Below are 52,035 nucleotides of genomic sequence, written 5' to 3'. Positions count from 1 at the left end.
TTAGGTCTTAAATGGGTACTTTGGATTTTCTGGTGAGTTTCTGTGAAGTCATGCTGCATTCAATTTGTAGTCAAAAGCCAGAAATTCAAACTTCGTAAAATCAAAAATATCAACTTTAACTCCGCTCCTGAAATCAGACTTCCATCTTGGACTGTAGAAACACCAACTTCGAGATCCAATATGGCCGCTCTTCACATACGCCATAACCTGAGGTGGAAACGTTTATTTCACAAGACACGCGTGTACAAATGCGTCTAAATCAATGTTGCCTGTTCTGAACTGAACAGATTAAAAGTGGTGTTTGGATGTGGAAAGAAAAGCTTAAATTTCATAAGAGTTACTGCAAATAATTACTATTTACTACTCAATGCAATCAGCCACCTGAATTGCATTGAAAAACAAAATAAATCTCTTCTACTGGTGCTAGAAAGCTTTGTAATTTCTTTTCAGAGTGTGAATCTTAACAACCCATTACATCACTCACTTTGTACTTGTGTTCTTCCTCATTTCTTTTTTTTTCTTTTGCTTTGTTCCCAGAGTATGTTTTGATATGTAAAGGCACAAGGAATATTTTCTTTGTTGCAATTTTCTTATACTTTGCTACTTCATTCAAAAGCAAAGATCTAAGTTGAATACATTTGAAAAGATAATTTCTCATGTTTGGACACACTGATATTTTGCTGCATGTATTGTGCAAATGCTAGGTTATTTTTTGTTGACATTTCCTTTTTGTCCCTCCTTTTTTCTCCCAACAATTCAATGTTTTTAGACTTTATTGGCAATAGAAATATAAAATATATACATTTATTTTCATATTTCCAATCACCTGAAAAAAAAATATGCTGGGAAAAAACCCCATAAAAACATCATGTTCTGTTCATTGGTTTTATTAAAAACAAAAAATTACCAATTATGTGAACATGACAAGCAAGATATTTTAATAAGCATATGTACAAACAGGAAAACAAAGGCAAAAAAAAAAAAATCATAAATACTCTTAAAACTTCAAAATGCTTGGTATATTAGGAGCCGCTCGCTACAGAAATACAGAAAGGGATGAAATAAACTGCATAATCCAACCCCACTTTTCACAGAAGTCCACATCCATGCTGGTGGTTTGCTTTTACACCCACATAAAAATTAGATAAACAGCACCATAGTCTCTGACTTGAACTCAGATTACATCTCCTGTTAGGAAGATCAAAATGCCTCAGCTGTGAAAGAGGGGATCCTCTTCACAGGTAATCATATGAAAGCACCATGTTAACAAGTTTATGAAGTATACGAAGCCATTAAAGGAAATGTTAGGAATGTGTTAAACCTACATATGTCCGCAAAGTTTATTATGTTGGAATTGCTTTCTGGTAACGCACAAAAAGAGTTGCATTTTGGCTGCAATATATCATTGTAGCTTTTTGTTTTATTTCAGTTTCTTTTGATAAACTTGTTAAGTAATTACCTAAATTTTGTGTGAGGGAAATCACACAAACTGGCCACCAAAGAGTTGACAGTGTTGTTTGTGGCACCAACAAAAGGTGCAATGCTAATGTTTTTCATGAGAATTTACTGTGTTGATACATTTTAAAATTGATCTTCAAATCCATGATGAAATACAGTTACAAGAAAAGTTTACAAAAACTCATCATTAGAATGAACGTGGTATTATTTTGTGCCTTTAAAGATGTGTTTGAATCGTTCTCACAACAAAGAATGTCAAGGAATTTCAAGAACAAGAGTTAGGTTATAAAACTTGTTTTGATCCTAGAAAGGCTCATAAGGGTTAACATGTTTTATATACATACCGCCTCAAATAATTTTTTTAGAGAATTGAACCTTGGCCACTCGTACGATTGCTTTTTAAACCATAATTAGGCTTCTGGCTTAATTCTGACTGGATATTTCACAACTACTTATTCTAAATGAGTTGGTTTCCTGATACATGCCAAGCGTTTGAGCTTAGTCCACAAATTTTTTAATACAGTTGAGGTTTTGGCTTTGGAAAAGCCAGTCCAGAGGCCTCAGTTTCTCCATTTCAAAAGCAGTTCTGATGCGTTCTTGAAAAACATTCTTGTTCTAACGACATTAAAAAAAACTTGTCATAAAAAGTAATCTCCTTAAAACCAAAATTTATTCTCTTTTAAATACAAAAGGTCATATTAGTAAAACAGCAATCTGTCTTGGGATTTTTGGATGTTGTCTAAAAGAAACGGAGTGAAGAGTCGTGGTGAGGTTTAACAAGCCGCAGTCTGCCAGGGGACCGTATTCTTCATGTTAGCACAACATGTAAAACTCATGAGAAATTTTGCCATAATAATGAGATATAAAATTTCTCTCATTATAATGTCAAAGTTTCTTGTTTTGATGAGCTTTGCATGTTGTAATAACAGGAATATTTTCTAGTTTTATCACAAAATGTCCCAGTTAAAATGAGAAACTGGTACTGAATTTATGTTCAAGCTTAAGTGGCACATTAAAACTGGTTTGGAAATAATTAAATCACTGAGTGTCTGGACTAGCTCCAGCCTCACCACAACTTTGATGAAAACCAGAAAACCATCCAAATTAAATTAACTCTACCAATTCTGCAAATATACAGCCACAATTTCTATGGAAGCTCATTTTTGGCTATAATAAGCATGTGGCTGTCATGCAGCTATCAAATGTTGTTGGAAGTATACGTATTTGTATTTTTGTGCATAATTTTGATGACCATGACTAGAATGGAAAAAATTAAACACAAAATTCAAACACGTGCATTCAATTCTTACGTTCGAAATTCACTGATGTTACTTCATGTAAAATCAGTTCCTTGTGAAACTGGCTCATTTAAACTCATTAAAAGACCCCAAATTTGATGTGACTTTCATACCGGTGATGAGTGTCTGTAAGCTTTTTACTGGAAGTGTAAATTCTAGCCTCTACATCTGTGTGTGCCTGCAGCCCACCTAGAGACGCCATCTGTGGGGGAGCGTTTGCGGTCAGCCTTCTGATAAAGACGGCCCTGATCCAACATGCTCCTCCCCCTCCGTCGCACTGATGCCCTCAGTTCCTGGGCTGAGAGTTGAACTCCTGGCAGATGTTGTGGATGATCTTGGGGACATATTTGTAGAGGTTGTCGAATTCGTCCACGAAGAAGGAGTGCTCTTTGTCGGGGTCAGTGGCGATGTACTCCAGCTCATCCTGGGCGGCCCAGGCGATACCGATGGAGTAGGCGATCACACCTGGATCAGGGGAGGAAAACACAGGTTATCAATAAAGAACTGCATGTGCATCTCTGAAGGCTAATGTGACATTAAAGCCATTTTGCTTTATGAAATGAAGGTTATTGTCACATGCTTTTTAGTTTTTTAAATGAAGGTGCAGCTTGCTTTACAGAAGTATTTGTACTCTCCAAATTTCTTTACATTTCAAAGGTTGCAACTTCAACCTATTTTATGTGATAGACCAACACAAAGTTTTTCATAGCTGAAAATCTGTTAGGGTGCGTCAAACGGTTTTGCTCATCTAGAAACTAGGGTTGTCAAAATTGTCAATATTAATCAATACAAAATCGAAATAAACAGGCCTGGTGTCACATTTTCCCACTCTGCCTCTCCCCTCTCAGTTGCTTATCTGACCAAAATAATGAGCTGCTGCTAGAAAGTTTAAACTCCAATAAGAATGGTACATACAGAAAAAAGAAACTCTCTTTTTAACCAACAAGGTACACCTAACAAGGGTTATAAAAATGCAGGTTATGGTGGGAAAAGACAATTAGAGGAGAGACCCTGCTGATGTCGTTGTTCATTAAAGAAAAGATTCAGAAAAAAATGCCCGGCAGACAGAAATTGTACATAGTTGCTGCTGAATACATATACTGTTTTACCAAACAGGGAAGCAAAACTTTAAAATACATCTTTCTCTTATTTTGTGATTAACAGGAAAAAAAACCTGTGCCTTCAAAAAACATTTACCGCAGTATAGAGTGTTTGTTTTTAGTATTAAGTTTGACATTTTTTGTATCGTAACAACCCTGGCAGAAAATAAAATAGTTAAATTTTGAGTAGAAAATGTATAAAGTTTTGTTTTTTCTTAAATGCAAAATGTATACATGTTTTGTACAGATCTAGCTCAATGAAAGCTCTCTGTATGTTCTTTTTTCATCAAATTGCCTTTTTTGAGTCTGTATACTCTAGCTAATGATTAATCGATAACTAACTTAGTCGATTATTTCAATACACGATTCATCACGATTAATCGTTTCTGTCCCATATTACAGATTTAAAGGCAAAGGTGTACATTGAAAATATTGGTTCTTCTACTGTAACACAACATTAGAAGGTTAAACAATGCGAAACACTGTGAAGGCAAATGTCATATTTATCTCTTATTTTCCGAGGCCTCACCTTGGCGATGGACAGCCAGCGCAGGGGCCCTGACGTCATCGTACGAGCGTCCATCTGTAATGACGATCATGATCTTGCGTTTGTTGGGTTTGGATTTGCTGAAGAGCTGCTCTGCCGCGAAGGTGATGGCGGCCCCGGTGCTGGTCCCGCCGCTCCAGTAGTTGATGCGCTTTATGGCGTTCAGCAGCTCGGCCTTGTTGTTGTACTGTCCGAAGGCGAACTCCAGCCTCTGCTCGTAGGTGTACTGCACAGCTCCCACCCGCGTGTCCGTGTCCGAAATCTCAAACTCCCGCGTGACGTTGGCCACGAACTGGAGCACCGTGCGGAAGTTGCCAGTCCCCACGCTGCTGGAGCCGTCGATCACGAAGGCGATGTCGTTGGCGTTGATGCAGGTCTTGCTGCACACCAGGCGGTCCGTGTCGCACACCCGCTTCACCAGCGGCTGCACAGCCTTTCTCAAGGCGAACCAGCTGTTCACGGGAAGGGAGAAGAAGCCATTTGTCCGGCACACAGCCTGGGGAGCGAAACAGGAAACAGTGTTACAGACTGTTTTTATGGGACACACCGGTAAACCTGTGCAACTGAACACCACCTTGTCAACAAAGTTGGCCTCAACCAGATTTTGTTTCTCATTCTCATCAGGGCCCTCGATGGTGACGAAGAAAATGTTAATGCCGGATTCTCGGGCGAGTCGAGACGCCTCCTCCACCTTGTCTGTGGGCCAGCCATCCACAAGCACCACCGCTACGTTGGGAGCCCCTCCGCGATTCCCGTTTGCATCACTGAAGTACTGTTTGTTGATGTAGGAGAGGGCCTTTCCTGTTTGAACACCAGAGGGCGACAGGGAGACAAATAACTGATGCTGCTGTGCCTTAGAAAAGCATAATGCCCGCTGAACATTTTCACATTTTGTCATGTCACAACCTCTAACCTCACTGTGTTTTGTGGGGATTTTATGTGATAGACAGGGTTGCCAGACGTGACTGACAGCAAACACAACATAAAACTCACCCAACTCCAAAAACATCTTGTGCCACAAACATCATCTGCTGCATTTATAGACCTGTGACATTTAAATTGGGACTGAAATTTATTTTAAATTAAATCTTTTACAGTCCCATGTCTTATTGGGACTGCAAATGACTTGACACATTGATCACAATGAGACTTGAGTTTTTTGCAGCGGTATGTCTCTTTAAGTCATGTTGTCCTGGGATTTCTGTTGTACAACTTTACTACATAGAAACCCTTGATTAACCAATGACTAATCATTGATGATGACACATTCAGCAGATTCCAGAGAGCTCAGAATAAATTAACTACGGTAATAAGAAAATTGTAATAACACTGAATTTTATTAAAGATTTTGTGCTTTCCTGCCGCACAATGATCGCTATTTCGAATATTCTTGTTTGAATATTACATTCTTCTGAAAACCTTCTAATAATCCACCAAATGTTCTGAAACTGTGCAGCTGAAACTTTAACAACCCCCACAAAGCCACCCAAGTGACAGTTTTAACCCCAAAGGCTGCGATAATCGGGTTGAATATGCCCGATCTAAAATCGGGCATATTCAACACACCACCACGTAACACACCACACACTGCAGGATGTTGTAAGATTGGTAAAGGGAAAATCGGGGCAAAAAAAAAAAAGGCTTTAGCGGGAATAAAAAGGTTGGGGACCATTGGGCTAAAGGAAAGAGTATTCTGCACTGAGATATCTCTGTACTGGGATAAAATATATTTAGTTTATCAGTTGATCGTTGGTGGTCTTTACAATAACAGGAGAGGCTCTGATCAAGATTATAGAACCTTTTACATTCACACACACTGTTGTACGATTGTGGTTACACCCAACAAACTGTCAGCAAGCTAAATTTAGCAAACCCTAAAAAACAAAATCCAGCTATCAGTTCCAAAATCTGCAGCTGATGAATGCCAAAAAAAAGCAACAAACAGCCCTTGCTTTTTGAGAGCTGACCCCTGCAGGCTTGTAAAAAGCAAATGCGTTCTGGTCGCAGAAGGAAAAACACGCCTTACTAGAAAGAGAACTGTAATTTAGCTCGCTGGTCTCCCGGCAAATTTAGATTTAATTCTATCCCTGCATGTGAAAATGTGCCAGCGTAGTAAAAACCATGCGATAATTGTAACCCTTTCGCTTTCACACTTGAGTTTGTGAGTTTTTGTCGCAGTTGGCAGCAACCAGCGGGGTCACTCACCCACGTTGGACATGCCGCCCTTCTGCACAATCTTATCTATGGCCGACTTCACGTCCTTGGAGCTGGAGTGGGCCCTCAGACTGATCTCCGTCACAGGCTCGTCACTTCAAACAAAACAATAAACAGTTTATATCTTCTTTTTCCAAAGTGGGACAAAATTACAGAAAGCATAGACAGAGTTTACCCATATTGGATGATGCCCATCATTGGTCCAGCCATGCCTACGTTGATGACCTGAGCCACCTCAGTCAGAAAGTCTTTCTGGATCTTAAAACGCCGCTTCCCAATGCTCCAGCTGCCATCCATCAGGAAGGCAAGATCAACCTTACAATCTGAGGGGGAAAAAAAGGAACACACCATGCGGCTACACCACACTGCACTGAGGTGGATTGTTGTTTTTTTTAATGTTCATATATGAATAAGACTTTCAAACTTATGATAAAGGAAACCAAATATTGATTTTTTAAAAACTCTTACACATATTTGATTACATGTTTTTGTTTGTAAATTCAGCTGAGCTTTTAAATTCGCTAATAATTTAGTCACTCAATAAAGAAAGCTGTTCTGGCCCAAATCCAGTAATCTAGTTTGCTCTAGTCTATCCACAAGACATTATTCAGACAAGCTTCTGTTTTATTTTGTCTTTAAAGCTAGACAAAATGGGCAAACAGAAGCCAGACAGTAATATTCTTTATGAGTAGCATTGGTTTTGTTCTTGCAGCAGCAACAGCTGCAAACACACCATTTTGTCAGATGGTAGACTCATAGTGGGAGAATCTAATTTCTAAGGATATTATAGCCTTACTTCTTGGACTGTTACCCTACTCTTGAAGTTTTACTGAATTTCTTTAACTTTCAACAAAATACATCTTACTGTGACTATGCAGAGTCCAAATGTTTTACAGACTGCTTCAGCCTTGCGTTTCAGTGGCAAGTAACTTCAAGTGTATAATGAACCTACATCAGCTTTCTATGCATTTGATAGTCTTTACAAGCTATATTATGAGAAAGATATAGAAAAGAAATACAGCGGGCTAAAACTGTGAAATTTCTGAGAGGTTTTTGGCTCTTGGCAGCAACTTTGCATTTCTCATATGGCACATGGCTCTCTAGCTAGCTAGCAAACAAGTATTAGCAGCTTGTTACCTATAGCCTTTACCACCTTGAGACATAGAATGCAGTGAATGGAAATGGCTACACATAACTCAAACTTTTACCGGATAAAAAAGTTCCACAAGAAAAACCTACATAGGACATGAGACTATATAGTCCTGCTAACGTATTTAAGGCCTGCTTACATCTTTAATGACTTAAGACATTTTAAGGCCTTAATTTTAGATAATTCAATTTAAGGTTTTTTTAAGGATGTGCAAACATCCTGACAGTGAATAGGATAATGCACTGTCATCCTCAGAAGGTCAGGGACCATCAAGTAAAATGGGACTGTGATGGCACAAATAAAGTAACTTACATTTGCTTATGGAAATAAAATGTGTCAGGAATTTGAGATTAATCTTTTTTTAAACATCTCACTATTATTTTGAACACAACTCTACATCTACAAAGCTTATAAGAGCAGAAGGTCAGAATAAGCCAGAAATGATAAGATTTACAATTAAAACAGACACTTATTTAGTTCTATACACGTTACAATTTCTCAACTAGCAGAATAATCTGCACCTGATCCCAGCAGGGACCACCAGGATAAAAAGGACCTGGTTTGAAAGTGCAGGCGCAAGAAAATCCTCTGAATAGGCAATCAGTCTCAGGTATGCATACTTAAAAGTATTATCTGCTTTAATAGGACTGAAGCTAGATGTATACCTGGGTGCTTGCCACAGATGAATAACATTCACATATTCATAGGTTCAAGAACATCCACATACTTGGGTCTCCTTGTGATGCAGGGGGTTCAGGTGCTCTGGGTAGCGCCTCTGGTTCTCTCAAGCTAAAACCTAGAAAACAACAAAACAGAGAAATGCTTAAAAGTCAAGATGTTTCTGGATTAATTAGCTGTTTTAATTAGCTGACAGAATCCTTGATCTTTTTCCTTTTTATCTTGGTCGTCTTCATGTGGGACAACTGAAGGGAAAATAATCAGCTTAACCTTTCATCATCCAGGAAAATGCAGTTGGGTGTTTACCAAGAAAATAAAACACTCAACTAACTAACAACAAAGACAGCTCAAACGCCTACTTTTAGGAAATTACATTGAAAGTTTGAAGGCGTCCTCTTTTTAGTGACCCCAAATGTTTCCAGTCACAAACATCATGCCCCGAGCCACCATGCCATTTGGCTTCTGTCCCAATTCCCTTCAATTACAGGCCGAGCCAAAACCCAGAGTCTTAACCTCGGATAGCTTTGGTTTGAATCGCACTTATTGCAAAGCTGCAAACTAGCGGCAGTGCAAGCAAACTTACCTGATTCATAAGGGTTTGCATCTTGTTTCCAGGCATCTACTGGTTCCACTGCATGAATGACATTATACAAGCTGAGCATTAGGAAAGCAGCAAGTTATAAGTTCAGAAGCATTTACTTACAGTGCTGTGAAAAAGTTTCACCATTTGTATCCAGACCCCTGAGTCAGGTTATCTTTGTCTTATATTAAAACTAGTTTATTGATCTGAAACATTTATGTGTAACTAAATAGCAAAAATTGAAGAAATCAGTGAAGTGACAAATACTTTTTCACAATTGTGTTTCAACAGCATTCTGTGCAAAAGCTGCGTAATAATCTTCAAGGCTTCCCTGGATGTTCATTATGGCTGCTCACCGTTGCCATGGGGTAAGTGCAGGGGCATTTTGTGGCTGCCATCTATGTCAGTGGAGGGAGGGGCTAAAAATAAAGACATTATCAAATATGAATAAAACAGCAACCAAAGAAAACACTAACGCTGTGGCATAACAGCCAGCACACCGCTCTGTTTAAATGTTTAGCTTGGCTAGATTTCTGGTTGTATTTTTATGGTGAATGCTCCAAATGGTTTCCAGACCTCAGATTTGAATGCCAACCTGTGCCTCTAAAAAAGAAGAAAGCACAATGTTTGAAATATGAGATTTAGTGCTTTCTGCTGGGCTTTTGTGTCTCGTCAGCAGGTCGTACTGCAAGCGAGTTATATTGTTTAATGTGAAGGCATGCAAGTATAAGACAAATAAAATGTGGTTTCCTTTCAAGGAGCAGTAAAGGTATTTTAGGTTCTTTCATGTGCAGTCAGACGGAAATTGACCCAACTATAATATCTGTGTATTGTGAAAAACCTAGAGAAGAAACAGGGCAGCAGCCAGCCTGCTTGTGTTTATACTGTGAATTAAATACAAAAGTACCAGAAGCTGAACCTGGATAAAAGAAAACAAACAGTTTTTTCATCTGCTTACAAAGGTATTCATACTTCTTGAATCTTTCCATGTTTTGTCACATCACAACCACAAACTTTATATGATAGACCAACACAAAGCAGCGGATAATTGCAAAGTAGAGAAAAGGGTTACATGTTATATTTTTAGAAATAAAAGTCTGTAAAATGTTGTGTGCATTCTTTTATCCCCATTTACCCATTTAATGGCCTGAAATAAAAATCAAGGGTTGCAGCATTTATACTGATGTTAAATCACACATAAGTGGGCGCTATTATTCTGAAAACTAGCCTAACATGAGTTTGCCTAGATACAAATGTGCGGTATAGGTTTTGCATAAAAAAAAACCACTTTAAAAATATGCATTAGTTGAATTTAAATGCGTCATGCATTTGTATCCAGACCCCTGACTCAGTAGGTTTTAGAATCACATTTGCTATATTACCACTGCAGGCTTTACCAATGAATGTCTTGTTCATTTTAGTGTCAATCAGAGTAAAATCATCCATATTCCAATCATCTCTGTTCAGTTTTTCTGTCTACATATGAAAATCATCCTCACAGCATCACATTGCCTCCACCATATGCTATATGGTGTGTTCAGGGTGAAATGCAGTGCTAGTTTTCTTTCACACAATATCTGTGACCTGTTCAGTATGTTTTTTTTGACACTTTATTTTTAAAGTAGACTCCAGACTATTAAGCTTTTTCTATGGAATGTCACTCCAAACTATTTGCAGAAAATCTGCCTTTTTGTAGAGTATATTAAAAAAATGTATTAAAAAATGCAGCCTTGGTGCAATGGGTCTGGTGTTTGCAAAAAAATCATTTCAAGAGTGCAATTGGTTTTCCTTGGTACTGATCGGCTGTTCAACCTAGAGTGGAGATAATGAAAACTGTAGACGTTAGTTTCTGTAGCACACTGCGTATTAATACATACTCAGGTATATTTGGTATTTGAATTACTAAAATGGGAAGCTATAAGTATTTTTAGAGAGGGTCTAAGTATTCTGGTGTGGTTGTGGTTCCAAACACTAATGTTCTCTGACATGTCTTCACAGAACAACTGTGCTTTTATTGATAAATTACACCCAGACTGAATCTATTTGCAAATGATCACTTCTGACTACTATTGGTTGCAATAATTTCATTTCTGGTGTAACAAAGTAATGGTGGCTGACGTAAAATCCTAATAAAATACATTGAAGTTTGGAGGTGTAATGTGACAAAACGCGAAAAAGTCCAAGGGGTTGAATACTTTAGCAAGGTAATCCCAACCCATTTATTGACACTCTATAACCTGGAGATTTGTTAGTAACCCCAACAAATAGAAATGCATGAACACTTACGGTATGGTCCAAAGCTATAAAGCCAGCGTTCATACTCTGAGATATCAGGCCTGAGATCCCGAGCTAGAGGAGGATGTTACGAAACCCGTTAGTGTGGAGGAAACGTCAGAGGGAGAAGCACATGTTTCCATGGTTACGATTGGTCAGAAATCCTTCACGACCAGTCCCAGACCAGTGAAAACAATGACCTTTTTTTCACAATTATCACCTCAGAGTACATCACTTTCACATGCATCAATATCCTGCCCCATTCTGCTTTTCTGCACTTCAAAGAAGCCCTCATATGGCAGGCAGATGGCATGTAAACAGAGATTCCCTTGCATATACGTACTTACACATGGAGTCAATTCAGCGCATACATGATTAGCAGATACCGAACTGTACCAGATGCACAAGCGTGCAGCACAGCTGGATACGAGGTTTGCAGCAAAGGTTGCGATACGCACCCAAAGCTGCAGCACTCTGTCAGAGAGGAGGTGCATTTACTTACCTGGAATCTCAGGTGTTTCTGTCTCACTCCATGCATATCCTGAGTCTGGAACTGCATAGCTAACATCTGAGCAGAGAACATTGATGTGTCAGCAACATCCGGAAAGATTAATTCACTCTGGATATTTTTTTGAGCCCATTTGTCCTTCATCTGATTAAAAACCAACATTTATCTCAGTCTTTGCTGAGGGATTACTGTTTGCTACCTGTTGGTCGTCGAGCTCCTGGGAACCAGTCAGGGCGAGAATAAGAAGAGGGTGGCCAGTCTCTCCTGGGGAAAGCTGTGCACGGGAGAATTGGAAAGCCATTTTCAGGACAGGCATGAAGGAGGAGCATACTTGTGATCACCACTAAAGTGGGATTTATTAGTTGAGAACGCACAAAATGTTCAGAACGACACTAAAACTGTAGACACTCAGACGCTGGAGGACTGAGTTGCCGCTTGAGAAAACTTGCTCTTTTCTTTCAACGTTTTGGTTAGAAAGGTAAAAAAAAAAAAGCTTAATATGAATTTGGGTTTTGTTTTATAGTGGACATACAGGGGAAAAAATAGATTTGAAAGAACTGGCAAACATCCCTCAAAATGCTCTTACTTCGCGCTTAGGTTTAGCCAAAACAACCTCTTACTCCACCTCCACAGTTCAAAATATTTACGCCTTTATGACTAAACTGGTATTCTCAGGGAGTCATGTCTGAATGTTTGTGAATATATGTCAAACGATCTGACCATCGCGGATGATTTAGAAATTAAGGAAAGCCTTTTAAAAACAAACCAGTTAGTTAACTTTACATAGTGATTAATGTGTCTTTATTCAACTTTATACATAAGTTTGGATGTAAAACAGCTTCCAGGAATGAAATGGTATTTTGTCTACATTAATAATATATTTAGGGCTGCATGTTGGAGCAGTTGTTGTTAGTGATAGTTTATTAATTTGGTGCTACTTACTGCTTTATTAACTCATTAGGATTTAATATGAATAATGAGGTTAAAAATAAATGTTTTTTGATTATATGTAAATAATTTGGTAGATGACATAAATTGAAACCTGAAAAATGTAAAAACTCTGTTTCTTTAATCTAGAAAGAATGATTTATTCCTTACGTTTAAGATAGCTTTTTAGGCTGATTATGATATTATTTACATAGATTAAAATACTTCAGTTTACCCTATGGGCCTTCTTAGAAGTTGGTCACATGAATGCAAACTTTAACGAGCAAAAAGCAAACTGTCTGGATAGTTAATTTTATTAATAAGTTGAGGTAAAAACCAGACTGGCAAAGCTCCTTCTGCAACAACAGACTGAACCATGACTGCACACTTCAGTGAAATCCACTCTGAGGACAGGCAGCTTGCACAAACACACAGCGTTCGACTTTGAGGTTCCCATACAGGGGCAGCTGGTGAGAAGGGTCTCTGTTTGCAAAGGCGGCCTGAGAGAGCGCAGCCAGCAGCCCACTGAAGCGCGGACGTATTATTATAGACCCAATGTCAAACCAGGAACAGTTCAGATAGCAGGCAGAGATAAAGCCAATCTGCTGCTGTTGACTTTTTTTTACTATTATTAAAAACTGCCTTAAAGGATCGAGTTCAACTTCCTTAATCATAACCAATTCAGTGATTGCAGAGGTCAATAGTGGAGGATCCTCCTCTTGGATCGGAGCTTATTTCATATCAGAATGAGCATTGTGTTGTGACACTTGCTCGCACAAAAGACAACTCTGCTAAAAGACATAATCCAAAACATTTACAGCAGCTCCAAAACTTACTTACTTTTCCACAGTTTGTTAAGTTACAACTACAGACTTAAATGTTTTTCTTTGGGTCTTAATGTGAGAGAATCACATTGTGGTGCATAACTGAGAGGTGGAACGAAACGGCAAAAAGGCGTCAGTTTTAAACCATGGAATATTTTTGCAAATAATTATCTGAAAAGTGTGGTGTACATTTGTGTTCCTGTGTTTATGTCTGCAAACTTTGGGTATGTCTCCAGCCTTGCACATCTTAACACTGAAACTTCAAACTCTCCTTTCAAAATGTCTCTCAAGTTCAGTCAGATTGAACGAAGATCATCTAGGAGCTTCACTTTTCAAGTCATGCCATGAATTCTCAATTGAATATAAATCTGTGCTTTGATTGCAAGACTTTGATATACTCTGCTGTAAACAATTCCTTTACAGCTTTTGCTGTAAGTTTACAGTAGCTTTTCAGCTTGTTGTTTCACCATGAGGGCGGGGTAGTCAGATCGATATGCAGTGATTTCTTTTCACCAATTTTCATGTTGGACAAAGAAATTTGTAATTTTGGTCCTATCTGAGAGCACCTTCATCCTCGTGTTTGTTGTTTATGCCCCAATCCATGCTAGTTTGTGCTCGTCTATAAGATCAAATTGAAAATAATTGAGGTTTGTTGTTGTAGCCTGACCAAAATTGGAAAGCTTCAGTGGATATAAATGCCTTTCTAAGTGGTACAGCGTGATTTAAATATTTTCATGCATCTTTTTGGCTGTTAGACTGACATGTTTCATTATAGACGCCAGACTAGCATCACAACTTAAAGCAATAACACCCAACATCTGTTTTAAGCCGCTAGGTGCCAAAGCTACATAGGAAAAGAATTTTTTGAACTCATAAATCAAAAACTAAAGAGCCAAAGTCAAAAGAAGCATCCATCTTGGAAACTCCGGAGGCACTGCTTGACTTCACCTTTAAACTCTGACTTCCATCTGAAGGAGCAGCCTAAAGGAATCAGTATTTTCTTTTGTAAATCACATGGTTATCCCTTGATCTGAATAGCCGCTTCCTGCACGGATCAAGAGCTAAGCAGCAAACGTTTTGTGGAAGAGTTTACACTGCCTTTTATAAATCAGATCCTACAATCAGCTGTCATTTAAACAGATATAGCCCTGTCTAATTTTAGGGGATTCATGGCTTTGCATTCCGCAGAAGGAAAAACAGAAGCACATTCCTCAGAGGGCCACACCTTGGCTGGTTTGGGGAGCTTTTCAGAGATTGGACCCATATGCTGCAATGGTTACAGACTTGGACGCATAACTGGGTCACTTGGCGCTGCTCGTTTCAACTCTCTGAACTTTCACTGCCAAAACTCACAACTGTCGCGACTACCAGCTACTTTAAATGACAAACATATTTACTCCTGCTGGTCTCATTTTAAAAAAAAAATTCTAAATCGGTTTCACCTTTGCAGGGATTTACAGTTGCGATTCAAATACCTATTTAATTTACCTCATTGCCAATGACGTAAAGAAAATAAAACAAATAATCCTTATTAACCAATAACCAAATCAAACACTGGACAAAAAGACTAAGTGTAAAAAATTTACTTATTGCCAATTAATGCCAGAAACCCTTGTTTTTATGCCAGAAAAAGTAGTTTCTGGCATAAATTTCCACTCTGAAATGTGGTTGATTTTTTTCCACCCTGGTAAGTGAAATTAAAAGGCAGTGAGAATTAATGACCCAACAAACCCCGGAAAATGGTCCCTGTCATGAAAATGTGCTTTAGATTGAACTAGTTATCCACAATTTTTTCTCTCAGGCGACAGTGAGTTTCACTGATGTAGGTCTTTATTGAAGATATTTTCCTTTTTAACAAAAAAACCAAACTGTTTGAAAAAGAACTTTTCTGCACATTCAAGGTATTTTAAATGCATATCCTGGAAAAATACACTGGATAAATGCAGTTTTACATTCAGATTATTGAAAATAAAAATTCAGTTTCAAACCTTCCAGATTTTATTTCTTTTCAAAAATGAAGCGAGATGGTTAACTTTCCCGATTTAGTTTGAATTAGCTCTTATTTTAGTCCAGTGCAGCTGCAGATTTAAGAAGTTTTGGCTGAACTAAGAGTTCATTTTTGAATTCTGCTTGCTGGCTGAACTGGGCAGGAGAGCAAAGAGTATTTGGGAATGAAAGAAACCAAAAGTTGTGTTCAGACAACAGAGGCGTTAAGATGTTATTTTAGAGCATGGAGCAGTTATCACCAACGTAATCAAGATGAATCTGAGAGACTGATTGTTTCATCTCTTAGGTGAATAGACGCATTCAGATTTTTCTGTCGAAATCTGAGCATCTGCTTGGATTTGGGCGCATCGTCGGCGTACCACAGTCTGTAAACATTTCACTCAGCGCTTTTACAATCGTCTTTACTCTACTGTTTGATCTGACCCGTCTGCGTCAGCGTGGTTGAGGACTCCTGCTCAGAGAAACTCACCAGAATTCGACTGGCTCGTTGTCGGGGTCCGCTCGGGTGGAGCCCTGTTAAAAGCTGCTTGCAAGCGACGAGAAAAGCGCAGATAGGAGAAGAGAAGACGGAAAAAAAGAGAAGAGGAAGGAGGGTAAAGCAGAGTTTCAGTTCTGGGCTTCCATCCTCAAATGTAGTCCAGCTGTTTTGCTTTGATGGAAGCTAAAGGCTTTTTTTTCTTTCTTCACAGCGTGCTATCAAAAACAAAAGCATGTAAGATGGGCGTATTTACAAGCACTACCTCTGCTTCATTTGACTCTTTTCATCTCGTAAAATGAAAATATGACTGGTAGGATGCTCCTGATGACAGAAAACAGCGGTTATGCAGCGAGGAATGTTAGCTGGGAAGCTCAGAGGATGGTATTAGTGGTGACCCTGAGGGTGAAGATATCAGAGGCCCATGACTGTAAACAGTGGGGTTAGACTTACAGTAGTCTGCTGACGGTGACCTGCATGCTACCTGTACCCGTTTTTGTTTTAATCATGGGTGTAAGTGCGCTAATGAGGAGGCTGACCTGGGCCGACTGGAGAGGATGGTTGCCTCCTGATGGCTGAGCCCGCCTCTGGCCGGCGCAAACCTTGGACCAAGATTAGAAGGAAGAAGTTTTTTCAAAATAGCGAAACATTACAGAGTTAATCTGTGCTGATACTTCAATAAAGTATAAATTTTATTGCTTAAATGTTAAATGTTTGTGTTAATTTGCATCCCTTCCGGTAGAGAGTTCAGTTTTTTCACTGAAATTAGCAGATTGCACCAATGTCTAAATATCAGCACAGATTGAAAATACAGAATCTCCCTCACGTATCACCACCTCTGGTAAGGATGTGTAAACGTTCTTAGAATAAATTCACATTTTATCGAGTGACACTCTTTTCTTCAGCTTCAGCTCAACGGTTGAACAACCATTTCTGTTTATTTAGTCATGTTTTGTATCATTATACTATTGAGAGACCCACTAACAACCCATTTTTATTTTTTTCTACTGGATTTTTATTCAAAATGCTCAGTTTTTCATGAGTCCATGCTGCCATGAACTTCTACAAAGTCCTGAGGGCTCACAGCATCACAGATCCTCCATCATATTCTGTATGAACAGCAGAGTGTTTACACATAGACATTTTGTGTTTCATACTAGGCCCACTAGGAATCTTTGCAGAAACACTTAATCTTAGTCCTAGCTACTTGTCAAATTCTACATGTTTATGTTTTGATAGCAGAGCAGAAAATACTTTTTCCAGGCATGCTTCTCAAATAAGACTTCTAATAGTTGTCATCTAGGCAGATCGTTGCTACTCGCTACATCCAGCTCCTTTTGGTGCCTGCTGGCAAATGAATAAGGAAACTTCTAATTTAACTCAATTACAGTTGTTGCTTTCTGATTATTGCCCTGACTGGATATGATTAAGTTTAAATAAGTACCTATTTCCTTTTAGACAATTAATTACATAAGTCAACAAACATTTGCATTTCCTGATTGGCATGTTCTCTTGCCTTTCATATTTTAAAAGTAACTAACATAATGTCACCTTCTAAATAATGGACAAAATCACTTTCGGCAAAAGTCATTTTTCTTTTACCTAAATAAAAAAAGAGGTGGTGATTTTTAAAAAATTATGTAGACCATTATTTTAGGAAGGTAACAATAAATGTTGGTGTCAAACTGTTGCTCTGTAGAGTGGAGATTGTTATAGTGATTACAGCTTATGAAACAGCTATATTTTAAATATGTTGCAAATTAGCAACATTAGGCATATTAGGGATGAATACACACCTGAAACCAGAAATGGTACTACTATGTTTAGCTACTCATGCTAAACATGGCTTTGAAGTTTGGTTACAACGTAAGTTTCTGTGTACTCCACTCTAGTTGGATTCTTAAGGGCATCATTATGCTATTGCAATAAAAGGTGAATTTATTTTAAGTCCTTAGATTCATGTTTACCAGGGGTTCCAATATTTGTGAAAGTTGGAACATGACCCACAGAGATGGAATGAAACCATAAGCACCATTTCTGATTTGCAACTAAGACAAGTCAAGTAGCTTGATAGATACTGAACAGTGACGGCATGCAGAGCTTATGTGCACAAGTTAAAAAAAGAAAAGTGTCTTAGTGTCAGTGTAAAAGGAACAATTATGTTTTTAAAAAGCAGAGGTTAGCAGGTTGGATTTCTGAGTTGATTTACCTGCACTGGCACGCTGTGGATACCTGTTTGGGTAGGAGCTACCTCTGAACACTGAAGAGATGGTTTGATGGTTTAGTCAGACTGGAAATGCTTTGTGTGTGAAAATATTTTCAATAGCTGGAACTTCTTGAAGTGTATTTACCCACCTTGGCTTGGACTCTTTCCTTGGGCACTCTGTGACTGTCCTACACCAATCACACAGTTCATTCACAAAACATTTAGATAAAAATGTATATTACAAACCGTAATGATTTTACTGCTTGGTATATATACACTGCTCAAAAAAATAAAGGGAACACTTAAACAGGTGTTTAACACTTAAAGTGTTCCCTTTATTTTTTTGAGCAGTATATATGTTTTACATAAAGCTACTTGTTGATAAATATGGAAGATACCACGACCTTTCAAACAAAACAGGTGATATTTCCAAAAGCAGACCACTGTCATGCCATGTAATGCTTTGTGCGCCACATTTGTCATCGCACTAGTATAACTTGTGCGAACAGAAAAACAGACTTTTTTTTCTGTTCCCCAGTTAATGGACTGAGTTGTGTGATGTCAGTAGCTCCACACTAGCCGTACCATTATCTTATGGACCAACAACTGAAGGGGGCCCAAGAATGATGAGGTACAGGTCAGCTGTATATGCCGGTCCAATTGAAACAGACAAAAAATGTATACCAACCCGTAGCATATTGCTCGGTGGAAACAAGCCACTAGGCACATTTAGCAGATTACTCCACATCAAAATTATGCCCTGCTTTATGTTGGTTTACCACTTAAAACCCCAATAAAATACATTAATGTTTGTGGTTGTTGGGTGAAGAAGTTATTTTTGTGAGGCTCTGTGTAACCCAGAATACACTATCACCACTGTAGCACCTCCTGCTATCCCTCCTACATACAATTATTCGCTGCTTTGCTTCACTTACTTGAACTTGCGGCAGCCACATGGGCAAGGTACGGGTGACTGCTGCCTGGATGAAAGAAAGACAAATGGTGTGCCGGTGTGGAGAGAAGGAAGATAATGTTACAGAAAATGAAAGAGAGAGGGAACGCTCGGCAGCCTATTTGGCCCTCTGCCCGTCTCATTTGAATGCATACCTTAAGATACGGTGGCACTGTCTACTCACCGTACCTGCACCGCCATCCAGTATGACGCAGAGTCTCAGTGATTGTGTTTTTATTTAATCAGTGATGAAAGCTACAGTTAAAACAGTCTACACTGCATTAACTTCACCACAGAAGAGCGGTAATTGCTCCATAATTACAGTTGTAATTGGCACTCATCATCGCTCACTGCAGAAAAGAAGGCTTGTTGCGGCAAGCTGCAAGCTCTGATTATAAGCTGCTAATGCTGTAAGTTAGACTAGACGAGGCAGGCTGCTCGTTTACCTTTTAAAACGTTTTTATCTGCTTGTTTTATTCACCTGCGTCCCTGATTTTATGAACTGCGGCCCGGGCTTTGGTGGTCGTGGGTGGTGGCGGAGGCATAGTGGTTGTGGTGGTGGTGGTAGTGGGAGCAGCTGTGGTTGTTGGTTCAGGGGTTGTTGTGGTGGCTTCAGGTGCTGTTGTTGGCGGCAGCGTCGTGAACGCAGCTAATCTGGTGTCTTTTGGACCTGGAAAAAGAGAAGAAATGAAGGCGGTCACAAACGAGGAGGATGGATGAGAGCGTCTACAGTGTAACCTCTGTTTTGTAATGCATTCTTGTCATTCTTAGCAGACTGCAGCAATCCAAATCCAGGTTCAGCATGCCAGAGTCAAGTGTGCGGATGTTTTTTCTGTCACCTTTTGACCTCGAAATATACCAGACAAAACAGGTGGTCCTAACAGGTTCAAAACGAATAGATGGAAAGAGCATACTGCCTTTAACATTTAATGTATTAATGATTAATTGATTGCTAAATTACCCATCCATCCATTTTCTGTACACCCTTGTCCCTAGTGCGGTCGGGAGGGGTGCTGATGCCTATCTCCAGCGAGACATTTCAGGCGAAAACTAAATATAATGCATTAAAACTGTGTGGTAATAGTGTGAAGATGCTTTTCCTACCTGTCTTCACATAGGTTGGCCTTGAAGGAGCATAGTCCAGAGTGGATGGGTAGATGACACCTTTCTTTGGTTTCCCAACTGTGACACAACAAATTCAGCTTTTATTCAACAAATTTCTTCTAAACAACTGATTTTCAAAAATATTTAATTCTGCATAAGTACCTGAGACCACAAATGACTCCCTCCACTTGGGTAGAGACAGTGACCGCACCCCGTTAGCGTTGCTGCCTTTGTAGACGTTCTGCCCGGCCATCTTCCTCACAATTACTTTACCCCCTGAGTTTGTGATGACTCCACTGTGCAGACAACATGTTTGTCAAATAAAACCATCATGAGACTCTTTCGGCGATATTCATTTTCCAGTCCAAACACCTATGGATGGCTGCATTGCAGATGCTGGAGATTGAGGCAAAGACGCCTGTCCCGTAGACCTGCTGCTTGGTTTCTTTACAGTGTGCTGGACACTTGGCAATGAACTCTGGGAGGTTAATCTTCCCCGCTCGGACGTCACACTCTATATCCGGAACAACTGGACAGTGGACAACAAAATACCACAAAGATACAAAAAGAAAATCACATTACTTTACAATAAAGTACACATTTTTAGGGAAATGTGGTATATTTTGCTACATTTTAGTATCACTACCAACACAAAATCTACTCTGGTTTATAGAGATTTAAAGAGGAGCAGCAAAAGCAAATGATGTGGTTTAGCAGTAATTGACAACAATTGATGGTGTCATCCAGGATGTGTTACTGTGAATATAGTCTCTGTTGCCTCGATATTGACTTGTTAGCATGTCATGACAGTCATGAGATGGTTATACAATAGTCTTCAGTCAGAGGCCTCTTGAGATTTGTTACAAGACTTACTGCTACTGGAGATTCTTCCTGCCCACAGCATCACCATCCACAACTCTTTCAATACACCAGGATAATGATTTGAGTTATGACATTTCATTTCCTTTTGGAATAAATGAAGTATTTTTGAATTGAAAAGAGTGTTTATTTGCATTTCATTATTTTACCTTAAAAGTATTTGCAGCAATTCTATTGCCAGTAAGTACCAGATTTTCTTTTAACGCTTCCAGTGGACTTTAATCACACTCAGATGGAGCTATTACTGCAACCTTCACCTTCCTGTGAACCTCAGTTAGCACAGAAAATTGGAGCACATAATAAAACTGAAAGGATTGAAGATCATAGGCTACTGATGAAGATGATCACCTTGCTTTGGTTTCTTGTTCTTTGATCCATTAGGCTTGGCCCAGCATGTCCAAGACAAGAGGAACACTATGGGTGAAGAAGAGGGTGTTTGACATATTAGCAGGCACAGAAACATAATCATCAGCATTTTTGTCTGCCCACAGAATCTCTTAAAGAGAAAAGATGCTGCTGCTCAATGGTGTAAATTTACTGCTGTCTGATTTTTATGGCAATATGAGACACTGTAAACAAGACTGAAACAATTTGAAATGGGGATATTAGTGTAATGACATAGACAGACTGCTTTCTCACCGTAGAAGACGACAGTAATGGATCTGATCATGATGAATGATGTTCTGGTTCAGCAGCTCAGCCAGGTGTTCTTGAATTACCACTCCACCTTACAGAGAAGGGGAATGGGGAAAATGTTTACTTTTGTCTTCTGAGCTCATATTTTCTTTGATAGTGTAGTGTAAAAAAAAACTCAACAAACTTTCTAGAAAAAGAAAAGCGTCATATCTGGAGATGCAATGATAAATCTGCTGCAGCTTAAAGTTTCTGCTTGACAGTAAAAATACATTAGTTTTATTCTGATCAGTGCACCACCATATATATGCAAGTGGTACCAGGTAATGCTGACCTCAACACTCTTTGGTGTGGAAGTCATTACTGTGGGAACAATGGCCAAAGTTGGTTGCTTTTAGTATAAAGTGTAGTCAGTGGAAGAACAAGCATACAAGAACCCATTTAAAAAGAAAATATATTTCACAGGTTTGGCGTTAATTCAGGCTCTAGAAGTTACTTGTCACATTTAAATCCTTCTCCATTTATACTTTTTCAGTTTTGATCATTTCATACTCTCTTGTGCTCTCTTCTGTTCCTTTTGAAGGCTGATCTCAGGTATATTAGGCTTCAGCGTCTTCGTGTAAGAGGATAAACATCCCCCTGGGGAGTATTGAGTGATGTATGGTCTGTACAGAACATCCCAAGGTAGACAGGATGGTTTTGTGTTGGGCATGAAAAGGCAGAAACTGCAACTGTATTACATGGAGAAGGAGACAAAATCATTGGCGCCTGCAGCAGAGGCAGCGTTAAATAAACAAAGACGACAGAGTTAGTTTGTTTATGTGGGAAGGGTTTGGTTTTAAAGACTCGGGCTTGGACCAACAAAACATGACATGCAAGATGGTGCTAGGTTACAGACAGTTTTTTAAAAAAAATCTTAAAGGCAAAATGTATATATTTTATGCAGTTTTGGCTGAATCACAGCTATGGCAGCATATAGCCTTTATTTGAGTATGGTTGTTATTCTTAAAAGTTACCTTTAATGGGCATCATCTAAACACATATTCTAATTTATTGAATATGACTAAATAATATTCAAAATGGCATTTTTAAAATAAAATGTAAATAAAAATGTATTTTATTATTTTTTTAAATTCTTTTTTCATAGTTTTACCATCTTTTGAGAGATCTCTATCTCATTTCCTATCAGAAATAAACTTTTAAGTTGTGCAACAAATACTTTAAATCTAAATCTGAGCATATGAATGATTTTGAGCTCAATTGTAACTGTACAATCTTCCAGAAGCTCAGTCTACCTAAATGTGAGCAATTTTATTTTAAGTTTAGACTTCTTTATTATTGTTCATGAGACTAATGGTGCTTTTATTTACTTGTTTATTTATTTAATGTACTTATTTTATTTCAATATTTTATAAGTTTGTTTTTTCATGGTGAAATTGTTGTGATTATAGTGTTATTTACTAATTTTTAATTTATTGCATAATTAAACATTCAAAATCAATAATACAAGACTCTAAATAAAAACATGTCACCTCGGAACTGTTTTATCTGAGCTTTAGAACTTGTTTTACAGGAACTGCTTTCTCACACGCAAGCGATGTTGCTTCTGATCATGATAAAAATAAAGAACGATTCCTCAAGGCATGAAGACTTAAAATAACTTTTTTTTTTTATCAGAGCAGAATATAGTTCTACAAAAATTGTAGATTAGGTATACATCTTCGATCAATGCATCTTCAGTTATTCTGCAGGAAACAAGACCAAACAAAGACCTTCCGCAGCCTGAAACCACCCTGAGAGCCGAGTTGTACTCAGAATGACCTGTTTAGCATTTGTCTTATTATAAGTCATGTTGTTACACTTCAAAGGTCAGTCATTTGAGGTAAAGACAGTATTTTAGCCAATCGCAATCTCACCTTCAAACATATGAGATAAACAGCCTAAAGAAATCCACCCACTAACATCCATGTAATCAACTTTATTAGAGAGCACACAGACATAATCTAATGAGGAAGGAATGGAGAACTGCCCTCAGATGGTTTATGCGCTTGAGGATGACAGCCACATAAAGCTGGATCCTGCTTAGAAATACAATCTGTTTGTGGCCAGGAGAAAACCTCCCTCAGCATCTGTCATTCAGAAGTCACACACATGTAAGAACATTAAGCACGCTTGTAGAACCATGTTTCATGTTAGGAAGAGAGTGGCTGAGGCTTTGCTCCATGCATCGTAATGTGTCATTATAGTTCTATTACTGCACAGCAAATCATGAACACTGACATACAGCAAGAAAATGGTTCACCACACAGAGTCTGACAGTGAGAGCACCTCGTAAAAGCCTGGCTTCATGTGTGTCCCCCATCAGCATGTTCAGGTGATGTTTGCTTCACACAGAAGTGTGATATGGACACTGATGCTTGATTTGTTACAGCTGTTTATAGAATCATGAGACAACTATAAAAACATTCTCTTAAGGGCTTTACTGTTCAGTTGCTCCTGCTGGCAACTAGGGCTCAAATGATTAATCGGATTAATGACCAATTAATCATTAACTGGAGCATACAGACTAAAAAAAGATATCTGCTGAAAGAACAATATGTTCAAAGTAGAAAAACTGTATAAATAATACACACATTTTGCATTTAAGATAAAAAAACCAGCCTTCGTCTGTAAATATGTTCTATCCAGAACTCCTCTATCCAGAACTCATAAAGTGGCGTAATTGCATCGAGTCATTGGCTTGCAGCATTCACTCCTGAATGAAGATGAAGCAACAGAAGAAAGTCAATTGCATTGCGTCATTGATTCGACACTGACTCTGGAGAAACCTCCAACTGAATCTGACTCAGTATGAGCAACCTGGGGGGTGAACCAAATCCAGGCCTTATTTCTGGGGTTGAGTCCAGAAACCTCCAATGTTTTGGTCATGATTCACATCTCATGACCTTAGTCCACCTTCTCAAGTTGATAACCATGGCCTTAAACTTGGAGAAGCTGACCTTCATCCTGGCTGCTTGCTTCACACTTAAGTAAAAACCTTAACTGTTCTCTAAAGATGATGGTTTAAAGACACCAGCACAACTACATAACTCAGAAAACGGTCAGGACAAAAAATCAGTTAATGAGGTTTCTGAACCAGACACCCTCATGTTCATGATTATGCCTAAAGGTCCTTGAATGCCACAAACAGGATCGCTGACATGTCCAACCACACTTGGAACAATTTTGTGCTGTAAATGTGCAGCTTTAACCTTCATTTCACTGCAAGACCTTGATAGCATCACTGCTATAACCAATATTCCACCACCTCTCCAGAATGCATTGAGGAAAATAGTTATAAGTTTCCTGCTGCTCTACAAAGCACATCAAGAGTGAATAACTAAACTCCCATGAGTCTCTTAGCAACTTTCCAAGGCTACTGGCCTGGCCAGGTGTTAAGCAAGCTGGAGGTAAAACACACTGCTCCTCCTGACTCTGACGTTTGACTGGAGTAAGCTTTTCCAGGAAGGCTGAGAACTGGGATCTCTCAGGAGTTCAAACACAGTATACAAGTGAATCAACCACAAAAAACTCACAAAACCCATTAACTGCAACTTCATTAACTGCAGACCAGATGCAGCTTCTATGATGCATACAAAACAAAGAAAACATAAAGTTAAAAGTTGAAATTATGACAAATAATGGAAAACTGGAGAGCAGTAAGAGAAGGCAGCAGAAAAAGGAGAGGCCTAAGCCTATGGCAGCATAACTAATAAGGTCACTCAGGATAACTTAACTTAAGCTAAATGTGAGACATATGATAATTAAACAGTGTAAAAGTAATTTATTACAGTGATGAATGGCAAGTTTAACAAGCACCCAATAAGCTGTACTGAACTTGTGTCTGGTTTGAATTAATTTGCTGAATGCTTGGGTGCATGTAAGGTTGCATTTGCTGTGCGAAGCTTCAGGATCTGCTCTCCTTAGATCCTGCAGGAAACTCCCGGGTTGTTCAAAGAAAACATCATTTTCTCTTTGTGTAATTACTCAGATCAACCGCTCTTTTGACACATAAATTAAGTAGTCTGAAATTATTGTTATTTTGTTACTGTGATGTCATCCTTCTCAGCAAAGGTGCAGCTCGGCCAAATTAATGCTTCCTTAGAAGCAATTACTGAAGGTGGGTCTACATTTAAGAAACCCTAGGTTTCCTGTGAGGCAGCTGGGTGTTCAGGAGCACAGGTCTGCTGCGCTCCTGTCTCGTATTGCCGGCTCTCTAGATGCACATATCTGTTCCAGCATGTTCACAGTCTGCTGCTATCCACTGTGAGGACAAATTGCAGTCCTTTTTCTGTAGTAGTCATCTGCATACCTGTCAAAGATAGGTGCAGTGGAAAAAAACACGTCAGTTTTCACAAATGTTGTAGCAGGTCATGTTTATAGTTTCCGACAATCACTTCATACACACTAATAAAAGTTGGAAATTGCTTAGGTTTTCTTTATTTTGGATTGGAGGCGGACCAGCAGAGATTTCAGGGAGTTTCATTATGCATGCACTGCACCACAAGGTGACTCATTGCATAGGTGATAAGCTAATTGTTTTCTTCTTTTTTAAATTATAATGTTAAATTGCTGCAGGTTCTAAAATGTATTTAGCATTAAAACCCAATAACAGCATCTATTCCAACATGTATCAGGGGAGAAAAAAAATGTTTTTGAGCACATAGCACTTTAAAAAGCCAGTGATAACATTGATGTTCAACTCAATAAATACTAATAATTTGAAAAGTTGATTTTATTACTTTAATTCAAAAAATTAAAGCAAAGTGAATGCTTGGGTGCATGTAAGGTTGCATTTGCTGTGTGAACCCTCAGGACACCTTCATGGAGGGAGCCATCAGCTGAGCTGCTGCCAACAACTCAACGTTTTCCTCTTATAGGTGATACACTTGACCCTATGTTTAACTCTGTCTCTCTCTCTCCTATTGGCTAAGCTTTTACTGTGCTGTCTTTCATCCTGTGGTGAATCCCCCAGATCTGCTGGAGGTTTCTTTCTGTTAAAGTCAAGTTTTTACTCTCCACTGTCACTACATGCATGCTCACTATGAGGGATTGCTGCAAAGTCAATGACAAAATTACAATTCCAGGAGATGTGAATGCTACAAATCAATGACTCAATGTTATTTGCTGGATTTCCTTAGATGAAGCACTGATCTTTCCAGAGGCTGGTAATTTATGACCTGGACTGTCTTCTGCAGTGGCTTGCTAATGACCCATTTGTTTAAGTCAGGTGTTTTAAGCAGGGAAGCATTGAAACCCCAGAGGAAAAATGTAATGTGTGATAAAAACTACCAATGCATATCAGGCTAAACACACACTATCAACAATGAAACACAGTAGTGGCAGGGTTATACTGTTGAGATTATTTTCATCAACAAGGAATGTGGTCAGCGCTTATGGGAAGATGGGTGGAACTAAATACACATGAATCCCACAAGAAAACGTCTTGCAGAGGTTCACCTTCCAATGGAAATGACATTACAGTGGACCGTACCCTCCTATTTGCCCCACAACCTTAAATGGTTTCACAAAGCTCAGCTTTTTAGGAAAAATCAGAAGCTTCGATGTTGTACCTAGCCACAGAAATAAAAGAAAGCAGAACCCATATCAGGCAGGTGTTCCAAAGGAAGCTCCACTGCAAACAGGATGTCGACAATATGGGCTGGGAGACCACACATGTCTTACAAAGTGGTTGTTCATGATGAGCTCTAAAAACACACTGTGGGCAATTAAAATGGCATGTTTCAACGCATTAGTGTAATCTTTGCATGCAGCCTAACTCTAAAAGTGAGGAGTTGTGTTCCCCGCTTGGCATAAACATTCATTTTCTGAAGTGGTCAGTACAGATGCATTAAGGGTTAGTAGCTGGAAGGGATTGGGACTTGTTTCAGAACTTCATAAGACCCTGTTCTTGGGTGGAAGCAAGCCTGAAGCCAGACTCTTTACACACATTACCAGGGAGTATTAAAATCCACCATTCACAGGAGTCAGTGCTGTGCTCCAAACATTTTTAATGGATCAAAAAGCTGCAACAAGCAGAAAAAAAGTCAAACTCCAGCATGTCTCTACAGGGTCACTCCTGCTGCTGCTTCTGATACACGATTTGTTTATTGAGTTCCTCACAGGCTGAATTATTTTAACTCTTGGCAATCAGCTCAATGCAAGTTACAGCTTGTTGCTGGACATGTTATACTGAGACCACCTGCGCTTAATCATCCTGCTTCAAAACAAGAAGAATCAGGAGAATCTATATCAAGATGTCAAACTTAGTTAAAGATGAAAAGTTTCCTCTCTGTTACAAGTGGAAATAACTTAAAATAAAGCTTCAGGTGAATTAATAGGAAAAATAATTTATTTTTAAAAATTTGTTATAAGTGAAAGTATGTAGTGCATATTGCAGATTGATGTCATGGTGAACCAAAACCAAGGCAGCTGTAAGTTTATTTAAGCAGTGTGTATATCTGGGCATAGATTTCACAATAAATTATTTACTAAAAATGGCAAAACATCCAGTCATGCTGATAAAAAATCCCCAAGAACTCGCATCATTGAGCAATTGCAAATCGATTCTTTGACAAATGAACTAATTATGCATCATTTAGCAAGTTAATAATTCACTCAAGCCACGCAAATGCCACAGAAACCAACATGCTGGAGTTGCTTCTCTCAGCTCCCTGTTCAAAACCGCCTCCCCGGAGAGCAATGAAGGAGCCTTTACCTGAGGAGGTAATATAATCCCGTCCGCGTTAAAAACGTAATCCCATGCGGAATCCTTTCCTGGTATTCCTCCTCTGGATGAACCGAGGAGCAGCGATCCTTCCACCTGGAGTTTCACTTCAAACTGGATGGCTGATTAGAAGCGGAGAGCAGGATGGGTGCAGAGTTGTTCCCCCCCTCCTATGGTTTGCCCGTCCCACTTTCGGGTTTTTCACCCCGCCACAAATCAGCGCGGCTGAGGAGAAGAAAGAGGTAGCATGCAAAGGTATTCATGTCCTCTCACGTTTTGTAACGTTAAAACTGCAACATCAAGGGATTTTATTTGATAGTCTGACACTAAGTAGGGATTCATTACAAAATGGAAAATCTGAAAAGTGTGACAGTTATCTGCATTCCAGACCTCATGTTTTACTGTGCAAATGTCACACTCATTATAAATCCAGCTGTTCTGTGAAGGCTTCAAAGGTTTGTTAGAACATTAGTATACAAACAGCTTCGATCTTTCTACACCTCCATTTTCATTCGGAGTGCCCCAAGTTCCATGTTAGGTCAAATTCTGTTTTTATTATTTTTTTTGCTACTAGGGTTGATATATACATACATAGATGTAGAAAACACACACATGGCTTTTCATTGCTATGCAGATGATCTTCAGATATATCTACCACTTAGTCCAGACGCTAATGCCTGGTTTCCACTCCATGTGTTGGTGTGGTTGGGTTAATCTAGGTTGAACATGTATCTTTTTATTTATGTACTTTTATGTATTTAGAGATTCAGAATTTTATGCTGAACTCCCTTTTTTGTATGTCTATTACTCAGTCTGATCTTTCCGCTCCTCATACTGTCTGTTTTGTTCATAAACACCGTCAACTTATTCATTACTGATGCTCGATAAATAAACTTTAACTGACTTGACTTGATCAAGACCAAGGAACACAGCAGACAGGTAAGGGGTGTAGTTGTGGACAAGTTTACATTAGGTTAATAAACAATATTCTAAACTTTTAATATCTCACAGAGCTCTGTTCTGTCCACCATCTGAAAATTAAGAGTATAACAAACACAAACCCAGTAAATATGACCAGCCAGGCAATGGGAGCAAGTATCAAAGAAACAGCCACCGCAACTCTGGAGGAGCTGCAGCTCAGATGCGGGTTCTCTCTGCATCACTAGTTGCTTTGAATTCCAAAAATGTGTCCCTTATTGGAGAGATTTTAGGAAAAGTGGTTGGAAGAATGCCAGAAGACACTGCAAATGTGCGCAAACTGAATTCTTTGGTCGTTATGCACCAGAAGACTAAAGGAGACCATCCCTTCACTGAAATATAGTGTTGATACCATCATAATGCGGGGATACTTTCCTGTAGCTGAAGCTGGTTATTTGTTTACTATGATGGATCTGTTTATCTACAAGGTAGTTGTCAAAGTCTGGACCAAAATCCAACTAAGATTTTGTGGGAAAACTCATCTCATACTAAAAGGTCATTTTCATGCCCAAGCTTCCTTTTTCTCTTTCAATACATGTACTTATGTAGCAATGTCCCTGTGTTCATTGACAGTTAAAATCACACTTTCTTATGATCAGTCAGAAATTAGGTTTTGTGTTGCAGTCCTGATCAAAAGCTCAGAAAAAAGCAAAAATTTTGTTTTTATTGCAGTAAATTGTATTATGATCAGTCAATGCTTTTGGTAACCATGATTATCTCCAAGTAAGCAAGTAGTGCCCTCTTCCCTTTACATTAAAAGGCAAAGTCATGCTGCTAGTCATCATTTATCAATCTTCCACGAACTTCAACGAGAGAATTTGCATTGTTGTGAAAAAATCTTCAAAGTATCCAAGAGAGTTCAGAAGGCGTCGGGACCGTCTCATGATGATGATTCAGAAAAAGGATTGAGTTGCCATCCATGCAGAGCTTGATAAGGAATGGCAGCAGTCAGGTGCAAATGTCAAGAAAGGGATTAAAGAAGCCACTTTAAGTCAGACTAACATTCTGCACAAAGTACAATGATTGAACAGCAGGGGATGTGGTCAGGATACTTCCCAGACAATAAGGTGAATGGTACCCTGAGAACTGTGTCATGCAGAGAAAGAAGCATCTTGAGATAATTCATGGAGTTGCTCCCCATCCACTAGTTTTGCCTAAAAACATAGCTAGAAAGAAAACAAGATATAAAACGTCTCCCAACAGCACCTTTGCAAAACCCATCAGTTGTAAAATAGGGCATGACAAAGGGCATAAGTACGAGGCAAAGGGACAACTAAGTGGTTCAGAGATTTAAACTTTGAAACTTCTCAGATCCTAATCCTAAAGAGGATTGAGGCTTTCTATAAATGGTATTGCCCAATGAAAGCTTGTGAAATTAGTAATTTCTGTTCAAAGTGCAACTTACAAAATGATTTTTTTAAAGTTTCACTTTACAAAATTTAAGTGCAATTTTAATTTGCATTTTACAGTTGCACTTTAAATCCATTGGAAAGAAAGAAAACATGATCTAAAACATCTCCCAACAGGACCTTTGCCAAACTTTTCAACAGTAGAATAGAGCATGACAAAGGGTATAAGTACAAGGCAAAGGGACAACTAGGTGGTTAAGAGATTTAAACTTAGAAACTTCTCAGATCCTAATCCTAAAGAGGAATGAGACTTTCTATAAACTGTATTCCCCAATGAAAGCTTGTGAAACTTGTAATTTCTTTTTAAAATGCAGCAACAAAGGAAGGATAGAAGAAATCTGTACGGAGGGAAATACTAAAAGCTATTACTGGTTACACATTCTAGTCTAATTCCACCATACAGGAGAATTAATAGTTGTTTTGCGAACACATCATATCCATGGTCAAACCCTACCTTTCCTAACACCTGATACTCGGTATCAGCCTTACATGACTCCCAAATCCTGAGCTATAGTTGGTTTATGCAGACTGTTGGCGCATAGGGTGTTGTGGATGCTTCCCTGCCATTTGAAGCTACAAGTCTGAAGTACTGCTGTAAAAGAACTCATTGTGTGTGCTATTACAGGAGCCACTGGGGAGCTTTATTCAAGATTAGATCCCTCTGCCCCAGGTAGACCAAGAGGGCAGACTGAGTTTCAGGGTTACTCATTTCTCTTACACCCCTGCCATCCTCTTGACAGGTTTTAAACATAGAAAATTTGTAACTCACAGCTCTCTGGACTGGATTTCCTATGAAAACATAACCCCTCTGCTTCTGATTGTAGCTGGCCAACAGAGTGATGATGAGACTAATGCAGATGTGAAACTGCTCATCTTTTTGGACACTGTGTTAACTGCAGCGTATGTGAGATTAGCCTGTGAGTGCCCTCGAGGGTGCACTGCATAATACCATCAGATATTTCAGTCAAGTCAAGGACGGTTCAGTGGTTCCAGATGATACAACAGATCTCATGTCTCAGCACTTTACTGCTTCCACATTTCATGGATTGTTCCAAGAAGGATTTAGGCGGGCCAGTTATGCCTTCCTGGAAAGATCGTGGCTTTTAGTGCTACTTACTAGAAGTTTCTAGTATAATTTATTTACAAGGTGAAAGCTAGACTAATTAACTGCAAAGTAGTTCTAATTAGTACCAGGAAAGCCGCCCAAGTCTGTTCGTCTTTGGGTCTTAAAAACTTTGCGGAGAAGTGCATAGGAAACTGCCAGTTCTGAACTGGCAGAAACAAAAATAAGCAATATAATTTGAGCCTTCAAAACATTGTTTATTAGCGCACGTACTGATGGCAAACATGGGTACATCTGTTTATGAAGATGGGTAAGATGAAGAAAATACAAAAAACAGTCAATCCCACCCTTGTATTCTGGTTTAAAACAGTCTTAGAGTCTGTCACAACAATACTCTGACGTTTCAATGTGTGAGGGCACATCGATGTGGAAGATCTCCGGAGGAGTCTCAGGAGGACTGTTGACCCCTGAGTCGCTGTCAGGGTTGGACCCGTTTGGCTCTCCTGCCAAATATTTCACTTCTGGTCTTTGGGCAGGAAGCGATGTGTCTTGGAGCAAGTTCTCAGCTTTTGGTTTGATGTTTCTGAAGTGTTGCAGATGCACCACTTCCCTGCTCTCCGGAATGCACGGAAACAGCAGTGAGACCTCCTTGCGAAATCTGGAGCTCATGCCGAAGTATATGAGTGGGTTGTAAAAGCTGGCAGACTTGGAGAAGAGGCGGGTGACGATGCTAGTGGTGCTGGGTACGTGGAAACCCCAGGCTGACCACATGGAGACCACTGCGTACGGTGACCAGGCCATGATGAAAGCAGTGCAGATTACAATAGAAATCTAGTGGGGGGTATAAAAAAATCACTGTGGCTTCCTTTTAAATTCTGCAACCAAATATTTCATGATTCTACTTTAGACTTACCCTCGTGACATCTCTTTCCATCTTCCTTTGTCGCGCAGAGAGAAAACCATCAGCGGACATTGCATTTGTGCATTTTACAGTCTTTATAATGGAGATGTAGGAGAAGAGCATGATGATCACGGGGATGAAAAAGCAGAAGATGAGGATAGATATTATGTAAGACTTGTAGATGGTGGAATAATTGGCTTTGGACCAGTCCACCTCACAGGTGCCATAACCCCGATCTGCAAAAAACAAGATGCAGACAATCAGGCTGTAGTTCAGTAATTATTACAGATGAACTGATATCCTTTTTTGATGTAGTTTTTATTGTAGTTTGGTTTGAATATGGACCATGCAGGAACTGGTTATTATGACCTCTGGACATTTTGTGCTTTCTGTTTTGTTCTTTCATACCAGCCATACTTTAGTTCCTTCCTACTGTGGTAATGTTTCATACCTGGTTTAGTACTTTAAAGTGCTCATAATCCTCATTGAGAAAATGTATTTATATGTCTCTAATTAATTTGATCTAGCTTTAGGAAATCATTCATAGTTTTTTTTTATTATCAAGGATCCTAATTTGTCATATTTCTTATGTCATATTTCATATTTAAAATATGTTTGTCACTTTTGGCCTTTAGTGAAAAGTCATTTGACAAAAAAGAGGATGGAGAGAGAATGGACAGACATGCAGTGTATGGCCTGATACCATGAATTGAATGCAGAAAAACCACATCAAGAATTATATCCTCTGTAAATGCTACCAACTGAGCTACCCAATGCCCAAAAGTCATATTTTGTAGAAGTGGGGGGATGAGCCAAACAAAAATCAAAGGAAAAGAAAGGGGAAAAAAATCCCAATTAAATAAAATTATAAGTGAGACTCAAACATTTTTAGTTTTATTTGTCCCTAAAATACCCAACTACCAAGAACAACTAAAAAAGAATGGCTAAGTATGTTGATAGAAAACAGTTTTGTACAAAATGAATGCAAATGGGAACAAAAAAAAACATTACATTTTGGTGAAGTTTCAAACTGGAACAGACCTGTGTAGCTGCCCCATCCCAGCAGTGGCGCCACTGACCAGAACAGTGCTCCGGTCCAAATGAAAATTAGGGATATTGCAATGGTGTTGATGCTGATGCAGTGTGCTGCAAAAAATACACAGAAAAAAGAAAAGGCAATGTCAAAACAATAAATAGTTTATGAGTTAGATTTTTAGTTCATAACTATAAGCCATTTGGGAAACAGTGAGAGGCTTTGACAAATGGAAAATGATTGTTACTTGTTATGAATGTCAGCACTCTCATTGACATTTGTTGAACAATGAAGTCTTTTATTGACAGCCTTTACCAAACATTTGTGTCTGAAAAGGACATCTGTTGGAATGATAGTGCACACATTTTTGCGATCAGAGGAAACTATGAAAAGGTCATCCTTTTCTTTGCAGCTCTAAAACATACTTCAGAGCTATGCCACAAGGAATTGCAAAAGTGTTCATATACCTTTGACATTTCAATATTTTGTCACAAACTTTATTTAATCAATTTTAACACAAATCTATGCTTAACTGTTAATAGAAAGTAAGCTTCCCCATGTTGTTTAACATTGTAAAGTTATAAAAAGAGTCAATTTTTATTTGCGGAGTCAATACAGTACTTTGAGGGAACACCTTCAATCCAATCAGAGCTAGAAATGTTTTCCTGTGTCTCGAACAGATTTGCAAATGTAAAGACTGAACTTTTTGCCAATTCGTTTTGCAAAAATAGTTGAAGTAAGACAGAGAGGATCTCTGAACAACAGTTTTAAAGTCTTCCTACAGATTCTCAATCAGATTTAGTGCTCGAAGCTTTTCTTGCAGGATTTACCTTTGTCCATCCTGCAATTAACTGAATGAGAGAGGCTGTTCTTAACAGCATAATGTTGTACTGTGGAAATGCTGTGTTTTTCACCCTACACAGTGTTTTGTGTGCTTTAGTTTGGTCTCATTTGACCACATGTTTGTGGCTCAGGAAAATAAATACATTAGTTTTTTACTCTGCAAATCTGGCCTTTATGGAAGAGTGGCAAAAAGAAAACCATTTTTGAAAGAAAGTCAAGAATTTCTGTTTGTCATTACCAGTCCTGCCAGCTTAGATGGACAGCTATATTCTTTCTATGGTATGTTTTAAAGGCTGAGATGTTATTTTGTAGTCTAAACCTGCATTAAACTTAACCACAAATACATTAATGATCTATCTGGTAAATTATTGGACAATATTTGCTACTTTGTGTTACGTTGACCTCTCATAAAATCCAAATGGCTTATAGTTGGAATTAGACAAAATTTGTAAAAGTTCAAGAGATATAAATACTTCTGTAAAACTGCAAGTACAGAAACTCAGAGCTTTTTGTAACATTCACACCAACTCACCTCACATACCTGGTGGTTAACTTACTCCTTAGATTGTTTAAATTGCTCTATTCAGACCTTGGTTAGTCATTTTCAATGGCTATATTATGGCATATAATGCAACTGGTGATATCCCACACTCGCCACTAATGGGCACAGTTTACAGTCACAGCATTTTAAAAACAACCGCCAACTACGTAAAATCAGATACAGTTTTTCACCCTCATTTCTATGTAATTAGGACATTCTTTGACATTTGGATGTAGTCTCAAAAATAGAAAATGTCACCTCAAATTGTCTTAATAACATACTGGAGAAATATAAATGGAATGGCTGGAGACAAATAGTAGTTATTTTCCCAGCTGAAAACAGAAACAGACTTTTCTGTCAGAGAAGGTCGGTGGAATGAGAAGGAGGGCAGCCATGATGGTATGAAGCCCTCTTTGTGTTTTCACACTTGCACTCTGAGAAGTTTGTTCTGACCTTTTTGCGGGTGGCATCCCTTGATGTATCTGGTGACGCTGATGACTGTTAAGGTGTTGATGCTCACAAGGCCAAAGAGCAGCGTGAGGAAGCCGTCTACCTGCAAGAAGATGGACACAGGGGATTTATTGCATGACATCTTTACAGTGTCTTCACCAGACTAAAGATGGGGCCAATCTGATCCTTCCAGACCCAATATTCTTCAATCAGATGCTATTGTAAGTCATAATTTGGTTGATTATTCTCCCAAAGGTATGTCGCAGTGCAAGTGCTTTTGCTATATTTTATAATCTTTTTATATTTTATGCTTTATATTGTTTAGCTACTTTTTGTTCCAATGCATTATCTTTCAGTTTAACAGTTAAATATTTTGATTGTTACATGTGAAATGTTTTGAGTCTGTGTTTTTTGTATTGTTGTTGCTGTCTGTTTTGGACAGAACACTTTGCAAAAGAGATCTTTGATATCATTAAGTACTCTCCTAGCTAAATAGAAGTTAATAAATAAAAAAAAGATCGCAGCCAATCAGCTCCAGCATATTTACGGTAATAAAATACACAGTTTTACTTTAAATTGTATGCAAACATATCTGTCCATGCATCAATGTCCGAAAAGAAGAAGAACAATTTTTCACTTTCACTAGTGAAACATTATAGCTTTCGCTATAATAAGTGGACTGAGGCTCCTTTCATCGTCTCACTACGTTTCTTCTTGACGACACGTAAGCATCCTGCAAGGTTTTGCTGTTTTACTGTTATGACCTTTCTCTTTTAAACATGAACATATTTTGGTTTATTGGCATATAAATCTCTCTAAAACAAGATTTTGTTTAAAGTTTTAATGAGATTCTACTGTATTCCTGCTCTGGTAGATAAATGCTTCAAAATATGACCTAATCAAAAACGATAACAGCAATCGAGGTCACGATCATCCACAAAACATATTATTTTCTCACTCTTAACACATTGTTATTTAAAGTAAGCAAGTTTAATGACCAGGAAGAAATCATTCTCATATTCCTTTGACCTACATGTTGATAACATGTTGATGGCTAAAAGAAACATGAGGAAATATCTTTGTCAAGCTATGTTGATATTTTGGTATAGTATATCTACTTTATTGACGCTGTATTGCTCCTAAAATTAGCTTTTTAAAATGTTTTACTTTCTTGTAAAGTCTGCTGTACATCCCTCGTTTAAGTTAAATATTCAGGTTGTTTAACTGAGATAAACAGAAAATGTGAACTGAATTGGATGATAGATAACAGAATTATTGTGATGTATCACACAAACTGCACTCATCATCTTTTCCTGTCAATAGTGTTAACTTTGGTTTATATATTGTTTATGTATATATCTCAGAATTACAAACCTTCTTGAAAGGTGTTACGGTGTTTCCATTTCTCTCCGAGTGTGCAACACTCGGCTCCCTGCTGGGTCACTTCCAGGTAACACACCTCATTTGAGGTCATTTGCTAATTACTATCTTGATCTTCCTTTGTACTAATCCAGTCACATGCACTCATCACAATTTTCTCACTCACTCTGGTTCCTGGGGTTTTAATTCAAAGCCATTTTCTTGCACATGTAGGAAGAATCAAAAGAGAAATAAATGATGACTGTAATGTTTAATGCTGCATGTTTGCGTCTGTGAAGCCCAGTTCGGCTTCCTAAGGTACAAATACACTGAACTGACTGGGGTTTGTTCTGGTCACATCACGTTTCGTGCAGTAATCTGCTTCTCACATGCTTGTTCACATGCTCTTTCCCTTTCTAAAGTGTTACTTTTAGAGTATACCCTTATTTTTAATTTGGACTACCACTCCCATCTCAGCTCACCTCTCAGGGGAAGGTAAGATAAGAGTGGCATGCTACAGCTTTTCAACACCTTGTTTTTCTATGATTTTTCAGGGAGTTTACCCTGACGTTCCTGCACGGATCCCAACTTTCTACCAGAGCTAGCCTTGAGCAAGAAAAATAGCCTGCTTGAATTCCAGGCAAAAGAATGACAACAATTTAATTTTGAGCTGTGGCTGCGAGCGGATAAGAAAACACATGGGTGAACGGTGCACTTCACTGCTTACACACATAAAACTTCTTTTTAAAATTAAGTTTTTAGATGGAACTTGCAATTGTGTTGAAAAATTAGACCAAATGATTAAAATATGCTAAACAATTCAATGGAAAAGCTCCTAATAGTTCTCCATTTGGTTGTTGAACTGTTACAAGGAGAGTTTTGCTCGTTTAAAGGTCTCCAACATGCTAATCTTATTACAGATTTAACCTCTAGCCTAGCGAGTACCAAAATCCCCTGCATATGCACTCGCACACACTCACACCCATGCTCTATTCATGGTAAAACCTCTGCTGTTCTGTAATGTAATGAATTAACTGGAAAAGATAGACAATGCACATAATGTTGTTTACAACTCAGAATGTAAACAATGATATGTATGATAACATTTTACCTTTTTAATTGTTATTAAACATCATTGCTATAGCACAGCTTGAGATCTAACAGAGAAAAAAATATCCTGAATACAAGGAATTGTTTGGATTATTTCGCATTTGTTTTCACATTTCGTTTACCTGGCAAGTCCAGATCCATGTGATCAGATACCCGTCATCTTTCAGGATGTTAAAGATTTCCAGAATTCCTCGAGAGTAGCCAAACACCGAGATGCTGGCATCAGAAATGGCGAGGTTTAAGGTGAAGAAATCTGTTGGTTGGAGTAAGGCCCGCTGGCGGTACAGGACAAATATCACCAGACTGTTTCCAAACCATGAAAGCCATCCTGCAAAGAAGCGATATCAGAAATATTTTCAGGACTATCTTATCTGATAGTGCAGGTAAAACTAGATTGGTAAAATATATTCAAATATAGATGATGTTCAATAGAAAAGCTATGCATTGTCTAATGTTTTAAAATGCAAAATATAATCATTTGTTGGTGTAGTAGTTGACTAGCAACAAACCACATCATGATTAGCTGTACTTGCATAATTTATACAACATAAATTACATTTGTGTACATTTTACCATGAGCATATTTATACTGTGGGTTTTACAGTCAGATGATGTTACGGTAGTATACCCAAACTGATAAATTTATCATTTCACATACAAAACCTGCTTGGCTGGACTTTAAGATTTTGATCAGATAAAACACTACGTTCTTGTAAATCAAGACTAAAACCCACCTGTCTAGAGTTCCCTTTGAATAATAACTGGAACATTTATATGTATAATTGTATATTTCCTTGAAGATTTTGATGGCATTTGACAAAATGTAATGTTTATTGCTTGTTTCATAATTGGTTACTGTATGATGTTTTATGGTTATAAGCACTTTGAATTTTACTTGTCAATAAGTTAATATGTTATATCAAAATATTTCTTATATTTATTGTCTTATTTTAACATTTTGGGAATTTTGAAATTTCTTTATAATTTTTTTAATCATGGTTAGTCATAACTTTAAAAATTGGTAAATATGGGAATTTGTACAAACTTGCATTGTTGTATTACATATTTGAGACTCTTTTGATTCTATTGATAAGCTGTAAATAATTTGAAGTTCATTGACATATTTTGTCTCTCTCAAGTTGTAGGAATTTTTTTGGAAGAAGTTCCTGCAAATGTTTTTTAGGCACATCATCTAGTCCAAATCCAGAGATAGGAGGCTATGCATGTCCAAAACCCAGGAACAGAAGAAACCAGTAATGCTTGGTGTAATGAGTGATGGGACCAATGTAAGCAGAAAAGCTGACTATTGCTTCTAAACAGCTACTTCTGACCAATTATAGGTGCTTATTTTAAGTGAGAGACTTAAACTTGTTACAATATTTTGAATGTTCAATCCTGTTTTTTTTTCAGGAAATTTCCCCTCTCAACTGTAGAAGTAGCTGAAGAGTAGATGTAGTTTCGTATCATTATGTAATCTTTTCTGTCTCTTTTCCCAAAAGTAAATGATTTATGTTACACCTTAGTGTGATTAATAATAAATCAGTTCTTCATTACATTAAATACTAGTTCCCATTGTTCATACAAATAAGCAAATATCCATATTTTTGATTGATGCTAAACAAATCTTAAAAATACATAAATATCCACCTGCTTGTTTAAATGTTTGTTTGAATTTTTTCAATGAAAAGGAAATGGTTCATCTTTCAATACATGAATACCTGCAGAATAGGAACCTGTCACTCAGGTTAGACAGTCTTTGACTTACCCAGCACTAACAGATAAACTCCAACGATGGTTTCTCCTTGTTCAGAGAGAGGAGCCTCTGTATGCAGAGTGCTGAGGTTATTATTCCTCCATGGAATATTCACCACCTTTAGTGGTAAACCCTTCAGCGTTATCTCCATGGTCTGAACTTTGATGCCTTGGCATGAATCCTTTCTGTCCTCGATGACGGCTTTGCTCTCCACTGCTTCCTGCAGATATTGTCGTCGTTTACCAGTAGGGATGACTGGCCAGTTGGTTTTAAATCCAGCTTAGACACAGTCACTAATACCTGCCTACTCGCTTGCTCCAATGTCTGGACTGGTAATCCTATCTATTTCTTACAACTAAGAAGATAGGGATTTTGGGTGGAAATCCTTGTCAATAGCAATGTATCCAGTAAGCCTTGCAGAGTTACTTGATTTAGTTTTAATTAGGTAAAGAACCAGGATTAATCAGAGGCAATCAAAGGACATCGGTAAAGTCTAAACAGATAGAAATTTTGAGCTATTGATCAAATCCCAACTTGCCTTTGTTTTTAATCTGGTGGGGTTTTTTTTCATTTCAACCTCATCATTTGAAAAATGAATCCACTCCAACCTCCCTAGAAATATAATATCTCCACAGTTTTCTCATTTGCTTTCTGTTAACTTCTTTATCAAAATTATTTTGATCTGGTTAAGCTTCTTTATAAACTCTTGGACTACATAGCATGTTTTCAACTCATTGCAATATCCTAAATTTAGAAAAGAGAAAGTAGAAATGTACCTTTTTTTACTTTAAAAAGCATAAATGGGAGGGTGATAGCTGCATAATAAACCAGGTGGAGTACCTAGACGCATTACCATGAATGATCAGGTGTGAAAGTAAATTTAATTTGACTCAACAGCACTTGCTCTTGGTGCAGATGGACTCATTTTAGTGAAAGATTTTTACTTATCAAAATGTTCTTAAAATGCAAAAATCTTAGGTGCAGCCCAAAGTATTTACCTTCTTTTTCAACATTTGCTTTAATTTAAATTTCATAGTAAATAGGAGCACAAACATGGAATATTGCAAGAATATTTGCAAGGCAGACTAAGTCAATCTCTGGAATGCTGAACTACCAAAGAAGACTGAATGCTGAAATTAAAACATGCTGCAACCGTTTAAGGATGTACACACTTAAACAAGCAGGATATATGTAACATTAAAGGTAGAAAAAGTAAAAAATAAGTGATTTATCATGATCTTTACGTCACATAAATTTCATATTTTAACGGGGGTTAAATTATCTTTTTATACATCAAAATGAAGATTGACCCTCATGATTGGACCTATAATAAATGAAGCAATACGTTGATGAACATGAACAGTATATAAGCTTTTGGTGCTTTAAATCACTCAGAGCAAAATGTCTCTGTACTTCAGGAATACGTCCTGTGAAGCTGCATGGACCCTCTGCGCCGTCTCTCTAGACATATATTTCACTTCTACTAATCGATTCCATTTATATGATGCAATGGAGGCGGCGACTGTACTTCAACTTTGACGGAGCTTTGATGTGTCACATGATGAGGATTAGCCATGCTGTGCCAAGATCAATGTGCACTGATGTCACTGCTGGAGCATCTGGGACTTCAAGGATGCAGTGTGTGGGGCAATACCACATGATGTAGATAACTACACTGAAAAAGATTAAATTCAGCTCATTTTATCCAAATGAGGCTAGACATTTGTTATTGATTAAAATACTCTTACAGTTGCAACACATTTCCCCTCCTCCACTCTCGTCTTTACAGTGAGCTTCTCTGTGGTGGAGCATCTATCGAAGTGGGAACCTGAGCCACCGCCCTCCATGTGCGTGTAGCTTACAGTACACACCTTGTCTTCCTGATCGCCCTGCCACAGAGCAGCTCTGCTGGCCCTCAGGATGTGGAGGGAAGGGCTGCTGCCAGATGCCTCAATGCTTCCGAGTCCTCCTCATGAAACCTTTTAGTCTCTGAAAGCCAGACGTAGCCAAGAGGAAAGCAGGGCTCTGACCCTAATTGTCACCTGTCCAGCAGCTAACAAGGAACCCAGTCTCTGCTCATTTAAAGGAGAGGATTTTTCACGACACAGCTTAACCTCTGCAGCCTACAGAAACAAAATTACATTCAAGATTTTCTTTGTTTTTAGGTTAAAGTGGACAACGTGGTGATGTTTATGCAAAAACCTCCTGCCTGACATGGCTGGGTGCTAAATTGTGGCACCTGCTGTAGTGAAACCTAATCAAGAGATTAGACAGTTTGGCAACAAGTAAGAGGTGAATTTCATGTTAAGGACAGCTGCTACTCGGCTTATGCTGCGACTAAGTGAAGAGGTCAAAGGTTGAGGAAAACCCTGTGTTCAGCAGGTGCTAAGTATAACAAAACATCTGTCAACAATTCACTCAAAACGAGAGTGAGAAGGGAGGGTGTTGCAGTCCTTATGTTCACTGGAAAATAGCATGCCTTATTTGACAAGAGAGGTTTTCAAAACTTAGCACAAAGGAGTGACATCTGCAGAGCTTTGCAAAAGTTTTCTCATTTTATTACATTTCACCCACAAGTTTGGGTGTTTTTATTGGGGGAAGGTAGTTAATGTATCTAAAGTGGAAGGAAAAGGATTCATGGTTGATAAATATTTTTTACAATTAAAAATTTGAAGTGTATTCAGCCTCTATGTTCATCAATTTTCAGGTTTTGCCAAGATATAAGATCTAACTTTTATTATGTGTGATATTTACAACAAAATAAAATGCACAGCTTGAAATAAAATGTTTGTCATTTACCTCTGATGTAGCATATATTAGTTTAATAAATAAATATTAGTGATATAAGGTTGACATTCTACAGAAACTCTCATAAGTCCTTAAAAACAAAACACCCAAGACACTGCGGACATTGAAGCACTCATTAGATTTCAAGGTTTTGTTTACATGAGACTGCTGTCTGGAAACTGCTAGTATTTTCAGATTTTGATTGGGGAAAAGTTCCACATTTAAAGGTTCTACATGGTTGGACAAAAGTGACAAAATCCATTCTCATTGCTGCAATTGCATGAAGAAAATCACTTAATTTTGTTATCATCCCCATGTTGTTCGCCCCTTCTTGTCACGACCCCTATAGCAAACTTACCCCCACCCATGCCAGGACACAATATGTATAAAAATCACCATACTGTGATTTTAGCACATTGTCGAAACCCTTAACCTCCACCACATCCTGAAGCCAGGCCCTCTGTGCATGTGCACTTTCACACCTGCAGAGTACTTCACATCTCGACAGGGATTGTTCCCGAAAAGTTCCACTCTAGTTTCAAAAGGTGCCACAGATTCCGATCAATGGAAATGTGTAAAGGAGCAGCTAGAACACAACAACAATGTCACCGTTTCAAGCTCAGTGTAAACTGGGCCTCAGTTAACTTAGGTCTGACTCTGAACATAAACTAAATCTTTCAAATACAAGTTTTTTCAATTGTAGCTCTGACTGTTAGGGTCACTATTGGGTAAACTATAAAATTCAAATGTAACAATTAAGAAGTACTATGTGTTGGTCTATTACACAATTAACCCTCAATAAACTGTAAGTTTTTGGTATGATAAATCTGGAAAAGGTTATTGGGTATTACTACTTTTGCAAGACGCCATATAATAGTCTAACCCTGTCCTGTGTATTTTGGCATCCTCAGTGTTCACAGTAGGCCACTGTATTATCAGGCTCATGATGATTGCTGTCTCAACCAAAACTCTCAAGGAAAGCCTGCTGTTTTCTAGATTGAAAGTCATGGACACATGTATTTTTGTAAAAGTGTGTGTTATAGGTCACAGGTCTGTCTGAGGGCAACAAAGTCTCTCTTCACAGAGGACATGGACCAGGTCAAAAGACCAATACAGGATCTGCTTTTAGAAACACGTCCACACGCTCTCTCTTTCCTTGTCACTAATTAAGAGGCACAGCTACTGCTTGTCTGAAAGGTGCATAGAGTATTGAGCTAAATGGCCTGCTTGTCATTTTTGAGGTCAGGTTGCAATACTGCTAGCTATGGGAGTTCACCACCATAGTGCTGAGCTCCACCAGAGAGAGTCTAGAAAAATGTTTGTTCAAAATGGAATGCCAACATCTAGCTCTTTCATTATATCTCTATTGACTTTGTTGCCTGTATTCTAAAGACATTTTATTCAACATAGATGCTCAACCTGCAGGCTTTCTGGGACTTTATTCTAGGGACTGGACCCATGGAAGAAAGTTGATTTTGCACCATGAACAATTTCTCTTTTGATTTGGCAACATATGTGTGTCTCATTATTCTGCTAAAAAAGAAACTGGTCCATCACTTCACAGATCCTCCACCATGCTTAACAGTGGGAGTTAGTTGTTTTTTTTTCACTCAAGACCCACTTGGATTTTATGTTTACATTTTTAAGATGGTGGGACAGAAAAAACTTTTGTTCTGGCGTCACTCCCAAATAACAGACTAGGACGTAGCTAATGTCTATTTGTTCGTATTAAATCGTGGAGTTGCAAAGTTGAGACTCATTGTTGTAGTTGCCTACATTAGATGTCACACAAGTTCCCTGCTGTTCAACTGTGACATCTGCTACACTCCTCCTGAGCATTGCACCAAAACAACAGGAGGGTTAAAAGCACAAGTTACTTAGGACTAAACTTGAAGTGTGTGTTATTTGTGATACTCTCCCATTTTGTGTTGGTCATGTGTCCTGGGATAAAAGGTGTACAATTCAAAGTTTTCTGCTTATCCATGAAAGAGCACATTACTTTTGCTGTGATGTCACCATCTTATTTTGCTTTATATTTAGAACCAGATGGCCTTGCAACATCATGATGGTCATCTGGATTAAGCAAAAGCAAGTCATGCCATTACTGAGTCTTCAGTTTCAAGAGTCCAGCACCCTGAGGTGAGTGAATCATCAAAGACACAAGATTACGTAACATTATTAATAGGTAATTGCTGTAATATTGATGTGAAGGTAATTCTGCAGAACTTTTCATGCTGAGAATGAGTTACAAAACATATCCCATCTTCCTACACTCTGAAAAGAAAGAAGCACAATACTGTAATTTGCTTGTTGCTTTTAATTATTGTTATGTTAAAAATCAGCTTAGAGACTCTATTTTTTACCAATTTCCTGGCTCGAAAAAGTAACCAACATCTATATTATTTGAGTGTCAAGTTTTCTTATATTCCCTATTTTGAAAAGTGATTATGGCCTTTTTGACATTAATTCACTAAAAAGTTATTATAAAGTCTGAAGATACCCTGACCAATTTAAGAAAACCAAAGTACTGCTTAAAAGTATTTATTTTTTAAAAATAAAGTAAATAAGACATAATAATTTTGTTCAAAATTAAAGATTGTTGATGTCACCAATTTTTGCAGAACATTTTTACTTAAATTATAATTAAATTGTATTAATTTTATTAATAATTTTATTAACAAAATGATACAATTTTATTAATTATAATAAATCTTTATTAGGTCTGTAGGGAAATTTTTGTTACCTTAGTCATGATAATTTTTCAAAAGGTTTGGCCTATGAGAATAAAGTTCTTTTTTATCAAAAAGAAGTGAATGTTTCATTGTTCATAAGGAAAATCTAACCTTTCGTGTCAACTGGAATATTTGTGGATAAATTTATACATCTTGTTCGTTGTGGATAAATTTATACATCTTGTTCGTTGTGGATAAATTTATACATCTTGTTCGTTAGAGATAGGCACCAGCTGCCGTATGACCACTCATGGAAAAGTAGGTATGGACGATGGAAAGAAGTTCCTTCTCTATTCTACTCATTTGATTTATATTTGATAAGATACATAAATGGTTGCTTTACGGGTGAGGGGAAGAAAAATTCATGGACTTGTGGAACAAAGGTAGACCTTTCTTTTATGTTGTGAAAAGTGCAGTAGCTTTGCTGTTTCTATTTCCCTTTCACTATTATAACTCTGTTGTTCAGTATGTTTGCTTAACTGCAAGATATTAAAGTTTTGGTTCTGTCATCAACGAGATCTTTACAATAAAGCAGTAGCTAATATTTCATAAGAAAAGTCCTGGAATCTTGTTCAAAACAGCTTATAATGACCTCTGAATGGTGTAGTATACACACGAAATCAAGGGGAAACCAAAAGGTAATGTAGCTTGGTTCTGCGGCTCACAATCTCTGGCTCTGAACCACATGCAAACATTTATTTGGGCTCTCTGACCTGTTTGCTGTTTCTGCTGCTCATTCTGTTTGTCTAAGCGGTGACTTACGCTAGCATATTACACTGAGGGAATAGTATTAGACTTCACCAGACTTGACCCAACCATCCAGGTATCAACAGATAATATTACACTAAAATATGGTTGGAGACATCTGAAAAACCTGTATTTCTTTATTATAGCAATAGTTTTGAAGCAGCAGTAATTGGAACTTTTGAGATTTTGAATCAGGCTACATTTTCTGTGTTTCTGAGTGTTTGAACTAAAAACCGTGGTGCCTGCAGCGCAGCTGAGAGAGTCAGAGGAGCTCTGTGCATTAACTTCCATTTGTCGATTGAATTCTTTGTGCTCTGACACGGTAGCTTTCCTGAGGGCTTATGGGGATCAACAGGTTTAATGACCCTGCACTTCTTAGGAGCTGCAGCTGCAGATCTGTCTGAACATCTTAAGGGAAGCAAAGCTGTTCATCGACATGATGTGGTGTGATGTATAGATGTCTTTGTAAAGGACCAAAAGATATGAACAAACTTAAAAATGTCACATGCTAAGTCAGTGGGATGCCTCATTCTCCTCTCCTCCAATAAAAAACCTGTTAACCTTCAGGATCATGCTATGTCTATATATAATGGTCCTTGACACAAACTGGTTTGGGTTTCAGTAAGAAGAAACAAACATCTGACAGAGCCCTGTTGACTAGTTTCAGAAGGTCCTTAAAAATCCAATTTAGGTCTCTCTATTTCCTAAATGTCAAACATGGTTCTGAATTCTGCTATTTCTGCTGTGTTGAAATATTGCAATAATTTTAACATAACAGAAAAGATCCATTTGACTACAATAAATCTGGTCTTTGAGTGATTCTTGGATCTGTTTGTAGTTTCTGCTTTATCTCATTCAGAGTCATAGAGCAGGGTGGCATGACAGAGTAGGTTAGATGAATTTAACCTCATTCAGGCAGAAAGCAGAAGCAGTAGATTTTAAACTAGTCCCACAGATTATCAATTAGATTCATTCCTAAACTTTGACTGGGCCATTTACTAAACCATGTAAAAGTGTATTGAAGCAAGCAAAATAGATATTTTTAGTTTTTTTTTTAGAAACATAAGGCATGCACAATGTTTTTTCGTGTTCTGTTTTGGACTTTCTTCTACGTTTGCTGTGTCCTCTTACATAGTTTGCAGCAAACTGCAAAGAAGAGGGGAAGAGCTCTATAAGAAGATCAAAGTTTGAAATATTGTTTTATAGTCTAATGCCTATTTAAACTTGCCCACATCCCTTTCTCTAATCTGGTAGCTGTGTTTCTTGGTCTCCATGATGCTGTTTGTTCAGACCTTCACACACTAGTTGGGTATACAGTATATCCTGAAATTAAATCACAGACAAATTCTGCTTACAAATTAGGTAACTTCTGAACACAGTTGGGTTTATCCAAGTGAAGGAGGCTGAACAAAGAAAGCTTTAAGTAAACCTTATCAAGTAGGAAATGTATATCGTTTGGTTAGTCTTTGTGTCACCCTTGAACTGTTTTCCTTCATGCAGTCCATAAATAACTCCCACATTTTGAGCTGAATGTTGAAACTTCAGTTTCTCCATCCATCATGCAGCAGCACCCTGAGGAGATTCACCTTGTTTTTGACAAAACATTACTGATGAAAAATGTCTGCCCTGAAGGGCATGACATCTTTTCTTAAACAGGATGAATCCCTGCTCAAATTCTTGACCTATGATTTGCTTTTCAGGGCACGGCCAGATGTTACCCTTTTCTTCAAGACTTTTTTGATAAGGTGACAGTGTGGAACTTTTAGTTCCGGTGGTGTTTTCACCAAAATATTTATATTGATTGGATATATAGTTCTTAAGAATGAAAGAAAATGACAAAATCCTTAAATAACAAGTGATCTCTTCAGAAAATAGAGACAACAATAATTTAAATTGGAAGCTGTTAAAACATGATGGCATATGATTAATTTATTTGACTAATTTAATTTTGTTTGTTTTATTTTCTTGCTCAAGAACTAGTACAACTAGACAATTGTACTATAAAACCAAAACCATTGTGTTAGGTTTAGTTTATTAAAACACAGAAGACACAGTTTATTGTCTGTGCGTAGCTCCATCTTCTGGCTTACATCAGCCGTTAAAAGGAACAAGTTGACTTTAAATAGTGCTGATATTTCCAGAAGGATTTGTCCTTTTCATCACCCCCGAGTTAAAGGATGTGGTTCTGGCCTTACACAGTCGAAAGACTTTAAGGGACTGACTTGTACCTACTTTTCAGCACTGACTGCTACTGTTGCAGCAGCCAGACGACCCAAAGCGTAGCTTCATTTTACCATGAAAATGTTATTTTTCTCTCTCATGGGAGGCTGGTAGCCAAAGCCAGTCTTCTTTTCAATGGCAACATCTGTCTTTTATGAGCAAATTTATTTTTTATTTCCCCCCAATGGTTATTTATAGTGTGTGTCACTCAGTAAGTTTGTATGCTTACTAAAAATGAAGTTATTGCTTGAATAGATTGCAGTACAGTGACCTATACAGTACATATGTAAGAAAAGGTTAATTTTTGTAAGCTAACCTCAGTTTGAACCAATGAGAACACTCACAGTGAGAACTTTGCATTCACACACAGTAGGAATAAACCTTATGTCAGTTTTGGGCTCACTATCTATTTGAGCAAGATTTTTTCCATAGCGTAATGATTAAAAAATACCAAAACAATACCAACACTTAAAATATACAATTGGACACAGCAGTTTGAATTGATGCAAGATTTTCACAAATCCACATTTTGGCAGTATTTTAGAATACACGTCCTTTTGTAAATTGACCTTTTACTACATGGTTTTTGTAGCAATCAGCGACAGGCTGACAGAGTTCTGTTTGAACAATTGACCACTCTTGTTACACCGTGTTTATTTAAATAAATATGGACTCAGCTTTTAAAAAAAGTCTATAATTTTTCAGCTGGCTTGAGGTCAGGGTTTTGGGAATGCCATTGCACAAATTTATTCTTTCTGTGCTTTATCCATACAAATTGGTTTTGGTGTGTGTTTGGGATCATTGTCCTGTCTAAACATCCAGCTATCTCCAAATTCTAACCCGCTGAACCAAACTGTTACCCTAAGATGGGGAAAAAAAAAAATTGTGTTTAAGAACAAGGTAGGAAACATTAAAGCTCAAGCCTGCCATCATGCACCAGATAGGTTTTATGGAAGTTCCACATATGGCCCAGAAAATACATACTAAATTATGAAACAGTTTGTTGAAAGTATAACTCTAAGTATGAGCTTTAATATGCAGAGTTAACAAGTTTCCTAGTCCATTATTACACACATGTTAGATTTGAAGTGACTAAATACAAGGTAATGTATTTCTTTTTTATTACTGCAGCCAACAAAATTGGCAAAACATCAATAGTAGTGGAGGGAAGCAAACTCTCCGTCATGCCAGCACATGACATGCAGAGCCTTTAATCTCTGGAACGAGCCACACCCTAGCCTTTCACTTTTTCAGAAACACATGTGCTGGACTTGACATCAGCACATCTCTGAAATGTTCCCTCACACATCTAAAATATCACAACAATATTTTTTTCTTTAATTTTCACAAAATCCATGTATAGTGCAGAGCACTAACATTCTCAGCAATATTATTACCCATCCAGATGATGATTAAAACAGATATTGGACAGAGGTGGACGTGTTAAGACATAGGCTTTTGATGCTGGCAGGGAAAGCGAGCGGTGCGCTAAAGAGAAAGCTGCAGACTGCCCTACGGTGCATTCCTTCAGCCCGTGTGCATCCAACACACTTGATGAAAAGTGAAAGTCCACTGAGGACTGAGTTCTTTCACTGCAGTAATTATCAGTCATAACTGTCTGTCATGCTGCTTTTCCTCTTCATTTTGTTCTTCCCTCTTTTCTCTTTGTTACCCTTCCCATTCATGTGAGGAGTGTCTGAAATAGTAAATTCCTGATTTTATTTTTTTCATTGCTAATGCCTGATGATGAATAAAAAATCCAGTTTGTTGAGTGGTATCCTGTAATAAATGGTCTTTTTGTTGTCTTTGAGCGGTAGGTAAAGTACCCCAAAATTGTACTTGAGTAAGAGTAGGAATAGTAACATTAGAAAAAGAAGTATACAGTGAAACCTCTTTGTTTTTGCAGTTTGGTATTTGTGCATTTTCTGTGGAACATGATGCTGAATTATTTGCAGCAAATGAAAACAGGCCATTAAAGATTAGACAAATATGGTCTTAATAGACATGCTTAAAGGTTATTATTTTCAGAAAGTACTTTTAATCAGAGAAATGAGTCTCATGAGAATGTATATTATAATATAATCACCTTTTGTACCTATCCAAGTTTTTTTTTAAAGCAGGTTACCAAAGTTTTCAAGAATTTTATCACTGCATTTATAATGCAGAGATGAATACTTTAATAAATTTAACATTTGAGAAGTGTTTATTTTAAATTGCTTCAGAATTATTACTTTTCTCTGTACTTGCATGCATTCTCAGCTCTTTTAGAAGCGCTGTTAGAACTGAACTTTGACCAAACCAGGCAGAGTGTGCTCCTTGCTATTTGTAAAGATTTTGTATTAACCGCTTATGGCAAACGTTTAGCATAAAAACAGCTGATTTACAAAGTGCTATTATAAAGGGTCTGAGAATGAGTCTGTGCTTAGATGTATTACTCACTTTGTTAGGATTAACATGTCCAGATGTTAACGTAAATCAACTGTTGTTTATCATGACCACTTTGGACTTTATTAACATCCAAATATTTGCTAACTAGCACTAAACAAAATGCAGACCTGGGGAACAGCACTGCTTATCCTACATCCCTGATTCTCCAGGCTTTACATTGGATGCAGTTTCTATCTTTCAATGTTAAATTATGGACAAATCACAAGTTAAAAAGCACAGCAAAATGGCATCATAAAGACAGGTGAAATCCATTTTTCTGCTTGACAAAACAACATAAAGGTGCTACTGGCCTCCTGAGGCAAGAGAATCAGGACCACAGCACATACACAGCTGCTCTTATCCAAACATTCTTTTCCATGGTAGACTAGTTTTGTGTGGATTCCATGTGAGCCTTTTGAAATGATTTGCTTGGGCAAGTACGAAGAGAGTTAAACTCACACATTCCTGCTTTGGCATTAGCAGTATACCCAAAACAACAAGGCTGTTTGAAGAGTTGCTTGTTGGCTTAAAGCACAATATACCTTCCTACCACATTCCTATTAGGAACGCAAAGCATATTCAGCCAAATTTAGGATAGAGCATGCAACCAACTTCAGTGAAATAAAAGCAATATAACTAAAAATCAAATGGAATTACATGCTACTTTTTTTCCATCATGATTGATGCAACATCTCATTTTACTGTCCTTTTGAGGAATTCAGGACATTAAAATCTCTCCAAGATGTCCTGGCGAAAGTTTTCCTACTGAGAGACTCTGTTTCATCAGGATGTTTCAAAGCTTGGCCATCTGCCCAGAAGCAAAGCGTCATCTCTTTCATCTCTCTGTGACCTACAGCATCTCGCAGCCATACTTACATAACACAAACTGCTGTAGTTTAAAGATATTCATGATGGGATGTGTTCCACTTTCTGGGGGCATTTTTACAGAGCAAATAATTTAGAAAGTACAAACTTCTTTGTGTAAACATTTATTTCTGTCCATGTAAGCTGTAAAGTAGAGGACATTAAAATCTCTTTTTTCATCCAAAACGACATGGTCCAGTTGGGTTTGGCTGAGGAACAGAGAGTTGGAATATAATTG

The 52,035-nt window shown here is 38.0% G+C and overlaps 2 protein-coding genes across 7 annotated transcripts; both read right to left on the bottom strand.

Moving 5' to 3' along the window:
• Positions 1 to 871: 871 nt before the first annotated feature.
• Positions 872 to 28,719, bottom strand: vit (vitrin). Of its 6 annotated transcripts, XM_028007836.1 has the most exons (23): positions 28,572 to 28,719; positions 21,821 to 21,908; positions 21,530 to 21,595; positions 20,675 to 20,831; positions 20,465 to 20,598; positions 20,303 to 20,380; positions 19,680 to 19,868; positions 19,182 to 19,226; positions 18,396 to 18,434; positions 18,250 to 18,300; positions 16,580 to 16,642; positions 16,035 to 16,088; positions 12,007 to 12,081; positions 11,802 to 11,867; positions 11,312 to 11,374; positions 9,382 to 9,444; positions 9,029 to 9,076; positions 8,495 to 8,563; positions 6,793 to 6,940; positions 6,609 to 6,712; positions 4,978 to 5,204; positions 4,386 to 4,899; positions 872 to 3,221 (listed from the first exon to the last, which is right to left on the bottom strand). In XM_028007836.1, exons 2-23 carry the CDS (start codon positions 21,849 to 21,851, stop codon positions 3,043 to 3,045), a joined length of 2,463 nt encoding a protein of 820 aa, XP_027863637.1. In that variant the 5' UTR covers positions 21,852 to 21,908; positions 28,572 to 28,719; the 3' UTR covers positions 872 to 3,042. The 6 variants fall into 6 exon arrangements, with proteins under 6 accessions (XP_027863637.1, XP_027863639.1, XP_027863638.1 ...); XM_028007838.1 differs by lacking the exon at positions 11,312 to 11,374; XM_028007837.1 differs by lacking the exon at positions 16,035 to 16,088.
• Positions 28,720 to 32,300: 3,581 nt separating this feature from the next.
• LOC114138379 (visual pigment-like receptor peropsin) lies at positions 32,301 to 40,215 on the bottom strand. Its single transcript, XM_028007592.1, has 6 exons — positions 40,033 to 40,215; positions 38,390 to 38,595; positions 35,802 to 35,901; positions 33,973 to 34,077; positions 32,944 to 33,167; positions 32,301 to 32,861 (listed from the first exon to the last, which is right to left on the bottom strand). Exons 1-6 carry the CDS (start codon positions 40,169 to 40,171, stop codon positions 32,403 to 32,405), a joined length of 1,233 nt encoding a protein of 410 aa, XP_027863393.1. The 5' UTR covers positions 40,172 to 40,215; the 3' UTR covers positions 32,301 to 32,402.
• Positions 40,216 to 52,035: the final 11,820 nt, after the last annotated feature.

Source organism: Xiphophorus couchianus, chromosome 22 (genome assembly GCF_001444195.1).
Source record: "Xiphophorus couchianus chromosome 22, X_couchianus-1.0, whole genome shotgun sequence".
Lineage (NCBI taxonomy): Eukaryota > Metazoa > Chordata > Actinopteri > Cyprinodontiformes > Poeciliidae > Xiphophorus > Xiphophorus couchianus.
The sequence above is the reverse complement of the archived record's forward strand: the minus strand, read 5'-3'. Positions and strand labels throughout refer to the sequence as shown.

Coding starts and splice junctions, on each gene's coding strand:
- vit (XM_028007836.1), bottom strand. CDS start 21,851: ATGATCAGATCCATTACTGTCGTCTTCTACG. Junction 12,082..16,034: donor AACGAGCCAGTCGAATTCTG/GTGAGTTTCTCT, acceptor TCCCGTGCACAG/CTTTCCCCAGGAGAGACTGG. Junction 8,564..9,028: donor TGCAAACCCTTATGAATCAG/GTAAGTTTGCTT, acceptor GTTGTTTTCTAG/GTTTTAGCTTGAGAGAACCA.
- LOC114138379 (XM_028007592.1), bottom strand. CDS start 40,171: ATGGAGATAACGCTGAAGGGTTTACCACTAAAGGTGGTGAATATTCCA. Junction 35,902..38,389: donor CATGGATCTGGACTTGCCAG/GTAAACGAAATG, acceptor ATCTTCTTGCAG/GTAGACGGCTTCCTCACGCT. Junction 34,078..35,801: donor GGGATGCCACCCGCAAAAAG/GTCAGAACAAAC, acceptor TATTTTTTGCAG/CACACTGCATCAGCATCAAC.